This window comes from Poecilia formosa, unplaced genomic scaffold (assembly GCF_000485575.1).
Source record: "Poecilia formosa unplaced genomic scaffold, Poecilia_formosa-5.1.2 Scaffold18, whole genome shotgun sequence".
Taxonomy (NCBI): Eukaryota; Metazoa; Chordata; class Actinopteri; order Cyprinodontiformes; family Poeciliidae; genus Poecilia; species Poecilia formosa.
In genome coordinates, this window is record NW_006799957.1 from 307,215 (window position 1) to 378,270 (window position 71,056).

Genomic DNA, 71,056 nt, shown 5'->3' on the forward strand with positions numbered 1-71,056 from the left:
TTAACTTTGATTTTGATTATGGAAACCAACACTTTTAGTCTTATATTTTAGCTTTTTGATAGTAGCAGTTAGTATTTCTGGTGTTTATAAACGTATATATTGGGGATAAAGTTAGTTGAGTTTACCAGTAAAAACAGAAAAATTCAATGTGGATAAACAGATAATTCCTGAATGTCTACCTTATGTTGGATGAGTTTGTCATATTACAGTGAATGTCAATGCAACATTAGACAGCTCTAGTGAAAAGGTGTTATTTCATCTTATTATTTTTTCATCCTATTTTTTGCTTTTCGTGTGTTCTCTATCTGCATAATATTGTGTCTGATAATTCTTCCTGCTTTATGAAATTAAATTAATAACCTCTTTCTTAAAACTTTAAATGTGTAAGAAAGTTAGACTTTTAGCTGCTTCCATTTGTAGCAACTACACAGCCACACCTTGCAAGTGCAATATACTGAGCTGACACAGTTCTTTAGTCCAACTAATTTAAAAAATGGTTTATATTTTCTAAGACATTTGGTATTTTACCGGATTCAAACTCATAAGCGCTTAAAGTAATAGGAATACAACAGTACAACATATATTACAGGACGTGCACAACATTTCCATCTTCTGTTACTAACACAACTGTGCCGAAAAAATAACAGCAAAGACAGGTTTGCCTAGCAACCATGAAAACAGATTATCTCAAACAGGAAGACTGTTTGCTGTACTTCTTGGGCTTTAAATCTGCTAAAAGAATCCATTGAAAAGGGATGGAAGAGTGTCAGGTTACACATGGAAGCTCCTTTGAAACAGTACTGAAGAGAGATTAAGTTCTCCGCTCCGTCTGTCATCAAAAACACTAGAAAATGCGGGACATATTTTGAGGTCTCTTGAAGATGTTTGCAGAGTTTTTCATGCATATCATAACCATCCTAACACGGCTCTTACTGTCACGATAGAGCTTAGCTTGAGGCAAAAAAAGAGAGAAAAATCTCCTGCCAACTCGAGTGTAATCAGTAATAACTTCAGGGCACAACTTTGTGCCACAAAGATCTTTGCACACCCGTGGCAACTTGGCAAGCAACAAGTAAGGTCGTAATGCAGGTTGAGATCCAAACGGCTCAACAACAAAGGAAGACTGATTAAAGTTTGGGGCCCATCTGCACACCTGTTCATCCTCTGATATCAAGAAGAATATCCTGTTACTGTTCACAAGCTGTGCAGAGTCTGACCGAGTCATTAAGTGCACAAAAGAAACTCCAGGGATTGTTCGCACACGCAGCTGAATGATCTACCTGGTGTTTGAAGTCAGTTGATGATGGAGAACATGTGCCTCTACCTCCCGAAGTGGCTGTTCTGGTTCCACATGAAGAATATCTCACCTAATACCAAGAGGATAACAGAGGAAGACAGATTAGGTGAGTAAAGATCAGAGGTGGGTAAATAAAACAGGAGAGGAACCGTTAAAAAAATGATGGTGGTGATTTCAAAATAACCAACATTACATATTTGTGATCTTATGTTTTCAGTCAGATGACTGAGTTTCTTAATTCTGATATTTCTAAAGAAGGTGTCCAAAGTGTGGTCCGGGGACCATTTGTGACCCTTGGACTGATATTTTTGTGACCCCAAACTGTAGTTGAAGAACGATAGAAATTTGCTTATTAAACTTTTTGTTTTTAATCAGAGTAAAATTATTACTGAAATAATTTTCCTACAGTGGAAAATGTTAAGTATAACACAAAGCATTTATACTTTTACAACCAAACTTTTATAATAAGTAGAAAGACATCTATCCAGAGACTGAAACGCAGAGTTTGCTGCACCCAAATCATCTTTTATTTACTCTATTAAACTCGACTAAATACAGCGAACGTTTAGGAAGAAAATGACAAAAATCCTGTTTTCATAACAGAGATTATATTTGTTCAGTTGAGCCTAAAAGAATTTGAAAACTAGATGCCTTTCTGTTAATACAACAAATTTGCAAAATCATTTTAAATGTTTGGATCTATGATGGATAACCTACATAAAAAAGGGCTACTTCGTTTGCTTGATTTTAGTTTGGTTTTCCTGAACCTCTTAATTGTCCAAGTTTCACAGACTTGACCTTTCTGTGAACTCTAGGATCTGACTCTCTGTAGGTTAAAAGGTGTCTTTTGATTCACACTTTGATACCATCTATGTAAATTCTATATATTGTATATCTATTTATGTTCTGAGTGACTGCACTGACTTGAACATAAACAGGAATAACAAAGAGGCATTTTTTATATTTATATGTACAATTATTGGTCAGTAAAATATTTTCCCACCACCAGGATTGTTGCAGCCTGTCGCAGGATTTGGTGCTTTAAGAAATTATCCTCTCTGTAGATGAATTGATGAAAACTTGCCTGCTTTGTCTGAAATTAAACCTCTACTGTAATATAGTTTTTTTTTTTTTCTTGCTTTCAGCTTTGGGCCAGATGTGAAATTATTTATTATCTGCTTGCATCACAGCTCATTCCAGTTGTGGGCATTTCTCTGAGTCTTTCAGTAATTTGAGAGGAAAATAAAATAGAAAGTGTTGGTTCTTTTATTATTCTTTCACCACAACTTTCTACGTGACGTCATGCAGCTTAGGATGCAGCTGTTCCACGATTTTACATTTTGTTTGATCTAATTTTGCAATAATACATTTGTAGGATATTAATCTGATCTCCATTGCTGGTTTAAAAATGCTCCATCCAGTTCCTTACAGAAGTATTGATACCCTCTATTTTTTTCTCTTTTTGTAAGATTACCAACACAAACATCAATGTATTTTAAGTTTTTAAAGTTGGAGCAACAAAAAGCAGTAAAAAGAAAATGGCAAAACGGATTTGAAATATTTTTTGCTGCAAATCGAACTGCAAGACATTTGTGATATTTTTGCACATCTAGATAGCAAAATTCAGTCATTCTTGCTCATTCATTACAAAGTATCTCAAGCGCAAGCACTTCCAGCAGCAAGCGGCTCGGATATCCTCATATTCTCCAACGTTCTGCAGACTCACTTGGGACGGTTTGAAAGAAAACAGCAATCTGGACCATTAGCAGGGGGAAAAGAACATGACAAAACATGACTATTATCCTCCTCCTCTCTGAGGTTGCCATGCTTCTGTCACTCTAATGAGATGAAAACAAACAGAAACTGTAGCCCTGTGTGTGCGGGTGAATGTGTAGTCACTGTAGATTCTGCCGTGCTCTCTTGTCTGGTATCAGTGGTAGCCTCTTAAAAAGTGTGAGTCAGTGTGTTTACTCTTTTCACAGATGGAGCTCTGACACTGTCTGGATAACTGAGATAAATGACTCTCAGTGCAGCTCAGCAAATGGGAAAAGCAACAGCCAGAAACACACACACACACACACACACACACACACACACAGATATACTGCACGTGCTCAAGCATGCCTTTGCATTCATGGACACAGATATGCACAACCGAGAGAAAGCTAAAATATACACACGCAGAGGGATGCGGAAAAGTTATCAGTTGTTAATCTCTTTCTGGCTCAGGCACTATATAAACATCCCAGCTTCATAATACATGGTGAACTGTTGGAAATGAGGCACATGATCAACAATTTGCTGCTAATCACAGCAGAGTGGAAAAAGCAAAGTAGTAGAGAGTCATTAGCTGCAGATCTTCTGCAGCCAGTTGGTTAAATATGGCCTCTGATTAAAGCCATTATCAGTAGAAGTCAGATTTTTTCTGACCTTCAACACTGAGCAAAAGAAAAAGTGAACTCTGGGCTCACATCTTGAATTTTAGGTGGAAGTCCCACAAGTATTATTTTATGAGAAATGCAAATTTGACCGCAGTGCATCTAGTCAAAGTTTGGTGAATTCAATGAGAGGCAGCAGCGAAGCAGGTGGGCCGCAAGCTGGTGCTGCTTGAACAGAAAAGGCTCCTTAGAGCTGACAAATGCTGCCCCCAAGTGGACAGATCTGTTTTCAGTCAAACATGGCGTGACCAGCAAGAGCCGCTTTTTTTTTTTACTTTCCGTCCTGTCGATACATTTCTCAAGCTCTGAAAAGTAAATTAAAAAACTGTTGTTTTTATTGTCATCAAAACATAAGAAATAGTGAATATCATGACCATTAAACACATTAGGAAAAAAATGTTAAAATGAGCATCAGTCAAATGATCTTCAGTGAAATGTTTCATATAAAGCTGATGAGTCTTCATCTGGCTGATCAAACTGCCTGGTTTACAGTAAATACAAGTAACAGTAGCATCTGTTCCCTTGGATGCTAAAGATTTTGGTGAAATTAAAGATTTAACCCGGTCAAAATACATGCATATTATGATGTGCAACCGTGGCAACAAGGTAATGTTTTTATAACTAGGAGCAGCTGATTAGTATCTCAAAAGCTCAAATAATATAATCTATGACCTCAAATCCCAGAGGAGTTGAAAATGAGTTTTCATGGATGCAAAGCAGAACCAAAGAGCAGCAAGAGAAGAAGGAAGTTTAAACCTTCTCTTCCATCAGCCAAGCAGTTCATTAATCAAATCAGTTTAAAATGTTTTCCATCAAAACAAGCCCAGCGGTTTGCATTGAATCATTAACTTGTAGCATTCACTCCTCCTGGATAAGCATCCAGCGACAGTAGACAATCACTTCACAGTTGTGTTGTTGACTTTACAGCCTCTTGCATATAGAGCATGCGTGTGACGACAGTGGAGAGGAAAAAACTCCCCTTTAACAGGAAGAAACCTTCAACAGAACCAGAGCCTGGCTCAGCACAAGCAGCCATCTGTCATGACCAACTGGGGGTTTGAGAAAACAGAGCAGATGTACAGTAAACAAATGGAAGAACTGATGTAGGGGTGTTTCCATGCAAGAGAAAAGTAAAAAGCTTAATAGCAGGAGAAAAAGCATTTAGCTGTTGGCAGCATTATCTCAGCTGATGAGGTTTAAATTGAGGGACAATGTTCAAAATGTGCAAATAAATGATTTATCATAGTAGGTTTATAAGATAATATTTGAGATAACTTTTTTTGCCACATGGCATTATTTTAAGATTATTTAATGCCACTTGGTCACTGATTCCTTTACATTTACACCTTCAATTAGAAAAACCTACGAAAACAAGCTCAGCTGCTCACCGACATCAAGACAACTGGATGCTTAAGCTTCAGCTGGTGTGTCCATCCAGGCGGTTTCTCTTCATCTCAGCTCTATACACTTTAATCTGTGAAAAAATTCAACCCTTTAAGGAAAGCAACGGGTTTTAAAACTTCTTCTTTTCAATGTACCTAGTTCCCTGATCTGATGATTTTCCCATGACTTGTTAAATTCTCTAAACATTTGACCTGTGAGACAACCCGTCATGCAAACTGTAAACCGTCACCAGCACACACCCTTATCAAAACACATTTCAAATATAATTTATTGCACATTTAAAGATCAACATAAAGTGGCACAATACCTATATCAATCCCGTTACATAAAAACAAAAATAGATGAAAGAAGTCCTTACAAAATGCTCACACCGTCATTGATCATTGATTTTGACTTTAGAACAAAAAGTCTGTGAAGTTGCAGGAATGCAAGACAAACTGCATAGATTTATAAACAATTGAAGTAAATAATGAAGGGAAGAATGAGACGCTTATTTAAATATGGCACATAAAATCCAGTCTGACCTAAGAGTTAGTCATTCTGTCATAAGCCTGCTTACTTCCCCATTGCTCCAGTGACTTACTGGTGGCTCAGTGTCCACATAGATGGGGTAATTCCCAGTCTAAAGAAAGGAAAGCACAGATTACACAAAATGCTCTCGCCCAATTGTGAATTTTCCGTTGAAAGATAAACAGAAGTTTCAAAAACTAAAAGTGAAAAAACATTTTTTTCCAGCCCTGTTTACAGTAGGACATCAATATCAGTAAAGCATTGATTAGGCATGTCAGTGTAAAAACCTCAACAAAGAAGCAAAACGGGAAAAAAAAAAGCTACACAAAAAACATAACATGATCGTCACAGTCATTTGATTAAGATAATATTTACATCTTTGACCTTATTATTAATATCATATGGTAACATCACAACCCAGACCACTTCCCTGTGGTTTCAGCATCAGACTGGTTGTTGAAATTAGTCATTGTCGGTATGGTTTAGCAACTGCTGGCGGGACTCCATGTCTTATTGCTGCATGGTTTATGTCGACTCTGCAAGCAAAACAAAACAAAACAAAAAAACAGCTCTTCTGCTCTAAAGTGAAGTGTGAAGCAGCCTGCACACAAACCTGCCTTGTGAAAGATGGGGTGCATAAACCCAGCCTAAAAAGCTACAATATGTACAGCAGTGGAGTGACCCAGAAAAATGAGAATTTTCTCTGTAAATGATCCCAGAATCTCAGCAGAACCTTTAATGAACAGAAGGATATAAAGCCTAGGCAAAAAACCAACCAATAGTCAAGAAAAGACGAGCACAAAAGCATGCTAATAAGCTTCAAAGTAAACTCAAACACAGATTTATTAGTTTTACCTGATCAGAGGTTTACTGGTTTCTTTAGGGCTTCCAAGTTGCATATTTTATTAATGATGCATGGTTAAAAAAACATCTGTTATTCAGCTAATGTTATAAGGTTGTTCTACCAGCACAACAGCTTATATGTACATAAGCAAGAAATTCATTCCTCATGTTGAGTTAGATATTCACCACTAATATGATTGGTCAGATACCTACGCACAGAACTGCTTGACTTAAGTTACCCAATTCATTTCTTATAAACATGTGCTGTGAAATCTATTAAAAATGCCCTTTAGCACCTCTGAGCGCTGATCCTTTGAGATTTTTTTTTCCAGCTAATTGAGATCAATGAAAACAATACGCATTCAGGCACCACCTGCATCAGAGTCGTTTTAATGGAGGTTTGGAACCAGCATGATTAAGCAGGAGAAAAAGGCCTCAAACGTCACAGAACCTGACCGTCTGTCCTGCCAATCACTGATTGGGATTTTACCAATTTTGTCTATTGAAAAAAAAAAAACACACACACACATACAAAAATAAAGCAAACATAGCAAGTTTGTCTGATATTAAATGCTTTCCGCCACAGGAAACAGGCTGGCCAAATAAACTGAACGATAAAGATGCAGAGTTTCAGAGCTGAGACACTTTAAAGAAGCAGCACTTGAAGAAAACTGAGAGGGAGAGAAAGAGGAAGAGCGGCAGAGCAGATATAGAGAAGGAGTTTTCCTTTGGCACCTGAGCCACAGTGGTAGCGCTCTTGTGTGGGTGGAAAAGGTATGACATGATGGTAAAGAGATGGAAAAAGGGCGAGTTCACTCAAAACAGCTCATAATTAATTTGAAGTTTCTTCTCTTTCCTTCTTCTCCTCATCGTGAAGTTTGTTCTTTATGCACCGACTATCTGTGTGTCCTGATTTGGTTCCTCTTCACATCCGTTGCACCTCACATAAACATTTACCTGCAAGTCTCTCAGTTTGATCCGAGTCGGAGAATAACCAGCAGGAGAACTTGGGTCGACTGTGATGGCTTCCAGAACACCGGTTTCTCCGGGTTGTTCTGCAGCAGTTCCTGTACGGCACACAGAGGGACTTCTGCAGCTTTCGGTCTCGGTTTTGTTTCCACTGAAGAAGTTCCTCACAGATTAGTTTCACAGTCTCAGATCCTCCTCTGAGGTCGGTTAGTGCAGATCATTCAGTGCTGAGGCCCCACTCCCCATTCGGGTTCGATACAGTTTGCGGTTCTATAGGTTCTCCCCAGGCTGATACTGGGGTTCTGTGGAGGTGAAGTAGTCCTCTAGGAAGCCCTGCAGGTACTCAAATGTAGGCCTCTCTTCAGGATCCTTCCTCCAGCAGGAAAGCATGAGGTCATGCAAGGAAGTGGGGCACTCTGCTGGGCAAGGCATCCTGTAGCCACGCTCAACCTGGTCAAGCACCTCTCGGTTAACCATACCTGCAAAGAGAAACAAGAAGTCACCTCAGCAATTCTTACACCTAATTACAGTAAGTCTAGGCTAACCCATTTAGAGTAAGTCTAATGGATTCAGTTGGTTCCATCTGCAGCGTCAACATATGTTAGAGGTTTATCTGCACGTAAAACTGCAATCAATTCAGTTATTCTTTTCTAATCGGAAACGATTATTGTAAGGGAGTTCTCACACCTGACGGTCTTGTAGACTCTGACTGATTGGGGACCAAAGTTCCAACATTTGTTACGTTTTCAGCTGGTGTGTTTGCTTTCACACTGCGTGACCCAAACTAACTGAAAAACCTGTCCCCCCCTCGCCTGTGGGGGCGCTGCACCAACAACCACTAAAGGAAACTACACAAATCCCTTTGAAGAAGACACAGAGCGCAAAATGGAGCGGCATTCGATTTTAACGGTTGTGGGATTTCTTAGACTCTTGTGTTCGTTTTGGTTCTATTTACAAGAATGCTATGCAAGTTGGTCCACTTCCTGCTTTTTGTGTGCTCTCTGGTCTGCTTGGCGCTGATATGTTCATTCGAACTGAGTCAGAATTGACTTCAACTGAACCGAGACCAGAGTTAGCTTCGCTGGTCTGCATCAGAGTTTGAATCCTGACCTTGCGTTGTTATGCTCTCCCTGTTCATGCACAGTAGAAAACATCACTGGTCTCTCTAAGCTGTTCTTGGGTAAAGTATGTGTGTGTATGGTTGTTTGTTCTTTGTGACTATGTTGCCTGACTGGAGACATGTGCAAGGTTATCCCCCTGCTTGCCCAATGATGCCCACCAGCCCCCAAGAACTCTACAAGGATAAGTGGAGAACTGATGAAGGCAAGTCTAGGAGAGTTTGATCTTAACCTGGATAGGGAACTCGGCCTTTGGTTGCGAGCTCTGTGAGAAGCACCCCAAAGGACCAGACGTCTGACTTTATGGTGAAACGGCCGTACAGCGCTGCCTCTGGTGCAGTCCATTTGATTGGAAACTTGGCACCTGAAAAAATGGAAATTAAATTAAATACTCAAAAACACAACATTCAACATTGTTCCAGTGTTTGATTTTGATGGTAGTGATGACTTACCTTGCCTTGCTGTGTACTCGTTGTCTTCAATCAGTCTTGCGAGACCAAAGTCAGCCACCTTACACACCAGGTTGTCTCCCACCAGGATGTTTGCTGCACGCAGGTCTCTGTGAACGTAGTTCATCCTCTCCACGTAAGCCATCCCGGCAGCAATCTGAGGGAACGTACAGGACCTTACACAGACTCCTCCCTCACACGAAAACAAAAGAAAACCTAATGGATGTTCAGGGGTTTACCTGAGCAGCCATGTCTACCAGCTGTGGCAGACGGAGCATCTTTCCTGCATCCCCTTTAAGGAAGTCCAGCAGGCTACCTGTGAATGCAGAGCAACACGGCATTCCTTAAAGCTGCAAGAATATTCATCTGCATTGCCAATTATACGGTTAAACTGCTTATTTCAAGTGTCAGAAACATAATTGTCAAGGCTCTATAGCCCACTTAAGTTAGAGTAGTCCTTCCTGAGTTACCTTGACTCATATACTCTGTCACAATGTAGATGGGCTCCTCAGACACTACGGCATACAGCTGGACCAGCTTCTCGTGCCTCAGCTTTTTCATGACCTGTGCTTCCTGCAGAAAGGCCTCTGGAGACATAGTGCCTGGCTTTAGGGTCTTAATGGCTACCCGCGTTGTACCATTCCATGTTCCTGTCAACAAAACAAGAACTTCAACTCATAAAGAATAGAATTGGTTTGTTTTACAGAACTATACAGTCTGTGTATTAAAGGGGATGTATTATGCAAAATTCACATTTTGCATGTTTTTTGTTCTTCCAACTGGGTCTCTACTGGTTCTTAAAACAACCCAAGTATTGAAGACACCCAGCTGGCTTTGGCTGATAAGTTCATGTTCGCTTGGTATCTGGGAAAGACCCGTTTAAAAAACCTCTGAAATTTTTTCAGTCAAGTTGTTTACAGCCGTTCTCTGGAGCGTTTCACTGAGAAGTAGTTCATATGATGAGGTCAGCAGAAGCCCAGTTCCACCAGGTGTTTGCTAATTGCTACTACCACTAGCCTGAAGGAACCAGGCATTTAGGATCCCCAGAATGGCTGCCACGGGAAATTAAAGGATTTCTCAGTCATGCATGAAGGAATCAAAACACCACTCAACATATTTTCAATGAGGGAATAGCATTATAACATGACGTAAAGCTCAAACAAGTTGATTTTACATAATACACCCTTTTAACGACTCTCCTTGGATATATATTAAACCATGTCTGGTACAAAAGAGATTCCTACCCATCCAGACTTCTCCAAAGCAGCCCTGTCCGAGTTTAACATCCAAGCGGAGGGACTCTCGAGGAATCTCCCAGGCATCCCTGGCCAAGCCTTGCGTCTGAGGTTTGGCCACTGGACACACATCCGTCAGAGCATGACACAACCCATCTGAGTGCTCTGAGGAAAAAAGGAAAGGAGACAAGGTGAAAAGGCAGAGTAAGGACAGTACTGTGTTGTAAGAGGTGAACCACCAGCACTGTCTGAATACTCACTGCGGTAGTGGAAGACTAGTTGCTGTAAGCTGGTGAACTGGGTGCGAGAGGTGATGTAGAAACCTCCGCTATCCAGCTTCCTGATCTTGTAATGTTTTACATTGAGGCCTTTGGTGTTGTCATAATCCAGCACTGACAGGCAGTACGCCCCTGTGGGCAAAACCAAAACAACAGACGGAGATGGATCAGAACAATAAAACCAGGCAGTTCTGAGGAGTTTCCTACTGGCAGTGCCAAAGATCGCCAACCATCCAAAATGTTGTCCATTCACGTCTCTGTACTGAGCTGGGCCAGATACAACTCAGTCCTGTGGGACTGGGGACAAGATCCAACTAAATATGAAAAAATTCAACTTTACATGAATAAGAATGAGAAAGAAAACGGGCCGAGTAGATGCAGAGTAGAAATACTACTGCAAATCTTCACGACAGTAGAGAAAAATGCGTTGAAGTCAAGGAAAGGCAGAAAAAGAATATAATGGAAAATAATGAAAGCTGTAGGTGGATCATCATTAGTAAAAAACTACAATTCAGTAATAATAAAAAAATATTGCACACACACACACACACACACACACACACACACTTTTGGAGATTTTAAACCCCCAGCATTTACTGAGGCAGTGCTTCATGTAAAAACAATTAAATAATTAAAAACCACTGCTCTACAGGATTTTGATCCATAGACGAAATATCCAAGTGTACACTTTTAAAATGTAAAATATCATCTCCTAAACACAATTTAATTTTTAAAAGAAAATCTTAAAGAAAAGCCACATTTTAGAAAGAGCCTTTCAGTGCACACACTTATGTTTCTGACCATCTATTCCACATGAATTCCATTTTGTTTGAGGGTGAAAACAATCGAGAATGATTGTGAATGCTAAGGCTGCAAGGAATTATGGGAAAAACATCATCTCCTTTGATTGCATGAAAGAGGATCCAATGCTAACGGAGATGACAAAAGGAGCCGGTGAACCTCCTTTCGGTGGCATTGAAAGGATTGGAACAGGCTCTTATCACGGCTTCCATACAGATACTTCTGGGTCATTATGTTTCGCTAAGGAGCTTTGAAAGCACAGGAAGCAATTCAGCTGCATCCTATATTTACTTACACAGTTGGTTCCTGCTTCTCAAACTAGCATTTATTAGCACATGAATTCGAACTGCACTAAACCACAGATCATTTGTCTGGCACTTGTGATCTTTATTACTTTAAGAAGGTTAAGACGAATAAAACATCACCTGTGCAATTGAGTAGCAAATATAATGGGACAAAAAGCAGAACAATAAAATTGTTACTGAATATTTAGAAGACTTCATTGCAACAAACAAAATGTATGAAAGATCTAAATTATATTTGCAAATAACTATCCTCCATTTTGGAGTCTTGAGCAGATTAAAATCCATCACCGGTGGTTTAGCACCTTCAGCTACTGCTAAATATTTCAAAAAAGTGCAATCTCGATTTAAATCCATTAAATATGTGGGAATTTAGAAAAGATTCAAACAGATAAAGTAGCAAAGAACTAGTAAATGAAAGATAATTCAGATTTAAAAAAAAACTTTTTGGATCCGATTCAGACACTGACTCATCATTGGATACCTTCTTTGTACAGGGAAGCTAAACAGAAAACAAAATCAATCACTTTTTATCTCAAGATTTGTTGACTGATCTCATCTCCCTGGCAGAAAATAAAAATATCTAGGGCAGAGAAGTTAAAGCTCCCAGTGTACATCCAGCCTGCACACCACATGGCGTATTCAGAGCAGCACGTCTCCACCAGTTCAACACTCACTTGCCTTCCGTGTCGCTGTCCAAATGTAGCTTGAATTTAATTTTTCCTGGAGTGAGGCTTCAAGCAATTTACAATCTTGGCCAATCGTGGAACATTTGGATTATGAAAGTAGAATAAGTTTCCAAAAACAAAATAAAAAATCCAATAAAGCCTAAATGATTGATGTAGGTAGTGTGTGTGCAGCGTGTGCAGTGCAAAGATCAGATTTTTGTTGCCGTCTCAACATGTCAGCAGCATGCTCCTGCTCATTTCGGTCACACAGAGAACCTAACATTTGACAGCTAATATGGAACTTAACCTGAGGCAACAAATCTCCTGCCAGAGCTCCTCCTGCTCCTCTCGATCCTCCCCTCTTTTTTCTCTGATTTGCTTATTCGAAGTTCTACACTCTCTCCTCAAGCCCCTCTGCCACTGTTGTTCTTCTTGTGTGTGTGTGTGTGTGTGTGTATACTTCGACTTACAGCCAGAGGGGGGGAATCCAGCACCCTTCAAGGCTGACCTAGTTAAGGGTGAATGATTCACCCCTATCCATTCACAGGTCCAACCCACTCCAGTCCTTTTATTTATCCCCCCAGACTTTCTGAAAAACAAGCCTTTCAAGAGCCCTCCTACATCAGCGAGCCTAGATCTGACTGCAGATTTTAAGAGGAAGATGCAACAACTCCGTCACGAGCTCAGAGAACAAAGCAGTGAGCCAAAGGCTGAAAGAAAATAACTTAATTACGAGCTTCTGCCTCTTAAACGTAGTCCCTTAAGATTTACTCATATCATGTTAATGTAATCTGTTGGGAACAGTTGCCTTTTTCACACTGTTTTAACACATGCCAACTTCTTAACAACCTACTTTTTTCAGATTACATTTTAATCTGTGCAACTCATCAGGGAACAAATGAATGCACGCTTATAACCAACCAAAATGTTTTTGCGCACAAACAGCAGTGATGTTGAGGAGAAGGTGGAGAAGATTCAGGCTTTTTCCCACACTCTCCATTCATACCTTAATGGTAGGGCATATTCTGCTGCGGATGTGCTCTCACAGTGTGAAATAACAAGAGGGGCTGCAGGGCATCACTGAAAAAACACTAAATCTTACCAAGTATTTTTGGTCTCCTAGTGCAAATATCCTAGTTCAACTGAAATCAGACAAAAACTTACTTCCAAGTAACTTTTTAGCAAGGTATAAGAGTTTGTTTTAAGTAAATAATTCCTTAATATTGATTTTAAGTACTATTTCCACTGGTATAAGACATTTTTCCCATGTTATAAGTGAAATAATCTGCCAGTGGAACCAGTACTTTTTATTAATATTCAAGAATTATTGACCTAAAATAAACTGGTGCATCTTGCTGAAAAGCTTCTTGTGAATTAGATTAGTCTTATTTCAAATATTCTAAGAAATTTGCACTAAAAACTGAACATTTGGTAAAATATTGTGTTTTTTATATGATAAGTTGAATTTTGGACAAAGCATTAGTGAAAATGGCTTTAATTTACAAAAATTTCACATTAAACTGAATCTTTTTTTTGGAGAAAAATGTTCCACACGTATATTTCTGTCCAATTAACACCACATTTAAAATATTTATTTTAAAGACTGCTTCTTGGCTTGAAAATATAAGAGTTCGACACTTAAAGGAGCTGACAACTTATTTTCCCTCTTAATTGTCTTGTTGCTACCGGACTAAACCTGACGGTCAGCATTTTCTTAATGAGATCTCAAAATGTAATATTGAGTTTTAAGCAATCATTTGTGTTTTTCAAGCTTTTGCCATGTAACATGCTCTAAATTGGGCAGTATATACCGAAAGCGGCTGATTTATGACATCATTATGAGTCGTTGCAGATGAGGCCATTAGGCCTAATCCTGATGATGGATCTTAATGACGACTGCAGCCAGTGAAGCAAAGCCAGAGCCTGCTCTCTCACCTTTCGTGGTCTCGCTCTCCCTCACCAGGAAGGTTCCTCGTCGGTTCTGCGGGTTCAAAAGGAGCCTCTCCGAGTCACGTCGAGTGATCTTCCCGAAATACCACCTGCCGAAGTCGGTCAAAGAAAAGGAAAGATCAGAGGAAACTCCAGCTGAGAGACTGAAAAGAACAGGAGGAGCTCGACTTGCATGTATAAGAAATGCTGTCAGAACCATCTGAATTACAAACATGCATGCATGCATTAATTACGATAATGCACATATAACCACTTTCAAATAATACGTAGATGTATGTGGGGTAAAAAAAAAAAATTGAACTGTGAGAGTGACACAGAAAAGGTGTTATACTCTTCAGCTTGGATGGAGTCGGACGGAGCCACGTAGTTGCTGGGGATGTAACCGCTTTCTCCTGTTGTGAGCGAGCGAGCGAGCCACCAGTCCCCTTCTCTACAGGACGGAGGAGAGAAAGAAGAGCCAGGAAGTTAGGACACAAAACCAAAAAAGGACCAAAAAATTTATGAGGAGCGGCACAAAATAAACCTTGGAAAAAAAAACTGCGTGGTGTGACATAAAGGATGTTTTTTCCCCCTTAAATTTAGTTAGATTTAAGATGTTATCATGTTGTATAGATGCTACATAAACAGTGTCTTTACAACAACTTCTTTGACTGAAAAATGTATACCGTTATGAAAACATATTTACTGTGTTTGTACATCTGTTAATTCAGTTCAAGACAAACTATGATAAGAGGAAGTGCAGACCTGAACTGGAGCATTAAGTGGTTCCCAAAACGTAGCTTACGTTCTCTGTTCAACTATCAGTCATATCAAATGTCTGCATGAAAAACGTTGCTTAGCTCATATAGAGATTATCATTTGACTATTAAAAATACAAGTGTAGTTAGCATTACCTCCTCTGTAACTTTGTCAGCGTTCGCTTTTGTAAACTAGAAATATTTGGAGTTCTGGGTGAATTTCACAGAAATTTATAAAAACACTTGAACTTTTTCCACATTTTGCTACGTTACAACCACAAACATGTTCACTCTATTGTGACAGACCAACACAAAGTAGTGAATGTTTGGAATGAGGATGGAAAATGATGCACTGCTTTTCAAAAAGTAATAATAAAAAAGTCTAAAAAGTGTGGTGTGTATTTTCTGTAGTTACAGCTGCAGGTCCTCCACAGACTTTCTTCTTTGTAAATCAAACTGGATGGATAGTATTTGTGAAAAACAATCTTCATGTCATGACACAGCTATATTAGTGCAAATTTTTCACTGGATTTTATTTATTTGTGGAATTTTAAAACACGTAAACATAGACGACTTTACGCATTCTGTTATTTATTGAAAAAAAAGGTGAAATTTCCTTCGACAACTATGAATTACTTCATGTTGGATCATCGTATAAAAAGTCCAAAAGACTACACTAAAGTTTGTGGATGTAAAAGGACAAAATTTAAAAACGTTCCAAAGGTTTTCACACTTTTTGAAAGTACAGACACTGACCTGGTCTTTTAAGAAGCAGGACCTCATCATGAGTGCCTTAGGGGCCATTTTTATGGATTATTTGTGAACAATTTGTGCTGGGTTTAGTAGTTTAACAAAGTTTCCCTCTCAATTATTATGTTCCAAACTGTCTTACAACTTATACCATATTTTGTGACACCAGGATAGTTTTATCAAAGTAAGAGTGAAAACATGCTTATGTGAATAAACCAAAGTTCAAAGAGTGAGGAGAAAAAAAAACGTAACCGAGGAAAGCTTCTACTCCGCTGATTTACATAATAAATCTTTTTATATTCAGGAGCATCCACTGTGTACAAAGAAAGTGACACCGCAGAAAACTACTTTAGGTGTGATTTCAGACAGAACTTTGTGGTCCAACAAAGAGACTATCCATTTAAACCCACGAATCAGTAAATAAATAAACACAGAAAAGGGACAGAGCAAAAGGTTGCATGAGGTAACAATACTGACCTGAAGCTGTACTTTTTCCTAGGAGAAACCATGAAGCATGAGAAAGGAAGAGAGAAAGAGAGATAACAGACACAGCAGACGCATCAAAACACAGCAAAGAGACAAAGCATGGCGAGCAGCACAGCAGAGGAAGGAGCTGGACACGCTGCAGGACTGCAACGTCCATTTTATTCTGTTTTTAATCTGATCAAATAAAACAAAACCTTCATAAACGCAGAGCAGACAAATGCTTTGTTTTTTTGTCCTTAAAATATTTGGCTTTAAAATGAACTGGTGGCACATTTTGTATGCAGAACAGATTTTATGGCAGAAGATGATAGAAAAAGTACAAGAAAAAAAAACAATTAAATTTAAACATCTGTATGTGGACGTCTGGAATGTCATTTCTTAATTTCAATATTCACTTTCTTCTTTACTTCTCACTAAAGCAACTCAAGAGTTCAATATGTGCTGGGAAGTGAAATTTTCAGGTGGAATCTGCACCGAAGAACAGCGAGGCTGCATCTCAGCGCGACACGCTCTCTTTGAAGAGTCTTAAAGATTACGAGGACGGCTGCGGCCCAAACGGAAGCAGGACACATTAGCAAAATGCTCTTTCTCCTCCGCCTCAGTAAACAGAGGGGAGGGTTTGCTCCTCGGTTCCCAGCTCCAGCCCTTCACTGTGGCTGTCTCTGTTCATTTCAAAACAAAACGGCTGAGCTCACAGGTACTGCCTCAAGAATCTGCATCAGAACAAATGCATGAGGAAAATGCAAGCTTTAGAGAGTAAAACCTGCATTCCTCAGTTTGCTAAATGATAGCTTGCTGTTATTAACTGTCTGGATGACTTTTGGAGTCTACCTTAGGATAATGTGTGTGTGCGTGTGTATGCAATTATCTGTAATAGCACACATCCAGCATATGAGAGTAGAAAAGTGGAGTCGGGCATCTCATTTTGTGGCCTAAAATCAGCTGGAAAGCCAATCATTCAAGCGACAGACTAGACGAATGTGCTCAGTTACTGTAATGATTATTCCCATCATAATCTGACCCAAATGTGTCACAGAGATCTCGTCGAAACCTCGAGAAACGGTGACAGCTCATGAAAAAGAGGCATACCGTGTCTCTTTTCAGGCATCTATTTATTTTTGCGAAGGAGTGATGGAAATGGCTGTAGACGCTTACGTGTTGTTCACAATCTGCAGCCGGTCGCCTTTCCTGAAGGTCAGGTCGCTCACTGTCCGCGACTCGTAGTCGTACAGCGCCACAAACGTAGTGACGCCTCCTGCAGGAAAACCAGGAATGTTTATTTAAACAAATGTAACTGAAGACTCAACAAAAGGACAGAATGGTTTTGCCTGAAAGCCTTGAATGATGTTTTTTTTTATTTATTTAGACTTGGTTGTATCTGTGAACAATAACTATTTGCCAGTGTTTAGTAGACATATTAACACTCAGACTGCCTCTGGCTCATCTTTTCTACAGGACATTGATATAATAAAAGTTAATTTCTATATTTGAATAGGATTTTGTGCTTGTAGGCTTTAACAAATCAGTTATCTCAACCCAAGCCCTCCAGGCAATCATCGATTAGCTCATTAGATGCATGACAGGCCGTAGTAGTTAGGAAGGCTGCTGCTGATACACCAGCAGGTCATTTTCTCTGCATGAAGCAACATTAACCCAACCACCTGGCTGGTCCAGACAGCTTAAACATTCCTGGGTGAAAACTGGACACTGCAGCAAATCAAGCTAAAATGTTAAAAACCAGGTTTCATGTCTGCTAGAAGAAAAAATAAAGATTTAAACCATTTTTTTTATTATTTAGTTTTCTGAACAGATTGTAGATGGTTAATTGGTCAGAATGTATATATTTTTTTTATTAAGTGACCTTGTCACATTTTTTTGAAACCTCTAAAATGACCAATCACCAATAAGCATTTTTAGTCACTCGCTGTAATATTCTGTGCTTTTATTTTTCCTTTTTTACTTCTACTTCTTTGCGCTTTGGTTATCAAATATAAGCTGTCAGCAGAAATAAACTCACTCTAATCACTTTTTAGATTTTAAATATCTGGACAAAGGCAAGTTGGTCCTGGCTAGGCCTGTCACAATAACAAATTTTCCTGGGCGTTAAATTGAATTATTGCATTATTACGCCACTTTCAAAAAATCTATAAACTTTCATTTCAAAATAACTACTAACAACTGAAACAACAAATTAAATGGATGCTGAAGTTTCTGTAAACAAAATTGTTCTTCAAAAAGGGGGCTAGTTGAGACCACTGCACCAGACTGTTCAGTCTTTGGTAGACCGAAACAGACATGAGAGAAAACAATCATGCAAATGCAAATTATCAAGATCATTTAAATTTATTAAGCAATTAATTAATTTATTGCGACAGGCTTAGTCCTGGGCTCAAATACCAGATGGGAGTTTCTGCATGAAGACTGCATGTCATCTGGATGCATCTGTAGGTTCCCTTCAGGCACCACAGAACAAAAACATGCATGTTAGATTAATTTAAAAGTGTGTATTTGTGTGTGTGAACACACACATGGCTACTTGTCTCGTTTCTTTATGTTGTAAATTAGCAACCTGTCCAGAGTGAGCCTGCCTTTCACCCAATCACTGCTGGAGATGCACTACAGTCTCTGTAACCTCAACAAGGATTTTTACATTTCAGGAAAACAAAAAATGACTTTATTTTAGCAACTTGTCTGCTGCCATCTATTCATCTTCTGCTTATTGAAAAGGTAAACCCAGACGCCCCTCTGCATTATGTGGCTCTTTGGACCTTCCACAATGGCTCCAAGTAATTTGGTTAAAACCCTTCTGTATGTATATCTTTGCTTAAATATAGATACAACAAATGCAAATTTCAGCAGTTTTTAATTCTTTCACAGCTATTTTCTGCATTACATTTCCACAACAAAATTACACCATAACTACCAATGGTATTTATTTGTTGCCATTACATTGGAAACAAAGTACTTTTGTTTAACAATCAGCATCCAATAGAAGAAAATGGACCATAATGTTTTTGCAAGCATTTTATGTTAATCTTTATATTAAAACCTAAAAGTATTTTTTTCCTCAAAATGTGATGCAGCATTTGCTGGCCTCGGGGATAAAATGGCTTTTTTTGTTGGTAAAGATTGGAGACCTCTGCTCTGTCCCGTTTTGATGAATCCCAATGTGTTCACAAGTCAAAGGTCTCTACAGCATCAGCTCTGTCTACTCTGGGCTCTTATTAGACCACGACATGAATTTAATTAGGATGCAGTTTTTATATTAACTGGGCGACTTTGATCCTTCTGATTTACAACCATTTTGAATTTACAACCAGCTTTCCCCCCTAATTTCAGCCAAGCTTCAGGACTTAAATAGCTTCACATTAAAGTCCAGAACACAGAGGAATTCATGGCAGAGTTAATGATTACAAGGTGCTCCACTTCAATTGTTGTGAAACGAGTTCAACCAAAACCTGTCCAGCAGCATGACGTGTTTCGCTACCTGACAGAGGTCCTCTCTGAGGCGACGTTACTGTTCCTGTGTGGTCCACCCCTCCAAAGAGACTCAGTTCTGGGGTGTTTGTCGGGGCGTGTTGGTGCTGCCCTTGGTACCTCGGCCTGCCTGTGCCGACAGCAGGGCTTCGGTTGGGGGTCTGCGTCTGCTGGGAGGGGCCCAGGTGGTGGAAGTGTCCGCTGTCGGAGCCTGTGCCTATGGTGCCATCCAGGCTCATGGAGCGCTGGCCTGGCTCCTTGGGCTTACTCTTGCCCGCCCCCATGTGCAGACCTAGGACGAAAGCCAGTGATGAGCAAGGAAGCAGCATTTAACATCCAAAGGCGTCACAGTGTGTTTATTTTAATAATGGACCAAATAGATTTGACAGGGTTATTTATAAAATGGCTTTTTCGAACATATTCAGTAAAATTCAATAGGATGCTTTCAGTTGTAGAACCTGAAATAAGAAAATACAACCTAAAAAATGTTTCTTTAAAAACACAAATAACCCTCGTCGGGTCATGAAGAATGAACTAGTGTTGCGACTTCATTTTTAAATACAGTTAATTGCAAGGTCTGCAGTTAATCACATTTTAATCAAAACGATATGTCGGCAAAATAAGCCCCAGTTTCATTTTGAAACATTTTTGCTGCTAAATTATTGAATAAACTGACATATGAGCTCATCAACAAAGATTTATTGTTTTTAATGTTATTCAGGTTTTTCAATCATCAACCTTGTTACAGGTTTCAAGTTTTTCATGATCATTCACTTGGCTTCTTTGAAAAAATACTTTCAAATAAGTTTTTTCTTTTTCAAAGAAATGTGGACTGTGATCGCTGACATTAATGTTGAGGATGTCTGGGCTGCTGCTTCATGTTTCGCATTGAGATGCTACTTTAGGCTACAATAGTTTCACTGATAGGTTAACACAACTTGAACAAAACCACAGTTTTTGCCAGTTTTCCATCAGATCGTTTTTTGAAGCAAAATTTAACCCACAGTGGGACAAAAGAAGCAGTTTTGTCGTCCGACCCTGTTGTTCTCTAATGTAGCTTGTGGGTCAGACTTAAGGCTGTACCAGAAACACAATATAAAGGTTCTGACTCAGAATTGTTGTATGTAAAAAAGAAAAATGTAATTAATTGCGTTAAAATGTTCAACGCATTAAAGCCCATTAGTAAATTAAAACAAACATTGTTAAAGTCACATTAAATCCAGTTCTTATGCTCCACCTTTGTGCATCCCTGGAGCTTTTCCACTTTCAATTAAACCCAGTTGGCATACAAACACTCGGAGCTGAACAAATTACCACACACATTTACAATATTCAAGGTTATTCCCATCAGGTTACATCTGGTCTGAATCAATACCCATCACCAAGGTAAACACAGCGGTAAACAAAGCGAGCCATGAAGACCAGGGCTACAGCCAGTGAGCTGGCAAGGACAGAAACGTGTCCAACACTTCTGCTGTGTCCTGATAAAAGCAACAAGTTGAGAGTGTGTAGTCATCAGGAGGACACAGACTCAAAAGTTCACAAAGTGGATGCACTAAAAGTTGGAGTGCCTTGCTCGCACACCAGGTCCGCTCCTCCCCTTCAGCCGCGGAGCAGTGATTCATCGTGAGACCGGCTATTTCAGACCAGCTGAAACAAGACAGTCACACACACATGAAACAGCCTGGTTCCTTTGTGAATCCCAGCACTCTCAGTTCCAGACAGAGTGGATTCATATGCGTAGGTGTGTATGTGCGTTCGTGTGCATTAGCAGCTGTTCCGTGGCCTCTGGGAAACAAGGCTCAACTGCACACCAACACCCCCCCCCACCCCCAGCACAGTTGTGTCTCACATCCTTTTTTCCAAACACATGCAGGCAGCCTGGTGAGACTTTCCAACACACAGTGTCTGACAGACAGGACAGAGGAGGGTTATTAACAGACATGGAGGAAGGAACTGACTGTGGCTCTAAAAAGAACGTGTAGGTGGTTGTTACGTACTGCGCGGACAGCTGAGGCTTAGTGGGTGTTTAAAGTGTGATGTGTGAGCATAACATAATTACACAGGTATGGGGATTCTCAAAGACATGGGCAGGCTCCCACTGTGAAGATGTGGGGGCGGGTAAGTCGAGTGCTCGCCAATGTGCACACTGATTTCTGAGCAAAGGAAGAATATAGGCCAGAAACCTTTGGTTCAACTTTTGCAAGAATGTAATCCAGTCCACTTTGAGTTAATATATCTAGAAGGGCAAGGTAAAGTGGGCAAGAAACAAGACAAGTCCGAAATTATACTGTAGTTTAACAGCAGCTGCATTTCAATTGACAATATAGTTGCGCAAATTGGAATTATGAAAACAGCTTGCTTTGAAAAAAACCCACGTGTTTCGATAAAAAGTTTTTGTGCTAAGATGAAGTGGTTTTCCAGCTGCGTCAAAATGAAAGTATTTCGCAAAACTGCAATGAAAACACGTTTTTTGCATCACCTGAGTTGTGATGTTACTGCTGGCAAAAAAAACCAAAGGCAAAAAGAAGTGGGAAGAGGATTATGGTTTTTAATGACTTATTGTGTGAGATTTTAATTGCATTTCTTATGTATTGGAGACACAGCACCTGTGAAATTATGTTTTTTTTTTCTTTTTTTTTACAGTAGAATATTGACAAAGTTTTGATCACATTTGTAACAGAGGCACTTATACAACATCTACATTAAGGCAGTAAATACTGCAAGACAAAAGTAAACATGTGGTGGTCAAATCTTGGACGTATAGCAGACTTTATGTAGATTATTCCTGAAATAACCATAATAGGTGACTATAGTTTGAAGGCTCCAGAAGACTCAAAGATCTCAAGTCTTCATGAAATCAGATGATTAAAAACTGAAATGTTCTTATATTTATTCCTCAAAGTGCTTCACAATTATCTTACAAAAGTATTATGTAAAATATGTAGAAATGACAATTGAAGCATATTTTGTGTAAACATGAAGTCCTGTCAGATAGACAAAGCCTGTGTGCAGTCATTGATGCACTCTTGTCTTGCATAATGCATGTGCAGCGGGATTAATGGTGTAAATCAAACACGACTGCAGCAGGACGGGGAAAATTATTCTTGTTGAAATGTCCAAGACCCCCGTTTTTTAAACTTAATGGTCATTCAATAGTCTGTTAAGTAAAGGCCACTGCTGCAAAAACAAAACAAAAAACAAACAAACAAACAAAAGACTGTGCCCCACATCCTGGACCATTGACTACTGACCAGACAGTGCAAGGTTGGGTTGCTTGGTAGTAAAATAATACGTTTCTAGTTTTATGCTCGTGCATTTTCGCCAAGCTGCAACACATATGATAGTTTTCAATTTTCCTACAAATCTTTGGTAATTTCTCTTAGCTGCAGACCACACTACTTACACCACTGCATCGGAGCGTAGATAGTTTACACTAAACAGGATTTGCCTGAGGACAAGCAAGAAGACATACATCAACCCAACAAGGATGGAAAATTGTTTTATAGCTGCGTTCTTTTGTGGCAACCTAGAAAACAATCTTGGTCAAGACTCCTACAGACGCTGTTTTTGTCTAACAAAACTTTAAAGGTTTTTCTTCTCCTTTTATGTACACCCACAAGAATATCAAGATATACCACATATTTTGACCAAAAACCTGCAAAAATCTCAACAAGCACCAACAATAAGAACAAAACAGTAAATCAGAAAAGTAAAAGATACTCATTGTCCTTACAGCTGTTGCACACTAAACCATAATTTCCAGACAACCCTGTGGGGAGCTGCTACATAGTTGGCAATCTATGTAAAAGTCTTCATTATGCCAGACGCACCTGCTTGTGTGAAAAAAAGATGACCACACATAAACGTATGAGAGGCAGAAAAAAGAGAACTGATGGCTATATTGGTCCTCACACCTGTGCACAGTCGGTGGCTTGCGCCTACAAGCCTGCTGACTAAAAGCTGTTGCCTAAAGCTAGTCAGAGATCATCAAAATAGAAAACCCAGGAGAGCAAGACTGGGTTTTCAATAACAGGGCTACTATGCAGCCATATAACACTTTACAGGAGTCACAGCCGTGAAAATCTGCCATAAGCTCTCCCCCAAACCTCCACCCTAAAAAAGTATACCGATGATAGAAACACAAATGGATAAAAAAATAGATTTCCACTCCAGGATTTTTGCTAAATAAAGTTTTTCAAAACAGCAGAGATGAACAAGCTAGTTGATGACATCACATAAATGCAATCACTTTGTTTTTTGTTTTTTGTAGAAAAGTAACTTTAAATGTTAAAAGAAAAAAATCTCATCTTTTAAAATCAATAATCTGCTGTTCAAGGCTGCAGTGCAGCCAAGTTCTGCAAAATAACCTCTGAGTCATTACTTAAACTTCCTCTTAATTACTGCAGAGAAAAGCTTTTTGGATGCACAGTAGGGCCCCGTGAGCAAGAGGAGAAAAATCTATGAATGGACCAGTGGAGATGCTGAAAGATGTTAGGTGAAAGCCAGACTTGGGTCATGCAGAAAATTTTGCAGCAGCATTTATCCAAGAGCTCAGTCTGTTTGTTCCAATTCGTCAAACAGTTTTTGTGTTGTTGTTGTTTTTTTAGATTCAGCAGCACAAGTGGCCTTCACAGTAATCAGACAGAAAATGGGTAGAAAGAGAAAGATATGCAGCACATCCCCGAGGTAAGGAATCAACCTGGTCTGCAGGCTGCACCACGCTCACCTCCATTAAGGTCTGTCCAAATGTCCAGGGTTCTGTGTGCTTCATATCACATTCCTAACTCCTCTCAGCAAAAGCAGAAGGAAAGTGAACAAAACAATTTACCTGAAAAAACCCAAAACATTTAACAGGCTCAATTTAACCATCTTTAGTCATTTCCAAATCACTTTTCCAAAATTGCAACCACAGATTGGTTTCCTACGTATGTTTATATACCATCTTTTGACTGCAGGCTTTTATCATCTGTACACAATGGCTGTTCAATTCAAAGAAAATATTAACCTGCTTTATTTTTACATGGCAAATGATTACATGATTAGCTTTTTAGTGGTTTCAGATGCTTGAATTCTTTTGGTATTAATAATGTACCAATTTCTCTGTCCATGGAGAGGACAATCAGGATGGAAAACAACCACATCAAGTCAAAGGAAGACATTGTAGAAGTAATGCAGCACAAAGGGCGCATGACTGAAGACACCATTTAGGCCTAATTAAACAATCTGTTCTCAAACTGGAAAGAGGTAATGATCCTTAAAATTATGTCCTAAAATACCTCAGAGTCCATAGAATAGATCATTTGCTCCGGTTCCCTTCAGGATACTGGATCAACCCGAGTGCACTTGATTTTCTCAGCGACTTTGCATCCAAGCAACAGAGCTGCCTCTGCAGCAGAGCCTCACACCTTTTCCAAATATGGTAATGCAATTCCCTGATATCTATAAGCACCAACATGCTGTAAACTACACTCCGTGCACAACTGTTAGGCAAGTGTTATTTTAATTAATCACCAACCACAGTGCTGTCGCTTAATCTAAAATGTCAATAAACCTCCAACACGAATGTGTAAACAAAAGGGAAGTTTATCGTAGGAGAAAAAATTAGCCATCCTTGTTTTCAACAACAACATCTGTGTTTCCATTACAAATGAACTCAAATGTTTGTCTGCAAATGTAAAAAAATAAATAAAAAATTTTGAAAATGCAGTATTGCCATTAAATAAGCAATTCAAATCACATGTGAATAAGTTTGTTCATCCGATAAGTCATTAAAAGCACACTATGTCATAATCCTCCAACTACTTCCTGTTATCCTCTTCATTTTTTCAGCCAGTAGCAACTTCCAGTTATTGATCATGAGACTCGTATGACGCAAAAAAGGTGTTTCCATTGCAGTTTTGTGAAATAAACCAATTTCGATCTCATCCTAGCACTTAAACTGTTTAATCAGAAAACAGCATATTTCCAGTAAGCAAATTTATTTTCAAAATGTAAAATTGCACAATTATATGGTCAATGGAAAAGCACCTAGAGATAAACCTTCGTTTCATAAAGTCTGTCAGTTTTTTGGTCTGTTGAGCACAAAGGAAGGGGTCATGACATAATGCCTGGTTAGCCACACAGAGGAGTACTAGGATGCATCTGATAGAGCATTATCCTGCAGAAAATCATAGTTTGAAACAGAGACCGCTTCTTCTTTGAACCCATCTTCAACCCAAAAAGGTCTAACCAGCTCACCTTCAGCAATATCAGCCCAAACCAGCACCACAACTCCATCTTTCTAACTCAAAATGGAGGTTTGTTGGACCATTCATCTGGTCCAACAAAAGTTGTTCCCATTTCATCCATAAAACCTTTTACAAAAAATCTGTCACTTGTTTTGGTCAGGGGTGTTCAACTCTGGTCAAGCTGCAGGCTGGTGTCCTCAGTAGGCAGCCATGTTCTCCAGAGTCCTGCCAATGACCTCATTATTTAACTCAGGTGTGTTGAAGCAAAGACTCAAGTAAAAGTTGCAGGAAATTAAAACTTAAATGACTGGATTGATGGCCAAGTTTCAGCCTTCCTTGCCTTGGCCACGTCTCAGAGCTCTGGGCATTTTGTATTTCTCAGTGTTAAATCTAGGTTATAGTTCTGGAATATGACAGAACTGGAAGATAACTGGTTCCTGGTAGTTGTACTCTTGATTCTTCTCAAATCCTTGGCAATTAATTTGCATCCTTTTTCCTCAACATGTTTCTTGTGTCCCTGTTGACCAACTGTAACAAAATGTTTAATGGTTCTGTGATCACGCCGCATTATCTTAGCAATTTCAAGATTGCTGCATCTTTTCGAGAGACTTATGATAATTTTTGACTTTTCAGAGTCAGTTAAATCTCTGTTTTGGCACAGTTTGACTAAAAAAACAAGCTGCCTAATAATTATGTACACCTTGATATACGATGTTTACTTCCATTCCTTATTACACATACATCACCTGCTATGCGTAAATCCATAAGCATTCAACTTGGAGTTAGAAAATATGCCTAAAAATGCTGATAGTGAGAATTGAATTTTTTGACCCTAAGAACACAGTGCAGAGGAAATGGGATGAATGGTGATTTAATGGGGTATACTGGATAGTGTAAAAAATATTATATAACGACTATTTTGAGATATGGTCTCAATAAAAAGAATGACAGAAATAAATCTTTAAAAAAAAACTCTCAGTCTCTGAGCTTTTCCATATATAACAAGGGTGCAGAGGAACGTGGGAGAACAAGCCTGCATAGCACCGCTTCGACTGCCAGCGACTGCAACAAGAACAGGCACCTGAGCAGCAGGAGGGCAGGGGGGAAGGAAGTAAGGAGGGAGATGTGTGTGTATGTGTGTGTGCGTTGTAACAAAGAGAGTGGATGCAAAACAAAAGCTCCTTCCAGCTCCTGTTGCTTTGATTCATCTTATGACACTTTCAAGTATAAATCTCAAGTAACATTCAACATTCTTAGATACTTAATGTTATATTTGGGTTTTCTCTGCAATCTTCAATGAATAAACTATTTTTATAGACATCAATTATTCTGGAAAAAAACAATTATTCATGTTGCAAAGTAAACAAACATGCTTATTTCCTGTAGTTTTACTGCGAAGGACTAGATTAAACAACAAAACAAATCATGGTTCGCTTGGAAGATTTTCTCCAAGTTGTATCTATCTTTAGTTCACAATGGAGTTCAAGAGCTGTTTGATATCGATTCACGTTCATCAGTCCCCCGTCTTCCTCACCGTCTCAGACCTGACTGCGTCTTATAAACTCGATGACCCATTTCTGTACATGAACTGAATACTGAGAGTGAAGAATAGAAATAATGGGAAGGAAAAGGAAGAGTGTTCAGACAGCTGAAAGGAATGCAGGTTAGGAAAGCAGGCAAGTACGAACACTTATCAAGTATTGAAGATGTGTGTAGATGAGCCTAATAAATCCACGCCATTTGTATTTGAGCATCAAACTGACATTTCTTTTTTAAAAGTCATTACTTATAAGGCATCCTTAAAAATAAAAAACAAACGCTACAGCCTTGTTCAGTGTCCATCAAGCAGTTTTCTGCTGACATTTATCATCTTTATTGAACATAATACCACAGCAGATTTAGGACTAATTTTAAGGATCTCTAGATCAGTTTAATGGTACAAATTATTTAACGATTAAGAGTGACTTCTATAAGGTGACATCTCCAATATGGAGTCATGGCGAAGTGATGATGACGGAGATTATTCCACTACGTTTAGCTGCGCTGACTCAAATATCATTGCAAAATAAGACATGTTTAAACAAGTTGTAAGGTCATGGTCTTGGCTTCCTTTACTTCAGTTTCAACACACTGTTTCAGTTCGGTGTGAGCTGTAGCATCCAGACAACTTATGAACAATGTGATAAACACGATGATGCAGTCCAATGAAGCAGTCGGTTTTCAAGGTTTTTAATCTAACAAATTAGATGTTTTTGTTTAAATAGTGTTGCAGTTAGTGCCTGTTGTTCAGCAACATTTATGAACATAAACTGCAACTAACTGAATTCCTTGACCTCTGCGTCTTAAAATTTACTACAATGGTCTAGAAAAGCAAACATACGCAGTGTAACAACTGAAATATAACATTCAGCTCCAACTATTACACGGCTTGTGCAGTTCTCCTAGAATCCTTCCAAAGTCAGCAACCATCAGCACATTAAGTAAAGATTTTGAAAGATCAATATATGCAAAAAGTCTTTAAACTGTGGGGATACTGTTGCATTTGAAGGATGATGGAAAGACCTTTAAGTTATTCACAAATGACATGAGAAATCAACCCCTTTCTCAAACCCAGATGGAAAACGCAACCAAAACCCACAGAAGTAAAATAAATGAATCAATGTAACATGGCCAGTTTACACTGATTTATAGAGACATCATTTGTCCTCTTTTTTTCTGCTCATATTTAGGCTAATGCTTTGTTTGAAATCTTTAGTGCCACTATTTTTGTCTCGCTACTATAAGAATTTAAAGCATGACAGGAAAGAAGTGAAGAGTACTCAACTCAATCACATCAGATCTTACTGTCATCTGATCCAAACCAACACACAATGCATTTCCTTCAGTGGATCTCAACAATTTAGAAGCTTAAAGACGAAACTTAAAGACAAAAACATGGAACTTGCACGAGTAGCAAATTCACCTCATCCACACAGTAGCAGTTGCCACTTTGTGCTGCAGACACTAAAGAAGCACGACACAACCTTTCAGCTCAATGGGGAAATTACAGTTTACCCCTGGGAATGGGGGAGAGGGAAGGGAAGTAGGATTGGTGTCCAAAGATCCAAACAAGAGGAAATGTGGACATTAGCAGAGCTTTACTCTGCTTCAAGATGCGCAGAGACACAGAATACAGCAAAGACAACATCAGAGTAAGCCAGACATGGACAAACTGTCCTTTAAGATCTCTCCATTATTAACTCATGATGGTTTGGGGAAAGCAGACCTGGATGGCTTTTGGTGAACACACACATGAAAGGCAAAAGGAAGGAGAAGTAGAAGAGGGACTACAGCACTGAGCTGATAAAATGGAAAGGAAAACTCTTCCATTCCCTCCATCTTTGACTGAAGGCTCCGGCAGCCGGTCGCCTGGACCACGAAGAGCGGCTGCTTCAGCATGATTAATTTCACAGGACAGGACGGCCGGCTCATATCAGAACGGACCACGAGTCATTAACTCAACAAATTCTTACTGTAATGACAGCTTGTCAGACAAACCGGTGGCTTAACAGATCTCACAATTAATAATTTTTGTGGACTCATAATAAAACTGTTTATATTATATTTATATATACAATAGAATATTATGTTAAATGAATTAAGACAAAAGCTTGTTTGATCGTTACTGAAACAATTAGGAGATAAACCAGAAAGACTTTTATACACACAGAGAAGTCTGCCAAACGGGTAGCTATTTTTAAATCATCTCTAGTCAGAATATTGCTGGATAAAACTAAATGAATTAGGGAAACTGGAAACCATTTCATTAAAGCATTTAATTGATATCAAAGATCTGTTGTCACTTTGGCTCTGATTCTGCATCTCCAGAATCAGAACCAAACACGGAGAAGCAGCATTCTGTTTTTAAGCTCAAATAACCTGGAACAAACTTCCAGAAAACTGAAAAACAACTGAAACAATGAGTTCCTTTTAATGAAAGCTAAAAACTTGCCTGTTTAGAGTTGTCTTTGATTCATAATATCTAAAATACTGATCAATATACTTGATGTATTTACTTAATGATGTCATTTGACAAATTTTAATGTTTATTGCTGTTTCATAATTGGTTACTGTATTATGTGTCTACGGTGTAAAACACTTTGAATTGTCTTGTGGCTGAATTGTGTTATATAAAACTTGAATGCACCCTAAAGCCATAACAAATAAATTCTCTAACAGCTTCAAATATATTTGTGAGTAATTGTAACAGTGAATTTGGCAGCCCAATAAGACGCAAGATGTTACTCATGTTTGTCTGATCAGACAAACACATTGGCGTCTAGATCAACTCCAAAGCTCTCCAACTCATTCATAGTAAAACCTGAACCAAGTGGATTATGGATATTAGCCACAACTAAAAAGCTCCCAAAAGAAACTGTAAACAGATAAACTACATAATTAAAATTCTATTTCCACTAGATTAAACACCAGTTGTCAGCAAAGCTGCTTTCAAAGAAAACACGGGGTGGGGTGGCAGCTGCCTACGGGAGCAGCAGCTGTCAAACTGAATACGGGTTTGATAGAGAAGGGAAATAAATAACATTTTACCCACAGGAAGACGCACATAGTCAGTGTTTGCTAAAGTGATTCCTGCCAGGTACGTAAAATGGAATTTATGAATGGGGGACATAAAGAAACGACGCTCATGTGTCAGTCGCGGTTCCCATAAACAACGTTATTTGCGGCCTGATGAATCAAAACAGGTGCTGTTTCTGCTCCATTTTGAATTTCGACGGGATTGTTGGCTTTAATTTCAGCGCACAGTCGGTGTGTTGCTTTTCCCCTGAGTATTTGCTTTTGAAACAACGAATCAAACACGAACGTTGCACAGCCGCTTTGCATTTGAAGGGGTGTAGAAAGGCGTCCAAGACGTAGCCCCAACACAGATTGAATGGCACTGGCCAAATGTACGATCCACGCTGACTGAATGGCCCGTGTAACAATGAAATGTAACTCGGTGTGGGGGTGTCATACGTGAACATGCGTTGGATGAAAAGCCAAGGTTGTTATGTGAAAAATACAACATATCCTCTTGGCAATATAAAAAAGATAATAAGAAAACCCCGCTCCAAGCTGAAATGAACTAAGCTTACCTTTAACGCGTCTTCAGATTCAGCCCAAAAATCAGAGACGCACCGCCAGAAAACCGCTCAGATCCCGGACGGCTGTCCTCATTAAAACAATAATGGAAACCTTGGGCCAGCCGCAAATCCCATTTAGCGAATTTCACTGGAGCCGCAGAAGGAGGAGGTCATGACGGGGGACTGCCTTCTGGAACAAGAGGGCAAAGCAGCCGGTGTTGTGCTACGGTGGGCCGGGCAAACGCCAGACTGTTCAGCTGGAGAGAGCCGACGGCGCAGGAAATGCATGCGTCGAAGCAGGAGTGGTGTAGTGAGTGAGCAGAAGACAAGCCGCGTTGGGGGGGAAGCCAGTGGATAGCGCATCACTGATGAAACATGGGAGCGAAAATTTAAACCGACACGATTGAGGGTTTTTTTTACGCAGTAGCGTAAACTTCGTTGGGAATTAGCTTTATGTTGCGCAAGATACAGAAGAAGATCTCTCCTGCGTTGGCAGGCAGGAGCAAACACAGGATGTGACAGTTTAATGCTATTTAGTTGTCACGATCGGCGTAAAATTGTTTTATTTTGCTGAAATAAAAGTTCCACACTTCCTAAATCACTGCTTTCTTACGGGGAAAGCTGTTAGCTTCCTTTCTGGAGAGGTAAATTGGTTGCTAAGCAACACGCTGTCCTTACGCTAAGAAACGTGACGCATTATCATTAAACTGGTACATTTTCTATCGGCTATTTGATCAATACATTTTATTTATAATCATAACATTTCCTAAAAACATAAGACTATGTTGTATGCTATATATTTAAATTTTTCCACGCACTATAAAATGTACTTTCAAAGGTTGCATAGTTCAGAAATGAATTATTTTATTACATAAATCTCTGCTTCAATTGGATTTACACATAATTTCAGTACCCATGTTTTTTAAATTGGAAACATATCCAATCTCTCAGGTTAATCATATAATTTATATGCTATTATGATTATTTTTTTAAAGTGACAAAAAATGTTTACCAGTTTTTTCCCCTAACAAGCAGTGAACTGTATCAACCCAGCACAAGAAAAGTAAAAATAACCAAATTGACTTACCTTACTTATTTATAACATAATGAAAACATCAATAAGAGGCTTTAGCAATCAAATTTTATGTTAATGTTTTTCTTCACACAAATACTTATTTTAAGCAGCGATTTAAAAACATCAATAATAAGGAAACAGGCTGTTATTTTCTACAAAACTGGTTTTATGAGAAGCTAAAATGAATTCTGACCCATTTATATAAACATAGGATTGATAATAAATATAGTTATGGGGGTTATTTTATTTATTGTAATACACATACAATATGAAAAGCAGATAAAGGAAAACCAAACACTGTCAAATATTTATCAGCAATCATTAACAATCAGCAAACACTACGTCATTTAGTGTGTTTGTGTTGAGTGTAGAGATTAAGCTGAGGGTCATTCTGAAGTGACTCAGATGTAGTGTTGTAATATGATGTTAGAACCTTAGAACAGGGATTAAAGACAAAACACACAACAAAAGGGCACATAAACATCTATCTCTTCTTTTTGCTCTCCTTCTTTTGCTTCTGTCGAATCTGAGGTGCCGCTCCTTTTGCTTTCTTCATCTGTTCTCCAGTTTTGCTTTCAGTGGATTCAGTCTCCTCCTGTGGAGCAAGCAACAGAAACAATAAAACTCTCCAGGTGAGCAGGAAGGCTGGGGTGAAAATATATAAAATCAAACAATTACATAAGTGTAGTCTGAGGATAATGCTCTTACTCCTGCTGTTAGAACAACTGGGACATTTGAGCTAATAATTAGTTTCTTTGTGATGCTCTTGGTGACCGATTTGTGCAACTTCACCTCCACCACAGAGACAGCTGAATGAAACGCTAACACGTGTGCTCTGCTCATCCAGCAAAAGCAAATCTGCCGTACGCGTTTCCTCCTGTCAGCACTACCACTGTGAACGCAGCCTTTGTTCTCTCAAGCAGGCTGCTGCTCAAGATGAAACAGCGACAGCATGTGCATTTCATTCAGGCAATCTCATCACCTGAAAATAGAATAATTAAAAAGAGGATTTAATTGCTTGAGTCTATAAATAATCTCTCTCGGCAGTGATAGTATGAGGAGAGCTGCTTTTGGTGGTTTTTCCTTCAGATTTTCAAGTAAGATAGGTTTTAGAAATATGCTTTCTGTTATTGTCGACATTTGTCAAGTTACCTAAACTTAATCATACATAAGTGTACATACAACTTTCATGGGGATGTGATTCATGTTTTATCTGAATTGTTACTTTTCTCCAGGGTTTCACGACGAAATTAAAAGTCAAAATTCTGACTTTTTATGCAGAACCTGAGAGCAACCATCTTAAATGCTTAACAGGCTTAAATGAAACACTTAGGCCGGGTAGAGATAATACTTTATAAATCGTCTCTTAGCAACCTGGAGCTCAACTGCATGCTTTTTAGTCCTTAACAAAAAGCTTCTGACATAATTCTGGTTGGATATGTATAAAAAAAATGTTTGCAGAATTGGTAGTTCATTTACATGGGTTGGTTTCCTGTTTTTCTAGGGGTCATTTGAGGTGAATTAATCAAATTTGTAGGTAGTTCCCTCTAGACTTATCCAACGAGTTTATCAAGGGCTACAAAAAGCAGGTTTCTATGTACGTTGGTAATATGAGTGAAGAGATAAGAAAACAATTCAAAATAAATCAAAACTTGAGCCCGACTCTTGTTTTTAACCGTCAGTAGAGGCTATGTTTTCACCAGAATTGTTTTATGTTTACCAGCAGATTACCAGGGTCCATTTCCTTATTATAAAGTCTTGCAGCTGAATCAGCAAATTTGACTTTACAGTGTCAGTGCACAGTCTTAACAACAACAGTCATCTGTTTCTTAGAGTGACACCCAACAAAAAAAAAAAAAACAACACAACTAATTTAGGTCACTGACCTCAGCCACAAAAAGCTTACAAAATAGCTGATAATCTTAAAGGATTTTCTGACTAAACTCCATCTAATGTGGCTGGATTTGGATTGGGGCTAAAAGACGTGGCAAAGAGAAAATAGACGGTGCTTAGAGTACAGAACCGTGAGTACAGCGTGAGCAGGTTTGAGGTGTGACATTTAGAAAAGAGAAAGACAAAACACTAATATCTCCTCAATTTAAAGCAACTTTATTGTTCTGTCCCAAACAAAGTGTGGTTTATACCATGTTATGTTGTGAGAAGAAAAGAAAGCATGTACAATGACCTCAACACCAATGGGCAAAAACCTTGGTAAAATGATACAAAAATAAAAAAATAAAAATAATAATAATAATAATAGGCATCTTTTTTCCCCGGGGAGCACCTGGACCAAAGTCAAATTAGGTTATTTTCTTTTCATCGTATCCATCCCTTGTTTTACACCAGTATTTGTTATCAGAAACCTCAATCTTACCAAAGCAGCTGGTGCTTATTTTATAGCCTGAGATATGTATGATGGGATGGTAGGGCTGAAAAGGCTTTTTGAAAATTGTTTGCTTTAAGTTATATACATTAATGTACATGTGTGTAATGCTGCAGAAAATGTAGATGTAGAAATGTAGAAACTATATTATATCTTGTAAAATGGTACAAAATATATCTTGTAAAATGGTACAAAATATAACATAGTATAATGGATAAATATTTGTGAAAAAATCTGAATGATAGAGTGGAGAGCTCATTATTCTGTTACTGTCTACAAATGATTACTGCTCAGTTAGATAAAAAAAAATCTATTATCCAGTAGGCAGTTTAGAAAATAGCAGAAATAAATGTAGACATTTTGTGACAGCATTATGTTTCTTGTTCAAAAAGATGTTTCACAGTCTGAGAACAAAGCAATTATTTCAACGCTTAAAACGCATATCATTGGATTCTTGTTGTCCAGATAACAGGAAAACATATTTTTTAGGATGGGAACAACATTGAAGTACTGGATCGTATTCCTGCTCCTGCTCCTCCCAGTGGAGTCCACTCACCTGATCATGACCCTTGGATGAGGGCATTATGATGGCCAGGATGCAGATCAGCTGGAAAATGGCACCCAGGAACAACCCATAGCGCAGGATGCTTTCCAGTAAGGTGGGTTCAGGTACCTCCGGAGGGGACAGGTCCAGCTCTGCAGACATGATGCTGCTGTGTCTGGACTTATTTCATCCGACGAACTTCCTGTCCAACCAGCAGCAGTAGGATTAATTAACAGTGTCTAGAAATTAGCTGGTTAAAGCTAAAATTGGATCTGCAAAGCTAACACACAGTAAGCCAGCTATTGTTCTGCAGCAAAAGACATATGCAGTGCAGCTTTAAAGCCGATCTGTAAACACAGAAAGGAGATGATAAAACAAAGAGCTGAGTAGAAATAAATCTGGGTTAAATGACTGGATGAAAAGCTCACCAGCAATGACGGAAAAGCCCCGACTGTTTATTTGGTCCAAAACGTTCTATCGCCAAAACCGAGAAAAGAAAAACATGGAAAGACTTTGCACTCTAAGAATAAACGGAGAGAAAATAGCATAGTTTTCACAAACCAGGAAAAAAAAGGAAAGAAAAAAAACGGAAGTGACGCATTCAAAATGCCATCTACTTCCTTTGTGGTAGAAGATTAATTTGAAAATGTCGCCCTCTAGCGTTAGTATTTTTTAAGAGATTTTTTTAAATAAAAAATTACAGATTAAATAAATCAGTATATTATTATTATTATTATTATTATTATTATTATTACACTAATGATATGTTCTTTTTATTATTTAATCCTCTTTTTAGGTTAAACATATTTTCTTGTAACAGTAATAGGACATCATTACTCCAATTATATCATCATTATATTTGTTCTTTCTCTAGGGCTGCAACAACAAAGTTATGTAAAAAAGGATAAACTCGTCTGCTTTTGTGTAGACCCTCAAAATGGCACAGCAGAATTTAAAAGCCTAGAAAAGGCAACAAAATATCAGAAATTAAAAATAACTAAATTAAATGAAACATCTTATGTAAGTATATATTTTTCATGCAGTGTTTAAAGGTAAAAAATTTTAGTTCACACAGAATGAATAAAATACAATGTAAACCCTTTGTGGCTCTGGGAATGTATGATTTGTGGTGAAACTGCCTCATTCAGCTGATATTTTCTCGTGGATTCTTCTCCAGCTGGGTATTTCAATGAGGTGCAAGCTGAAGCTCCAGTATTACCATGATTTCTGTAGACTGCTAAATCTGTGTTCATGATACATAAAAACTCTAGCTTTTCAGTTGGTACAGATAAAAATAGTGTCGTTCAAACTGGAGCTGACACTATGTGTGTGATCTGAAAAATAAATGTGAAAATGTTACATCTTTAAAGGTCATACATGCAAAACTAAGATATTAAAGTATTAAGTTTGTGATTCTGATTCAGTGTTTGTTTCCTTCAGCCATTCAAATTTAAAATAATAACATTTCACACCCAGACTCATATAAACTGAATTTATTTCATATAAAATAGTTTCTACATTCTTAAAAGAGCAATTGTACAATGATATGAACAGAAAGAATTAAAAAGTGATTAAAGGCAAAAATAGATACATAGTCTATCTTTATAAATGGCTGTTTTTAAAGCTCTTACAAAGCTGAACCACTATTCTTCCTGAATCCAACAGTAACATGATGCTGACTTGAAATTAAAAAACATACGAACCAATATTATATTAGCTTGCAATATATTTCCAATAACATTTTAGAAGTCTTGGTCTTCAGAGATGCTAAAGTGTTGCAGGATCAGTCTTCACTGTGGCCTTTCATGTCTCTTCTTATGATGTCATTTACTAAAAAACAGAAAACAAGAAGTTCATGCACAAACCCAAGTGAGGTCAGATTGTTTTATTCAATGCCGCCAATAGGTGGCGCCAGAGTCTGGCCTTGTTCTGTTATTTTGTAATGGCTCAATGTAGACTGTGAGAAAATGATGAGTGAGAAATTGGGGGGAGTGAAACAAACGTCCTTCACAGGACTTGAACCAGGGATGTTGAGGTTTGTGGTTGGCGCCTTTCTGACCTCAGTCACCAAGTTCCCCCTCTATGACATGATTTAATAAAACCTACGTGAGTCCATCAATGATTGATTGACAGTGAATGAAGAACGACTGCAGTTATATTATTGTCCACTAGATATCCTTGACTTTGCTCTGGCGTCAATAGCGCTGGTTTCTAAATAGCTTTGGTATATTTTATATCACAGAATATAAAAACAAAATTAATTCTCCGCTTTGTATAAAAGACCAGATTGAGAACTTAGGTGTTTTATTACTGTTATTTTTCATCAGCATATATTTGCATGTGTAGTGTTTACTTTCTGTTTTTGCCTGCCTCCAAAGAGATCCAACCAGACATTTTCTCACTTTACAACAGTGTAAGCTCTTTCCCGTCACAATTGTTAGGTTAGTTATAGTAGATTTGGTTGAAAGGAAACTGGGTGTACTCATTACAATTCAGAAAGTGTGTGAAAGAGACAGTGAGAGTGAGACTGAAACAGACAGGAAAGTGGATAGAAAGGCCCGTCTGAAAACCACATGGAAGGATTTGCAAATGTATAGTTGCATGGTGCTTGTTTGCACTGCAGACTGGGCCACAAACACCCATCCCCCAGGCTACAGAAACTTCTCCTTACACAAGCTATTTTGATGATCTGTCTTTTTTTTTTCCTTATAGATAATTTATTCAATAGTCCTTAGGCCAAATTTAGTCATGTTTAAAACATTTTTTTATCAAAATATCTACATTTCCTGAGGCTCGTCTCGCTGTTAAGAAACATATTACAAGATGATTGATTTAAGATGAGTGCAGGATCTGGTCTTTGGGGTTTTTCTTAAAATTACCAGTCAACTGTCTGTGTATCTGCCTGCTAAATATGCCATTAGTTCTCTCACTTTGTAGAGTATTACATCAAATTCAAACTTATTTTCAGTGTAAACAAACAACTTTTGTTTACTCTGAAAATAAACAAAATTATTTTCAGTTAATACTTTAACTGAATTATTAAATTCAGTTAAGTTATTAACATATCCATCCTTTTGTGCTTTGTTCAATAAGCACAAAGGAGATAAAAATAAATGATAGATGGGGTCAAAACAAGGTCACCTTTCCAAGGAAACCTCATCTTATTTAGATGTATGAAGGAATCAAATGATTGGGCACCCAATTTTTTTACACCTTTATGTTTCTCCTAAGACAGCAAATAACATTAAAAGAGGATTATCAAAGGGAAGGTAAGCAGAGATTTAATAAAACAAGACTGGTTTTCCAGAGCTACAGTATGAGGTTTTCAGTTCAGAGCAAAATTAGTTCTATGTTTCCGGTGAATGCATCTAATTTTTATTCTTAATTGATACCTTTGACAAATCTTTGTTTTGCTTTGTGTAGAGTGTATGTACAGCATGAGCATTAAGAAGGCAAGGCCAAACTGTAACACATATAAAGAGCTATTTCAGTAAAACACTGTCACATTATTTTACCCCTGGCTGGTCTGTCACAGCTGCCTGTCCCTGCATATCAACATGGAGACATTTGAGACTTGATAAATATACGCATCATCACAGCTTTAGACATAGTTTGCATATAGATATGCAAACAAACTGTGTAAAATACTCTAGTATTAGCCTTTGGGAACAGGGTTCTGAGAAACTGATGCGACAAACTGCCCTCTAAACTATAACATAAGGTTCTCTTTGAATTGCAGGTTTTCTTCAGTTATCAAGTTTTTCACTGTCTGATCCACTGTATTGTTTAATATTTCTACAGATGGTATATTGTTGCTGATTGAAATCGGACTTATAAAGCTCCACACAGATGTTTCCTTTTGGGCTGATTGCCTGAGCTACTTCATTATGCAGTGTATAAATATGTTTGTTAGTTCTTTATCTGTAAGTGGGAGATAAACTACAGGCTGGTTATTAATTTTTGTATGTATATGTGGATTTCTGTTCTTTCAAGTGAGATATTAATATTGTCAAAATGTTTACAAACATGAAAATATAACATTTATAACTATAATTATGGCATTATTTAGGTCTGATTTGGCAGCTCTGTGTTTCCATATACTTTATTTCATATGTTCTGGCTTCTGTTTTTTTTTTTCTTCTTCTTTTTATTCTTATGTTATTGACTTTTTATATTATCACTATAAAAAAACAAAATCTTAGCAAGTATTTTGGTCTAGTTTTGAGTGCAAATATCTTAGTATGCTTGAAATAAGACAAAAAATAACTTTTAAGTAACTTTTCAGCAAGATTAAGAGTTTGTTTTAAGCGAATAATTTTTAAATTATTATTTTTGCACTAAAAACTAAACCAAAAATACTTGCTAAGATCTAATGTTTTTTGAAATGATCCTTTTTAATTGATTTAAATGCAGCATTTCTGTTTGTTAACATTTTGCAGAACATCTGGGCAAATAAAACTTCATACACATTAATACTCACCATCCTCCAGGTAGGCATAGCTGAGATTCTCTTGTTTAATGGTTATCTTCACTGGAGCCTTATCGTCATGGTTTCCTTTAGCAGATCTGATCTGGGTGAGCGGCTGCCCGACTGGCTGAATCTGGCTTCCTGCCTTCACTTCAACGTATCTGGAAGGTGGCGACTTTCCCAGAGGTGGCACAAAACCCTGATGCCTCGGCACCAAACAGGCTTCGAAGGAATCCCCGACCTGCGGACCCTCGCCCAGTTTGCTCACGGGGGTTCGGGCGCTGACACACTGACCGGGACCGGAGGCAGGATGGTTGGTGCTGTAGTTGCTGTAGAGCTGGTTTGCAGAGTGGTACATCACTGGGTTGTTGACCACATTCCCAGCTCTGGACTGGTAATAAGCTGGCTCCTCGAAAGAATCGGGTGGTAGCATATGGCTTCTGGGGTCTACAGTGGCTAGATGGTAGAGTGCAGACGAAACATTCAAGGCTGGAGGGTTGATGTCTTGCTCAAACTGATGGTAAAAGGACTTCATTGAAATGGCAGACATGTGATGATTGTCTGAGCAGTTGTATGAATCCAGATGGTAGTCATCCCGAGGCTCTGCTTTGATTGCTAGAAAATAAAAACAATTTTGTCTCGTGAGAACGTGCTGCTGACATCACAACACTGCTTAGCATAAGCGAGCACGACCCAGAGGCTGCAGCTGTGACAACATACAGTCTCATCAGGGCTGTTTTTAGCCACAGCAGGTTATGAACATGTGCATAACATCAAGCAGCAGCTTCTGTAACTTAAAAATGAGGCCAGAGCTTTACTAGCAAGAAGACTTGTTTCTTCAACATGTGCTTGGTGTAAGACTGAGTCAACACTGATGATACAAAATTACTTAGGTTATTTCACTCCATAATAACAATGTGTTTCTCCAAAAAATAAGGAATGCATGTCAAAAATTAGTGATATCTTTAAATAAGATTTCTAAGAAAGGAAAGTTCTTCCATAGATTACATTATCCTAGATTTATCAGTCTGAAAAACGTAGATATGTGGTGTTTGAGATCACTATCAGTTATTCAGAATGTTTTGTCAAGTTAATACTTCTCTCATAATCAATATAATAACACATTTGATTTAAGGGCAAGAAAAAGACAAAAACAATAAAACATTTAACTGAAAATCAAAGCAAATCAGTAAACAAGACATGGCAGCAGTTAAAATCCTTGTTTAATAAAAAAGAGACCCTGAAATGTAAGAACACATTTTCCTCCAAGGAAACAGTTCCAGTAGCGCCACAAAAGATGTGAAAATATATATAAATTCATGCCATTTAGTCTGTGCCAAATGCGTATCATAAATTAATGGGAGGATTACAATTTGTGAAATGCTTTTCAGCAGTGGAGTGATACATTTTCCCCTAAAGGGTTAGCTTTTCTCTCTCAGTATAAAATGTTTATTCTGCCTGCTGCTTGTTGCTGCAAGCTCAAACTGTCTAATTGCTCAGGTCGTTATCAGGTCTCTGGATGTTAACTCCATCTGCTTATTTTTAGATTGAAGTTATTTCAGTTTATCTGTGTAAAGTGTTGCAATTTCCTGTATTGCTCTTGACTTAATATGAGAAGTGTATAATTGACCAACATTGTTTTAGTTTTAAGTCACATCAAAACAAACAGCATTTTATTCTTATTATTATTCCAGGTCATAAATGAAATGTTATTTTGTCATTTTATTATACTTAATGTAATCTTTCAACATCAGGCTTCTGAGGCAAGTCTCGTACTAGTTTTTTTTTTCCCCAACTGAGCTTCAGCTGGTCATGATTTAACATGTTTTGGTGATAAACAAGCAGATAAACCTGTTTCTCCTTCTAATGTAAGAGAACTGGCAGTTACACACCTATAACAGGAGTGTAGATGAAATGCTGAGGCTGACTGCGCTTCTTCTTTCCGTTGATGACATAGAAGTTGACTTTAGCCGGCTGGCAAATGTTTCGGTCTCGATAAGGAGGAACCTCAACGAACAGCATATTCTAGGAAAATAAAGATAAAATGAATCAGATGAGTAGAACTTGGAGAATGTAAAAGACATGGACTACTACTTAGTAGTTATTTTTATGTGAATGGAAAAAAAAAAGAACTTCAGTTGCTTTTTGTCAAATGAATTGTTACAGAAATGGTACCATCAGAGAATAAATATACCCCAAATGAAATGGTTGCATTTAGTTTTGGGCATTTCTACTGTAGTAAAAGATGAATTTATTTGAAGACTTTTTGCCCGTCTTTACCAACCCTACCAACAAATGTTTACTGGCATAAACATGACAGTTAATGTGTCAAAACCAGCAAGTTGGCCAACTTACAGCTTGGGTTTTGTCTCTGTCCACAGTGGCCTCCACCTCCCAGATTTGCCGACCATCTAAAAGAAGAGAGAAACACAGTTTTATCACCCTACTTGTTTTTCATGTTGTCAGTATAAATTAGCACAGTATTGAACAATCATGTCAAATCACCCCTTGTTTCTTTATATTTCAATTTTAAAACCCCATAAAATTAGTATGCTATCTTGATCAACAGTATTTATGTTTCTTTTGTCCTTGTTTTCACTTCGCATGATCAATTCTAAATAAAGTTCTGATTTGTTGGCGTTTTAAGCCTTTTTACCCTGACTTATGAACCTTTTGGTCTTAGAAATGCTCCTAGATGTTTGGTTGTCAATGAATGACAAAACCTAAGAAAAGAATCTTTGGGCACTTCTACAGCCATTCATAAAGACACAATTTGCTTAAATATATTTTTTAAAATCTATAAAAATACCAATACAATGGTTCCTTTATCTTTTCTGAGGAACCTGAAAGAACCAATCAGATCTTTTTTTCTTTTTTTTTTTTTCCTGGAGACGTTACATATTTTCACTCATTAGAGTGAAAAGATGTAGAAAAAGCTCTTAGCTTTGTTGCCAGGAGATTGATAACATCAAGAAATGTAACGCTTAGATTTTAGAAGTGTGTTACTTTATCTGGTGTTGGTAGAAACATAAAACAAGCCTGCCTCTGTGAAAATGTAAAAAAATAAAATAAAATACAAAAGCAACTTTAAATATCTAAATGAATACAATTCTGACTCATCTAATTGACACAAAATGTGTATGTAAAAACTAAAACTATGTAAAAAGTGAGGGGAAGTTGAATTTGTAGTCGTATTTGTTAAGCAGTGGAAAACAGAGCATTGTCTGCTTTAGAGTTACATTCCCACCTCTGTTTGTACCTCTGTGTCTCTGTGCAGCCCACGCAGTGAAAAAGAAGAAAAAAAAAAAACAAAGCCTCTGCTCTAGGTCTAAATCTTTATCAGCCTGTCTAACCACATCCTGTTGCACAAAACCCTACGCCAAGCAACAGTGAAGCATTACATGCTACCGACTGTACCTATCCAGCTCTTAAGCCAGGCAGCCAGGCAAATTTGTGTGGGCAGAAGGAGCGCCAAAGGCGTGATAAATTTCCATTTAGACATAAATAAAAGTTTTCACTTGTAGTGCAAAATGTAATAGTTTGAAAATGCGCCTTTGCTTTGTCAAAGCTAAAAGTGTGGGCTGGCGGCGGATATGCGTCACCGAAAGGTGATGTTTCCCAGGTGATATGCAAATAATCTAAAAATAAAGATACTACAGGTGTAGGTGGGAACCCTCGGGCAGAATACTGCAAGACCACAGATTATGATTATTAGTCTATTTTAATCATACCAGTAGTTTTAAAGCCAAAAATAACCACACGAGAACTGGAGGTCAACAGAAAAAAAACACACATCGAGAAACTTTGTAACACCCACCACTTTTTGTGTTAAACTGGCTTTTCTAGGTTTTGGGAAACACTGTATTATTCAGTATTATTCGAGAGTAAGCACAGGGAAATATAAAACGCGAGATATAGATATGCCTTCACCCAATCCCCTCAACGACCACACCCCAATTTTTACACAAATTTAAATTTTTAACCTGGGGACTGTTCTACGAGAAACAGAATGCTAAAATTCTGCTCAGTGAATAATTTGTCTTTACCAAGTTTTGTCATGAAATGAATGTTTAACCCTTCTTATAAACATGACTGCATCATATTTTGTGGCTCACACTTTGAACCACAAGAGTCGATTTATATGTATTTTGAACATACACAATCAAACACATGCATTTGGGTCATTACATAACATTCTATACATATTCTATGCAGCTTGTTAGTGGGTAAACGTTTACTGGCTTACAAAAGAAGCTCTCACCTTGTGTCTTTTCAGAAAATATCACTTTGGAGTCAGACGTGAAATTCTGTCCAGTTAGGACCATCTGCTGACCGCCAAGTACGGAGCAGCGGTCCAGGTCCTGCCTCTCGACCGCGGGAAACTCCTGTGCCGAGCGTTGAGCTGCAGACAACATGAACGCAGCTGCATCACCACCAGCAATAACGATAATAACAGTAATTGTCTAATAATATAATTTTTGCACATGTATTCTTCTTACAGCATTCGATGGGGTTGGAAGCAACTTGAAGAGACACAAAATGGCCTCCAGGTTCAGGGATGTGGACACGAAACACCAAACGGACGCGCGTGTTCTTCCGTCCGATGTCCGTCTCACCGTTCCGCAACTCAATGTCGGCATTTCTTAACTTCAGAATGCCAACGCAGTCAATCCTGGACAAACACAGATGGAAAAAATGCTAACTGCCAGATTTCTTGGATGAAACATGTTTTTTAATCCGTTCTTTTCTTTTGTTGAGCCCTATTTTGGTAATAGTTGCAATATTTTTAAGAATAATTAGTTTATTCACATCTGTTTTGCAAGTTTTTTTTTTATTTGTATACTGTTTATTTTTATTCATTTTGGTGATTCTGTGGTTTATGCTTCCCTTACAGCAATTTGCCCCTTGTGCAGAATAAACATGTCCCTGACCTAGATTTGTTTTTTTTTTAAAATGCTTTTTTTTTGCCAAAATTTTGTTGTGACTCATCAGACATTTCTGCCACTTAAAAAAAAAAAAACACACACACACACACAGTATGATAGGTGTTTCTTGGAAAAACTCTCCAACACACAGGAAGTGATGCGTTTCTTGTTTCCGTCAGCAGTAACAGCATTTGGAGGGAAAAACGTTGAAAAACCTTGACACTCTCCCAAGCAACCAGGGTTTTTGTGGCTGATTTTTCAGAACGATCTGAACTTTCATTGCAATAAAACGTCAGAAGAAAACAAACTAAACTACTCTGCTGTATCTCTCCATTTGTAGCACTGTTAGGTATGCAGAGACCCTTGCACAGTGATGTTTGCAGATTCACTTAAAAAAAATCAGGTCACACACAACTGAATTGCAGTAATGTGTTACTACCATGTCAGGACTTGTAAGGCTAAGTGTGAATTGTCTAATTTTTGCTTTAAAACCAACTTTACTCACACCACTCTCATGTGGCTCTTTGGCTCCAGAAGGATCTCCAAAACCTTTGTCCCACTGATCATCCTTTCCAGGCTTGGAGTGGTGACGGTCTTCCCAGTGATGCGGTGGACCTGGTAAAAGGCGTGCGGTTTCAGGAGCTTCTCATCTGCTGTCCCGATGAAGACCTGCAGCCCCAGCGGGATGTTGCCTTGGTATCCCCGAAGCTTAGGAAGGCGACACAAGAGATTACACACATACTTTAAGCTGAATTCAAGCTGGCTGACATGCTGATGCAGCAAAGAATGACTCTTTGTAGAAAGGATTCAGAACTGCTTTGCATAGTACTGGGCAGCATTGCCGGGAAAGCCAGCAGTTAGCCATTATTTCAGCTCAGTTAAAGCAGTAAGCAAAAACCGTGTGTCAATATTTGTTTATCATGCTAACATATTTGTTGTCTGGGCAACTTTCACTGTAGCAGACTGGAACAAAGCATGGCTTAAACATCATCACTGGTGGAAGCAGGGACTATTTCTTTATTTGCATGGCTGTTAGCTCTACATGAACACCAAACCACCCACACCCCACATATACAATCTCTTCCTTATTCTCATGCTTTTCTCCTAGTAATCTGGAAAACAAGAAGTCTACTTCTTTCTCACTAGATGGTTTTCCATCACAAACATGCACAAAGTTTTGATACAAAGTTTTGTGCATGTTTGTGATGGAAAACCATCTAGTGAGAAAGAAGTAGACTTCTTGTTTTCCAGATTACTATTTTGATATTCTGCTAATGCCAAAAAATAAAGAAATTTCCATTAAATAAGAAATGCAATTAAAATCTCATGTGAATAAGATAGTTTATGCGATACGTCATTAGAAAATATGCCAAACCATAATTCTCCTACCACTTCCTGTCATCTTCTTCATCTTTTCCACCAGTAGTAACATCTGGTTATTGATCTCACGACTCTCATAATGAACAAAAACTGTTTCCATTGTAATTTTGCGAAATATACAAATCTTGATACAGCTGAAAAGCCACCTCATCCTGGCACAAAAACGTTTTATCAGTAAACGTTAGTTATTTTGAAATTGGCATGTTTCCATTAAGCAAATGTATTTTTTGTAATTTCAATTTGTGCAATTATATGGTCAATGGAAACTCAGCTTCTTATTCTTGAGTTGTACTTGGTGGTACACACCTGAACTTCAGGATGGCCTCCATTGGGTGTCTTGACTGCTCCTCGGCTGCCCTCAGTCTCATAGTGAGCTCTGTGGTGGGACCTGGGCTGCTGCTGGATCAGAAGCTCGTACTGGCCAGACTGACTGGGCAGTCCCCACTCCAAGGACGGGAGTGGAGAAACAGAGAGGCCACTGGGAATAAAATGAAAACATTTATTGCAAACATTTGCAAAGCTTCTAGCATATCAGACATTCTGATATCTACTAAAAATAAATATTTTATTTTAACTAAGAAAAGAGGTTAAACCAAGCACCTGAATGTGCATGTTGTGGGTTGATGTACAGGCTGAGTGGGAGGCCACACAGATGGGAGAATGTAGAAGGGCTCAGATTTCACCTCAGCTCCAGACCTGCCCATCCTCTCATGATCAATCGCCCAGTCATACGTTTCTCCATAAACACAGTCCTGTCTAGGGGGCTGTGTGTGAGTGGCTCCCACCCCTACATGAGTTCCAACTCTAGGCAAAACTGAACTGAGGTTGTTGAGCACTTCCTCCAGGGCCTGTGGTGCTGTCTGAACATGGGACTGAAACTCTGCTTGGGCCGGATATGGATGGATGTAGTAGGGCTCGTGGGGTGACGGGTTGGGACTGGGGCTACGGGAGCGCTGCTTGATTGGCGTACCCCCCTGGCAGGGTTGGGTCTGGTCAAAACAGCGTTTGCCTTGTGGTGAGGTGGAGCGGGAACGCTGATGGGGAAGCGGAGAGGTCGAGCGCTGGTGAATCGGCTGCAGGAAGGTCTCATCCGTGATGCTGTTGCGAGGCGAGGCCCCTGGAGAGGAGTGTGCAGAGGAAGTATGGATGCCCTGCAAGCCTGGGCACAGGTCCAAGGCAGAGCAGGAGATGCTGTAGTTGCCGCCGTTTGGAGGGGAGACACTGGGTGAGTTCAAGGGAGAGCAGCTATCCGCCGGCCAGCCAGAAGAGGAGTTACTGCTTGCGGGGCTCACACAATCCCTGTATGCACCCAGAGCTTTAGAGCCAGGGCTTGGCTCCATGGTGTGAGAGCTGAGAGAATCACCCGACGGAGTGATCTCAATCCTGGGGCTGGGGGAAGGGATATTACTGGCCCCTGATGTCAGCTCCAGACACTCAAACACGGCCCCTGGCAGGTTGTTTGAGGTGGGACTTTGAGGGAAGTTGTCCTGGCTGGACGCTGGATGGGCCAAAGTGGAGACGTTTGCGGTGTGATGATCGACCACCAGCAAGGGAGGCTGGCCGTCATTCTGAAGGAGAGCACCTGAGTCATCTGTTAGCAACCAAAACAAAGGATTTATTAAGTCAAGAATAGCACTGTTTATAATGACCGTGTTACTTGGCTATCACACGGGAGTTCATTTTCATTTTGACCCATGAATTGCAAATAAAACTGATCTCCAGAGAGCACTGTGCAAGCCACATGCAAAACCAAGACCTGCCTCTCACAATTTGGTTGTGCTATGATTTCATTTATCTGTTATAACTACACCATATTGTTATTAAAATACCTGCAAAAAAGTTGTACTAACTAAACTTGTTGCACACAAGTCCATTAGGGAAACTATAAAATAAAAGCAGCACATAATTGAACGAACAGTACAGTTTTATGGCAGATATTTTTATCCCACAATTAGGTAAAAAAGAAGAAGAAGAATGAATTAAATGACATAAAACTGAAGGCTTTGTGATTTAAACAAATACTCACCTTTAACGCAGCCAACGGGGAAATCTTCTCCGGGTGTGTTGTAGAGAAACAGGTCCGAAAAGTCTAACTCCGCTTGGCTTATGTCCTGCCCCAACCCCCCGAGCCGAATGCCCCCAGAAGTCATCTCCAGCTTTCAGCGAGTCACTTTTCTCAGTCCTTTTCAGCAATCTCCTTTCAAACTAGACTTTTTCAAAGTTGTGCGTATAAAGTTGTGGAAAGAGAAAGGAAGCCGAGTCACAGCTATAGTAACATCCGCCCGAAATATTAGCGGCTGCTCAAATAAAACCTCCAACAAGAGTCGATAGAGCGCTTCTTCCTGTCAGCGGTTGATGATGAGAGGCAGAAAAGAAGGTGTGGACCTGTGTGTGTGCGTGTGTGTGTGTGCAAACATGCACAATCTCTTCCTGTGTGAACTCAGTAACCTAAAATAAAAAATAAAAAAAAACTTGTGTCAAATGAGATATTTTCCTCATGCATTCCTATCCGCTGCGCAGTTAAAAATGATGTGTAGATATAACGTGATTTTACTTATTAGATCACTGCTGACATTTTCAACTGTCATTTTATTTCTTCAGTGTAAGGCCAAACAAGTTTGTATATCTTTGAATTATTGGATCTTGTCGCAAAATATATATTCAAATAGCCAACCTGCCACATAATTAAATATGTAATTGAATTAATAAACATAAAAAACGTTTTTAAGATTATCTGATGCTTGCAGGGTTTGTCCACTAAGTGGCAGTATTGCACAACTGTAATCAAGCACTCAAGTTTTATTTCATTTTCAAACTTTTGTCGTTATTATTCAAAGGGCCATCATCCATCCATCCATCCATCCATCCATCCATCCATCCATCCATCCATCTTTTGCCATTTATAGATGCTGTAATAACTTCGTGGACATGTGGCTAATTTATTTTACGTTTTTCCCTGGACAGTCATGGGGAAGCAGCTTTCCTATCTCTAGCAGTCATTGGATGAGAGCCACACCTGGACAGATCTCGTGTCCATTAGAGCCATGTTCTAATTAAATTATGTTTTAGTGTCTATACTCTTGTGAAAGTTTCGTATTAATTCAGATTGCTCATAATCTGAATTTTCCAACTCCAAATGTCAAGTTTCCCTTGAAGGAGGTGAACATTACCTTTCAAAAAAGTATTTTTGTCTAAGAGTCACTCTTAAATGCTAGGTGTCTTTTAATCATTTTGTCGTGATAGTATGTTGGTCAGAAGCTGATCTAAAATAAAATAAATGTATGTAAACGTTTGATTTTTAGGAAAGCTAAAAAACAAACAAACAAAAAAGACCTTTATAAATAATTACTGTGGCAATCAGCAAACTGACCCAAAACAGGAAAGGCTTAGTGTGAGACGGAAAGCAAAATGTCTTTCTATACAGAGTAAATAAATATCTGGTTTCATTTATAAGTGAAAGGCAGTAGCTGGAATTGACTGACACTTTCAGTTTATTCTTTTGTTTAAAAAAAAAGCATAAGCTGAAGTGTGTTGCTAGAAACCTTACACTAGGTGGTGCTGCATAAGAAACACAGATGAAAATTGTCATTTTACTTGAATTTCACCTCATATTCACCTCAATTCCTAAACAGTGTACTTTACTTCCTCCTCATCCTAGAATTAAATATAAGCTGTAATCTGTAGCCTTAATTATTTCCTTTGCTACAAAGAGCTGACCTTATTTTGCTTTGACTCACTCTGCCTGCTTACATCACACACTTTACATGGAGGTGTTTGGATACGGTGTCTGTGTTCATATAGCTCAACTCTTGAAATTACTTGGGCCTTTAAACTTTAAAATCCAGGGATTGACTGAATTCACCCTTTGTTTGTTTTTCTCTTTGCATTATAATTGATTATTTACATTCAGTAGATTTTGTACCAGATGTAGAGACATGACGTTTAAGCTCCTGAACTCATAACTCACTTTCTTAGCGAAAGGTCAGCTAACCAGGGTACCGAGAGAACAGACTGTGTTGTTTAGCTTATTTTTAAAGATTTTAGGATTAACTGAGTACAGTTAATCTGACCTTATAGTACCTCAGGACTAAGGGTAAAATATCAAGTATGGTTTAAAATGTGATGAAAACATAATAACATTTCTGTAGACAAAGTGCTGTACACATTACTCACAAACACACATTTATACAGAGGATTGGGAAGTTCTTTGAGGCCTTGGCAGAGGGCTCTGGTTCAATCTGCATCAGGGAAAGAAGTGAGAATCTAAACCCACAACTTTCCAATTGCAAGAAAATAGTTGGAACTCTTCTCATTGAAACATGGTGACAATTTGGCCGTTCATTTGGTTCTGGTGAAACCTCTGGACTTTTAAAACGTTTTCTCACCATGTCTTATGTTCAGTTTCACCAACGTAAGAACCCCCAAGGCTCTCAAGGCCCACTTTAATGATTTAATCAATTAAAAAGTACATTTTCAAAGGACACAAAACAACATGTATTTTACAAGTGAATTATCTATGTTAATTATTTATTCCTCTTAGAAATACATCTGGAACAAATAACCCGGAGTTACAATTTCATGGAGGTATTCAGACAGTTTTTAGTAAAAAACTATGAATATCAAAGGCAGTTTGCTTTTCATCATCAAGTTAGTTGAGTCCAAGCTGCAAGTGGCTGTGTTCGAAGATGTTAGCTGCAGTAAAGAGATGTCAACTACAGAAAAGAGGATGTTGTAGGTCTCTTTCTTTCTTAACTCCTCACTATATTATTTTGCAATATTATTTTTGTGATCCTAACAAGGACTTTTCCTCTGATTACCTAGAATTTGCAGACATATAATGTAAATAATAAAGATAATGTTTGGTCAAACGTTTTACACCTTTTTTGCTGTTTTCATATCTTTTGAGAAATTTTCATATAATTTCCTTGTGGAAACAAACTTCTTTCTTGAAAGAAAACTAATTGTATAAGTAAATCAACCCAGGGTTTGCATAATTTTCAAATGAAATTATGATCCCTAATTATGATGATTAGTGATCATAATTCCCTCTTATTTCCCCTGAGACTGACAGAGAAAAGTCTAATGTGAAAACTGTCACTTGTGTCTAGATGCTGAACTTCCTGAGAAACCATTGAGTTCACTGGAAAACTACATCTCAACTTTATCCCTCTGATCACTGAGTCCCTGCATGGTTCTGTTCTCCATCCACTGCTTTTCAAGCTGTTAACAGAATCAGAAATGAAGCCTAGGCGCAAATTCAAACTGGAAGACTCTTGCCTCACCTGCCTCATCAATCAGCACCTCCCTCTCATCAACCTGGACCTATCAGGGCTGGACCAAGCCTCGTCATGGCCAATCATCGACCGAGCTCCAGTTCATAAGGACCTTCATCCATGGCCTCCTCCGCTTACCAACTGCGATCAACCCACCTCCACCCCATCTCCACCTTCACATTCCTGGCTGTTCAGGCACCCATCCTTCTTCGACCTCCACCACCAGTACAGGCCCCGGGGCGACTACATTCCTATGCAGCATCAGGAATGTCCATCGAGTTTATCGCAGTTCCACCTCGAAGTCCTCGACTGGGGCCTGAATGCCAAAGAACTTTAATGTTTGCTTGTTAATAAACCTTTTAATCGCTTTATTTCTCTATCTGAGCCTCGCCAGATTGAATCAGCTTTATTGGCCAAGAGTGGGTGTTAGACTTCAGTTTTCAAATTCCTTGTTTGTGCACACAATCGTGGCCCTGCAGATAATAGTGACATGAGATCAGAAGGTTATTGGATTGTCCTCCTGCTCCACCCATAATCTGTATAGGAGCTTGTTGCAGTAAAACCCTTCATCATCGTCTCCAACAAACCTTTTGACTGCTGGTGTCAGGTAAAGGTTACCACGATATCTAAAGCAGAAGTATCAGACTGGTACACAATAGCTTGACTACTGCCTTGCATTTGTATTATTTACTGTGAGTTTTATGTTTTTCATCTGAGTTATTTTTTTATCCTAAATTGCTGTAGATCCAGATTAATTGATTGATTGCTTTCTTTGGTATATCTTGCTAATGCAGAGTTTTACCCAGTTTGTCCATCAAATCTGACCAAATTCTTTGATTCAGGAAGGTGTCAGAAACATTCTTCTAAGATTCTGGTCAAGTTGCTGCTGATTTGTTAGCTGCACTTTTCAGCCCATCATCACCCCACCAGCAGCGGCCTGAACTATTGATGCACAGCAGGAATGAGCAATGCACTCTTACCCTACATTGTGGATGAAATCAAGACTGATGCTGTGTTGTGGAAAGATGTAAAGAGACTCTTTGGGCATTCCTGTTAATCAGACCATTTTATGTGAACCTGAAAGATGATTGTAAAAAAAAATCTCAGTGAAGAAGCAGTTTCTGAAATTGTGACTTACTCCTGTTGAGTTTCTAATGAATAAAAGTCACTACTGCCAAAAACAAATAACTTTTTTTTCCTTTTTTATCCATCCTGACACTTGGTTCTTAACCACACCTAATCAAATATCCAGTAAATATAATCACACAACTGTTACTGATTGCTTTCATTGTCTTGCCATTCAGTACGTTTGTTCTGGGATAAATAATATTTATTTTTATTCACTACTGATTTGCTTCCTAATCTTGCCTGAAGGTTTTGATACTCAAATGCAAAACAGTAATCTCTTTATTTAGTTTCACCCTTGAAGCTGCTAAAACACCAAGATAATTTCACTTCAAATTACAAGTTTAAAAATCAAGTGTTTTGATATTTTTTAAATGGATTTATTTAGATGAATGACATATGTACAATGTACAGAAATATAGGAGAGGCATACCTACACTAATATATACAAAAAATACACATTAGTGATGGCACTTATATACATACATATATATTTATATATAAAGTTAAAAACAGGGAAAAGTATAAAGTAATCAGTATCTAAATGTCAGACATTTCAGGACAGCTGCCTTGATACAATATTCAGTCTGTAAATTACAACTGTTCTTTATGTCTTTAACATGTTTACATATTAGTTTTAAATAAGTTTGAGGTATTTATGGCACAAAATTACAAATATTTCTGTCTTTATGTACACAGCAGCAATGCAGGGAGTCACTGGACCATCAGGAGTAAAATATGTCTTTCATTACGTCCAGAGGAGAAGAACATGAGGCCTAAAAAGAGAAATAAAAGGAAGGCATTATTGGCAAATTTAAAAAACATGTATTGTCCAGATTTTCTTTTCAGTTTTACACTGTAAAATTTGATCTGTATCATCCTTACAGATCTTTTAAGTACTAATTTTAATATCCTTTTTGCAATAAGTAAGCCAGTGAGGTCTTGATGTCAACACCTGGTGGCCAATAATAGGTACTGCACACTGAAGCAACCCTTCTGCAAAAATGAGGATTTTTTTTCTGAGTACAGCAGCAGAAAATTAATATAATATTTTAAGCTCAAGAACTATTGAAATATCTATTACTTTACATGTTTCCTTGTTAAGCTAAAGTTTTGACAATTCAACTTTCAGAAACAGGGCTGATCTTCCTGACTTCCCAATTGCTTTATGAATTACACAACAGGGTCATTTCAATGAACTGGTACCACACATTGAAATGTAAACTTTTATCTTCTCACCTTATCTCCTGACAAAGGCCACTGGCAGTTCTCTGTTAGGAACCAAAAGTCCAGAATGAATCACATCAACGGGCTCATTGTCTGTTGCCACGATCTCGTAGTCTCTGACCAACTGCGATAAAGAAAAACCAAAATGCATCAAGGGCGGAAACTTTTTTTTGGAACAATCTGTGGCTGACTGGTTTAATGTTGCTGATGGAGACCGTACCCAGCACATGGCCAGCTGCAGCTGCAGCTCCGCCAGCCGTCGACCGATGCACATCCTCTTCCCGATACCGAAAGGAACGTGAGCGAAGGGGTTGATGGTGCTGCTCTCCCGCAGCCAGCGCTCAGGTTTGAACTGCTTTCCATCATCAAAATATTCCTCACTGGATCCCAGTGCATGGCAGTTAATCATTAACACTGTCTGTAAACAGAGAACAATAAAAGTTAAGTTCCGGCTCTGGTTTTGTCACTATTTTAGAAACAAATCAATTGTGTTCCTAGAGGTTGAGAATAAGTGCCATGTGCCAATAGAGTGGCCTCTATATGTGCCAGTTGTTCAGTCTAGATACAGACTGAACAAAATCTATTCAGATATTGTCTGGAACGTCCCAGACAAGTAAAATGTAAATGAGAAGGTAATCTCCTCATATAAGGTGCACTGAGAAGTAAGCCACTTACTCCTTTGGGAATGGCATAATCTCCCAACACAGTGTCTTTGTCAAGGGTCCGGCTGGTGAACGGAACAGATGGCGACAACCTGTAAGAATTACAAAAACAAACAAACATTGGAACATGACTTATTGCATGTCACACAAGCTTAAGCTATTTAACAGAAGCCAGACATGCACAGTGCTTGTTGAGGTGAGAATAATCTGCTATCCGAGGTCATTTACATTCCCTGTGATGTGTGCACGGTGTTCGCCTTAAATAACCCGCCCCGGCTGCAACTCTTGTGACTGCATGAGAAGACGGGGGTAACGTGTGTGGAACAAAGGCAAAGGAAAAATATTTGAACGTGACCAAAGGACAAATTTAAGCCTAGTAGTCATGCCACCATCTGACTGCCAAAAACTTCCTTGAAGTTTGTTTTTGAGGCAGTCATGTGTGTAATTTCCTCCTTCCTAATCTCGGTGGTACTGGTGGGAATGGTAATGTCAGAAAGTCTGAGCATGTAAGCTGTAACGCCTTGGAAGGCGATCAAGCAACCAAACATCTGAACACAATATTACCTGTGTGAAGTTGTTAAAGTGCGTAAATCCGAATGACATTTTAAATGACTTCTGCTAATACAAACCTAAGTTGTATCAGTTTAATTAGTTTAAATGACTGGGTGCAGCCTGTAATAAGAGGGAGTGTGTGGAGTATGTAAACCACTGCAGGTACGAACACTGTGTTCCACCTTGATCTTTTCATTATCTGCACTATGGACATCCCGTCCCCGGCCACATGTGACTGTGCAGCGCTGTACCTCATAGACTCCTTCAAGCAGGCCTTGAGGTAGGGCATGCTCTTGATGTGCTCTCCACAGGGGTCTTGGTCTGGAGGCACCACATCTCTGATCTCCTGCAGCAGCCTCTTCTGAGCAGCAGGGTTACGTGACAGGTTGAAAATAACCCACAGCATGCTGTTGGCGGTCTGTACAAACAACAAGAGAGAACAAAATAAGGAGGGAAGAACAGAGCACTCGGAAAAGCAAGTAGCCAGAGCATTCCTCCGAGGACCGGAGGAATGTTTGTGGTTCCTCAAAGGCTCCTCACTTACTTCCCCTCTACATTTGTTTTGCGCTTTGGAACGACAATAACTGCAGGAGCTGCTTGCGTAAGAGATTGAACTTATTTTCTTGTATGAAATAGGCATAAGTTGAAAACACCAAAGAAGCTTGCATCCTGCCAATTAATGTTAGCATGATACCCAAGATTAATGGAGGTTAAAAACAGCAAAAAATTATGATAAAAACTTTTAAGCTCTTTTCTTTAGAAGATTAAAATAATCATTTGTGTCATAAAATTGAAATAACTTGCGCTATTTGCTTAGCTCCTCCCAAAAGTGGGAGGTAAAAGGTCGACGATTACTAGAACATAATTCTTTCAACTTTAAGTCTTCACTGGTATTTTCTTTCTTTCATATGTCTACAGTGACAAGCTGCTGTTGAACCACTATCTTCAATAAAAAAAATAAATATATATTGATATATTTATACTAATTAATTTTTTGTAATATTTCACTCTATAAAAATATATTTTCTAGATATGTAGCTATCTTTTATTCAATTTAGTTTAAATTGCACTATTTTGTTTTTAAAGAATTAACTGTTTCACACAAGTGAAAACAAAAAACATCTGCTTCCTGTTCTAGATTTATTTTTTAAGTTGTTTTATGTTTTACACAAAAAAAAAATGTATTGGAGGTGGAAAAGTGTGAAAATACAGTATGTTTAACCATTTTGTGACTTACTGTTTCGACTCCTCCAATCTGCAGTTCGGTGATGGAGGCATACAGCTCCTTCTTGGAGAGGCGGCTTTGCTGCAGGATGTCATCGATTAAATCATCCGGATCTCTGTTGGCATTCCTCTCCAGTCTCTTGTCAATGTAGACTTTGGCTGAGCGAATACAAAGCAATCAATGTGTGAACACAAGAATACACAAAATGCTGTTCACACACAGGAGACGTCATTTCCAGACCTGTTTTTAGTCATCGGTGACAAATGATCACTGTTCCACTTTATTGGGGAAGTGAATGGAGAATTCAAAATAATACTTGCTGAATGAAGACAGCTTTCTTTGATTTATTAGATACTGGAATTCAGTAAGTCTTGATGAATCTTGGTTTGTTGCAAACAATTAAAGAATTTTGTTTGATAAGATACTTTTTGGTTATTTTTATCCTAAAGGACATTTGTTTAAGCGTGTGTTTTATTAACTGTTTGGTTGGATATATTTTATGAATAGTTGCACTTTAAAATATATAGTTGTAGTTTCGTCTGTTAAACTAGAGAACACAAGGTCACAAAATATACAAATTGAAAAGTTTGCAAGAATAAAATACTAAAAGAAGGATTGAAGTGAGCCTAAGACAGGTTTTAGGAAAACAGTTTTGCTTGCTTCGTACATCCTACAAAATTTAACCATCAGACACATCACTTAAGGTCTAGTTTACAGAAATATTTGGCATATTTCTTCATCCCAGGTCAGACGGTTTACTACAATACTGAGCCGTTATTTACACAAAGTGCCAAGTCCACAAAACACCAAGACAGCCAGTTCAAATCAAACCTCCTGCCCTCCCACTTGCTTATTTTCCTATCTATCATCTGACTTCTGACTGGAAGTGAACTCAGAATGGCTGGTGTGTCACGCAGAAGAGGAGAATATTTCATCAAGTACGACAGCTTGATGAAATGAGAGCAATAGCTTGGAATGTGCTTGTGTTATTTTTGTGTTTGTACCTGTGCTGAAAATACAGTCCCATGCCGCGGTGTGGTCCTGCCACGTTTTGGTGTTGAGCTTCTGGTGGAGCTCCACCGGTGTGATCATCATCTTACCAAAAGTCCTCATCATCTGCACAGAACAGAAAAAGAGGAAGAAAGGGATCAGGAGTCGGATGTAGCTTTTTCATCCTCACCCAAAGCCTCCTACTCAGTCCTTTTTCAAGTTTATTTTTATTTATTCTTGAACCCATTTCCCTTATAAGACTCCCACTTACTAATCTCTTCACTGAATGATAGGGTAGGTTTGGTAATCAACCTCCTTGCAGACAGAGTTGAATTGCTTCAACTCTGTCTGCAGTCTAGCCTCCTGACACGAACCTGATGAACTGTGGTGTTTCTCAACTCTCCGGGAGAAAGTCAGCTGAAGAGCGACTCACAGATCATCACAAATATCATCTTCTAACCTTCAGAGGCACTGAGAGAGAAGGTTGATACTCACTGTTTTCACAGCTGTGATGAAGTTCATAGCTTCCTCGTTGACTTCCTCCTGCAGAAGACCAAATCGGTTGTCGTACAGGATCAGACAGATTGCTGAGGGGGAAAAAATGAGCAAAGGTTTAGAATATCGACCAAATTTGGATGCAGATAATTTGAAATGAAGTTCTGGATTTCATTTATGTTGTTATTATTAATTCCAAAGTATAATGTCTGTTTTAGATCTATTTCCCATGAAACCATCAGTCCCTACAGAATGATATAATTACTTTTTGAAGCAGACAATAAGAAGATATTTGAGAATAGTATATTTTCATTCGTTTTTTAAAAGTAAATCCAAACAGTCGCTGTTTAATCAGGTTATCGCATTTCTTCCTTTTGACTTTTATGATAGAGTAAAGTAAATTGTTAATTTTGGAGCAGGATTAGATCACGGTTGGGTTCAAAATATTAAATTTTACATGCATTAAAAGAGATTTAAATTATGTTTGAACAAAAGTTGTTTTTTTCTGCAGTCATAGTGAGTGTTAGAATAAAAATAACTTGACTTACTCTCAAACGACCATTTGTTCAGTTCGAAGTACAAGTCTTCAATCTTCCCGTTGTTGCTTACTTTTCCAATCCTGTCAACGAAGTCCATCAGCACCTGTTTCCAAAAACAAAAAACGCCAAACCCATCAGTGGATGATCGCAGAAACTTTGGCATAAACTCAGCCCTGGTCTGTAGTCCCACCTGATTTATTTTGCCATCAAGCTTCACCACCTCTGTCGGCTTCATGAGTTTCTGCTGAAACGCGCTCCTGACTCTCTGCCAGTCCTTCCCCTCCCTGCGAAGCAACAACAGAGCGCTTTCAGCGTGTGCGCTCCTGCTTCAAACTGCGCGCTGTGCAGGCGGAGATGATTTCAGGGAACAACAGATGATGGGTCGAAGGTCTACTTACAGAATGAGGAGTCCGTACGCTTCGTTTCTCAGGTCTCTGTATGCTTTCCAGGGTTTGATCTCCAGCCTCTGGGGGTAATTACTCTCCTTTCTGTAGAGCGCCTCCAACAAGCAAGGAGCGCCAATATGCACCGACTCAAAGGATCCCAGCTTCGTCCGGAAAATCTTCCCGAATTTCTTATGATAATCAATCTGAAAATAAGAAAATAGTCATTGAAATGATTATAAACGGGTAGATAAAATAGGAAAAATACTGACTCTCATCAATGAAAAAAATAATAATTTAAAGAATATTATATAAAAAATACTCTACCAGAGCTTCATGTTGTCTGATCAGGCCTCCTTTTAGAAGGAGCTCCACCAGACTGCCGACCAGGGGCCAGTTGGTTGGCCCCGGGATCGCGTCCAAACTCCGCGCCTTCAAGGCAGCGTGTGGGCACCGCGCAGCCTCCACAGCATCCTTCTCTTCCAGGACGCACACGGAGGATGTGGGCTTGAAGTGCTGCAGCCCCACAGACTTCTTCCTCAGCAGCTCAACAATCTGAGGAACTTTTTGGATCTGCGCCCTCATCCTGAATCTTTGGCTGATGGCAAATTGCCGTTTCTCTGTCGCAAGCTTTCTAAGAGGGAGCTGTCTTTTTCTTAGAAGTGTCACACCTTGCAGCAATATATATACTCTGAGTGTGTTTATTCCTGCCGCGCACCGAACCAATCAGGGAAAGGTCCTCCATGGTGTGGCTGTCGAGCCCACCATTCATTTATGGATCCACGTTGAAGAGGATCGTATGACCCCAGATAGACCGTGGAAATGCCCGCACCCCTCCTCTCCTTGAAAATAAACAGCTGCGGAGGTGAGGCGGTTCGCTTGAACCGGGTCTCCCAGCGATAAACCGAAACTCTGGCAAAGCAAATACTACTGCCACACTTCTGCGCCTGGCAAATATTTAACCTACTGGAAATTACACCTTTGCTTTGAGTCGATTTTGATTAGCTCTGATTGGCTCAAAGAGTTTCTAATTGCAGAGTTCTTCCAGTTGAGAACCATTTGTTGTGAATGTAAGATTTTGTACATTTACCAATTCATTTATTTATTTATTTATTTATTTATTTATTTATTTATTTATTTACCAAAAAGCAAAAAGTGACGGAAAGATGCTTGGTGTAAAGCTGCAACATTAAATCCACCGATTAAATTGGTGCAATTATTTGTTAAATTTTATTTTGAAATTCCCACAAGATGACTAGTATATGTGTGAAGGAATCACGCTCTCTTATCCGTCACATGCTTTTACCTTAGTGTGTATTTAAACCCTTGTCATCCCAACTAATATCTAAGTTAATCAAAAAAATTAAACCTGGACTTTCATTCTTGTTTTTATGCAAGTATTTACATACTTTTCTTTAAGTAAAGTGCATTGACCTTCAAGAAAAGTCCTATCAGAGATAACTTGATGCTGCCCTCTGACAGCTGGCATAATTTAACATGTAGGGGGCCTCATGTTGTTACCCTGTAAAAGTGTTCACTCACAGACTCTCAAGTGGCATCAGAATAACCTTGAACTCGTTGTTTTTCAGCACCATTCATGTGTAACACACACACACACACACACACACACATTATTCACCCCTCCCATAGAACAAGAGTAAAAAAAACAAAAACCAACCCACGTACCCATTAATGCACAAAATGTTCCTTTGCTCTCCTCTCAAATTCAAAGCACACTACTCAATATTGTGTTACATGATTTGGAGCAGCTTTAGTAGTTTGTATCTTGTTTCAGTTTATGTTCAAAATACATAATTCATCCGTTTTGATGATCACAAGAGCCGTAGTTCAAAAAGTTGAGAAATAACACTTTGATGGGAAGATCAATACCACTCGAAAAATGCAGCAGTTGGGTTGGAAAACATGGGGGGGGACCAGCCTGTATCCCTACATACAGAACAAAATCTTTCCACACATTTCTGGTATTTACTCAAGCAACCGAAGGACCCGGATAACACTGCAACACTGCACAGCCATCTTCCCGCTGAGATCAACACCTGATGGGCTCCACAGCAATCAGGTGCTACATCCACTCCAAAAGCAGAGTGGCAAAAATTAAACATGCCAACCTAATGAATTTAGACTATTTTCTAATTGCAGCATTTATTTAAGTTCTGCTACAATCACGATGAAGGTAGTGAAGGCTTTTATGATTCCTTCTGTAGCTTTCAGCAGTGTAAGCCACAAACTGTTTAGTGCTCAACTTGCTGCTTGTACTCTACGTTTTCAGTCTAATTTGAAAAAGGAAATGTTGCAATTAAACATGAAAGATGACAGAAAAGACACAAACCACCAGAAAGAGTCTTATTGTAACGTTTTAGGTTGCATAAAAAAAACATCACACAACCAGTACTGTTCGCTCGAATGCTTGAATTTTGTGGTAGGGTTTTCTTTGATTCATTTCATCTGATTCTTGTTAGGTTAGGTGTGTTCTCTTTGCCTTCAGAAGTCAGATTTTTGAGGTTTCCAGTCGGATATATGACAAGAACATCCACTAAAGTGGTTTAAGTCTCAGATCAGCCCAGATTTCAATATCCAATATGGCTTTTAACACACAACAAACATTCCTAGAGTTTGCGGTTTTTAGCATTTCTTAGCACTTCTTCCTTTATTTGTAAAAAAGAAAACTTCCTTTAGTGTTTGAACACTTAATATAATCTTGAATTGTGGTTCAGTGTTCATTGCTGTAAGATATCAAGCTGAATGTAGATCTCAGTTATTGTTTTATTCGAATAATTTATCTCCCCTTCTGCTTCATGTTTCATTTGTGTTTTTTTTATTATCCAAGGATTTTAATTTATTTGGTTGTACTGATTAATTTTCCTTATCCTTCATCTTACTCCACTATATCTTTCCATATTTGTGCCCACCCACATTTGTATAATAGTGCCTCGGTTTATTCAGGCTGTTGTCAGTTCCTCTATAATGCTTCTATTTTGTTGCCTTCCAGTGCTTCGTTTCCACTGAGATTGTTTCTGCCGCCAGTTAGACTCTCACTGGGCAGCCAGAGTTAAACCCAATCACCTAACGCACGAGTATGTCTCGTGTTTATTGCAAGCAGTGACGTCTTGTGTCTCTCAATCAATGAACTGTGTTCTGTGACACCAGTAGCTCCACCCTAAACATATCATACCATTGTCCTTTGGATTTATAGCAACTGAAGGGGACCTAGGAATGGTGTATGGTCGGTTGTTTGGATGGTTTTTGCAATGAAAACAAAATAGTTTACCAAACTGCACCAGTCTGCACCGTATAGCTCAGAGGAGGCAAGGCAGAATTTTTTTTTTACCAGTTTGTTTCCTGTTACACTCTCTAGTTTGCTTTTGTGTCTGACGATTTCACACAACATGACATATGCAGTAATTTTTTATTTTGTGGTGTGATTTAAAAAATGTTAAGAATTTATGAGCTACTACTTTTATGAGTCAGTTATTTTTTTACCCCCTTAACTCTCATGACGGCACCGTCCTCATGAACCCATTGACCTACATGTAAGTGTTTTAAGGGTGACAATCAATGAAAAGTAAGCTATTTTATATAACTTATAACTTAATGTTCTTCACAAAATGCTAAAATAAGTTTATCTAGATGCATCTATAAATGCATAAAAAATATTTAAATTTGAATTTTGAAATGGTTAGAGTTGGAATCTGCCAAAGTTGCACATCGATTCTGTTCATGACCTTTATGGATAGAATTTTAAGGGTGGACCAAGGTGTTGATGGGATCCATTTTGGTGTCTCAGGATTGGATGATGTTCTGACTTTTCACTGGAGCAGTTCGCAGACCAAGCGTGCAGCTGCCAGGATGAAAATCAGCACCTCAAAATTAGAGACTTTGGTGTTGAGCCAGAAAAGAGTAGAAGTCTTACCACTTATGCTTCATTTCCAAAGTCCACAGAAGCAGCTTCTTTTTTAAAAGCTCAGTTGGCTCTAGTGGCCTTTATTTGAAAGTAGTTCAACAGGAAACAGGGTAATCAGAGAGGAGGAAGACATACAGCAAATGTCACCAGGCTGGGAATCAAACCTGCAACTACCACCACAAAGACTAAGGCCTCAATACCTGGGTTGTGTGTTGCCCTTGCGCCGCCACAGCACCACCAGAAGCAGCTTCTTTTCCCTTAAAGAAAACATTTGTTCATTGAGCCCCAACCACAAGATTTCATTGATAAGAGCATTCAATCACTCAGGTCATGGAGAGATAAGGTGCATCCCAGCATTCTTTGGAAGAAAGGGTGACTCATTCTGGGACAGACAAACAATCCTAAATGCTAACTCATAAACAAATAAGTTAAAACTACCAATTAACATAACACTCATTTTTGGCCTATGAGCAAATATCTATGTATTTTGAAGACACCCACTGTTAGAATATAAATATAAAACACAAAAATGGAGTCAAACCAACCACCCTACAGACTCAATTAAAAACATGCAAATTTAACATTTTACAATAGTGAATGCATAGTAAATATACTGAATTTCTTTACAAAAGTCAACCTGCACATTCTAGGCTAGATCATCTCGCATCAGTTTTTCCACTTACCGAAATCTTCACTTTCTTTCATGGACTTTTTTAGACGTTTTAGCGCAACGAGTATTGGCAGTGCTGCAGAGAGGTAGTGCAAATCGATTTGGACATAAAACAGAAAACACGTTTTCACATGATGTTCTTTGTAGGCAAACAGGACTGTGCAACAACATCCTCCATGACCTTAAATACAATGAAAGACTAAAGGTTTTATTGCGATATATTTATGTTGGTTGTCCATTAGTCCCAATAATCATTAAAGAGAGAACACAAGATCCAGTTATAATCAAACAATTTTGGCGTTCAGACTATTTAATCTGTTCATAAATCTTAAACTACATGTACTAGACCAGACCATCTCCAATTAGTTTTTCAGTGATCCAAATCTTGAATTTCATTTAATGCCTTTTGTAGAAGTTTCAGCACAATGAGTTTTGGCAATGCTGCAGAGAGGCGGTGAATGTAAGAGAGAAAACATGTTTTCACATGATGTTCTTTGTAGGCAAACAGAACTACGCAACAACGGCCTCAGTGACCTTTAATAAAAGAGAAAGATTAAAGGTTTTACTGCGATATATTTATGTTGGTTGTCTGTTCGCCACAATCATTTTATGGAAAAACAAGATCCAGCTATAAACTGATCATTTCGGTGATTAGATTACTAATATTAAATCTATTAGTATGGGATATTTAGGAATAGTTCTTTATTTTGATTTCCTTCCTTGTTTAGCAAGAGAAATGAACCGCCAGTTCCCGCTTACAGTCTTTGTGTTGGGTTTTATTTTTTTTTATCTATTAATTAAACCCTATATAAGTATTGAAATATCCAAACAGACTATCTGTAGTTGCAACTTTACAGCCTCAGGAAGGAAATAAGCAGAAGGTTTCAGGCTTGCACAAGCAAATAAATTTATCAAATTACCCAACCCAGCTCACCATTTTCAGTCTTTCTCGTCAGTTTTTTTTGGATGATGGTACTTGCCATATAATCTTTTTCTTGCAGGACTCTGACTTGTCCAGGAACAGCTGGAGAAAGGCACCAGCTCCTTCACAACTCTGCATGGACAAGTGTGTATAGACAATGGATGGATGACTGACTTTTTATACTTATCAGCAAATGAGAGCATAAATAAATAAATAAAAAAATTACAGAAAAGAAATTTCTATTTTTAAGCTGTATTTGAGAAAAAGATTACTTTATTCTCCGACTTTTGCATATTTAAGATAGAGACTGCAAGAAATATTACATTCATAGCAGCTACATGAATTAATTTGCTCCGTGAGAAATCAATAAAGCTTCTAATAAGGACAATTGGCTTTGTGTTCATGAGAGTACAAGCATGTGGTGAAGATGTGACGTGGGACAACAGCATTGAGGTGTTTTTTTTTTTTATTTCCCTGCAGGAGACATCCTCCTTGCCTTGTGCAAGTCACTCTGTACACAGATGTACACCGAAAAGAACAGGACAAGAAGGGAAAACAAGCATGTGCAGATGCCAGCTGCAAGGCTGAAATCAAACCATAACAAGATAACTTGCACAAAAATATTGAAATTATATAACCAAGTAATGATGTTTTCCAAAACACTTTTCTTCTCCCTCACTGGTTTCCTGCTCCCTTTTAAAGGATAGAGTGGGCGCAGTAAAATGAGAGAGATAAAACTGAACGTGGGGAAAAATGAATAGCTTCTTCTAGGCTACCGTGTGAGTGTGAGCACTTTTATTTGCTTGTTTTAATTTACCTAAACATTGTTCTGGGTCACTTTTGTTCAACTCCTTTTGTTTTGTGCCACATTCCATATTATATTGTTCATTAATATCAGGTAATAATGAACATAAAATAAATAAACCATCATCAGTTAACATATTAAACGTTTTAAGGTTTTGGTTTGAAAATGATGTAAAATTTCATTCACAACAGTGTTGAGTGCTAAGAAGCCTTGGATTTTGTCAACATGAAGTACATGATGGTGATGAAAGGACAGAATGTTGGAGTTCTGCTCTACCTGTTTTGTTTCCTACCAAAATGCTGTTTATCAAATTTAGTGGTGAACTCCACAGGTGGATTTATCCTGCAGGGACTTTTTCAGTGAACACACTGAACCAGACTTTTGTGTGAAATTCCAAGTAAAATCAGCTGCGAGCAACATGGGCCCAGTAATGCTTTCACCTTGGTTCTGGTAGAGTATACCTACGGTAACCTTGATTTGTGACCCACTGAGCAGCCAGTCTCTTAATATTGATTACTGTAGGGGTCAATTGTGTGTCTTTCTTAAATTGAGATAAATAAGTTCAGACGCCTCTCAAATTTCCCAATCCGCCATAGATTCAATGCATGTACCAGACAAATATTATGACCCAAAGTTGTACATTTCCACACAGACTGTTAGGTCAGTGAGTTCAGCAATTGGGTTTAAAGTAGAGGCTCTGTTGTTCATGGGGGTCCAGGCACATGCAAAGAAAAAACACAGCCATGCACGCTCACAAAGCTGTACATTCATTTGTGAAAAACACCAACACATGCATGTGCGTGGCAACAGACCACTGTGTTCTCAGAAACATATAATACGGAGGCCACAGAAGAAAGAGATTAGCTGGAATCCATTGTGTGGATGAAAACACAATGTACAGTTAGATCAGCCTGGGCTGTTGTAACGCCACTGACCCAGAATGTGAGGTGGCCCCTTCCTCAAAGCCCCCCCTTACACAGAGACTGGAAAATATTTTTAATAGACCAATGGTGAAATAATTCAGAGTACCTCCCCACCACATCCTCCAGCCTCTACGTGTTGAGCCTCTTTCTAAACCGACTTGCTGTGAAAGAATGAATCCTTCACAGGCTTTCCTAAATAATAGTAATAAAAAAAACATTCAATTATGTTTTCATTCTTTTCACAAATTCTGTCAAATAAAAACTCTAACTCTTGGCAATTGAAAAATGAACAGAAAAACAATCCTATTGCAGCTGTTGTCTGGATGTTTCATCACAGAAGTGAATAGATTATTGGCTTTGTCCACAAAGTAGGTCGTTTCAGGCCAGAGCTGCAAGGAAGGATACATCCGTGAACCTGTTGGCCTCTCCTTATAGACTGAGACGTCTGCTCCTGTGGAAGGGAAGACAAGCTCTAAATCTGGGGCAGGATTCCCTGAATGGCTTCCCGTGTCTTCTCTGACATAATGAAGTCAAAGTGATACAATAACAGACGGAAAAAGGGTAAAGCTGATACCAGATCTGAGGTTTACGGTTCAAATATTAATATTCAAAAACAATGCCATATGCTGAGTCAAAATCTACTATCATTTCCTGGCTAAATGTTTCAGTAAACAGGTGCGTCTTGATGTGGTGTTGCTATAGCATAAATTTTAATGACATGTAGTTGCATCAGAGGTAACCAGGGCAATCTTCTGCTCCAGATAGAGGTCATGGAGAGCGTGCACTTGAGAGAACCATGTGACCCCTGAGAACAAAACGTCCTGGGAAACAGTACACTAGAATCTGACTCCACGTTCAAGAACTGGGACGTTCTTGGACTGCAAAAGTACAAAATCTTACCAAGTATTTTTGGTCTACTCCCTAGTTCCAATATATTTGTACAACTGAATTAAGACAAAACCAACAAGTAACTTTTCAGCAAGATGTAGGACCTTGTTTTAAATTGAAGAAAAAGTACTAGTTCCACTGAAAAGTTTTTTTCACTTATACCTTGGGAAAATGTCATGCAATAATGTGAAATAATTTGCCAGTAGAACTAGCAGCTTACTAAGAACTGAGTTAAGCATTGGCAGAGGTGATTAAATCTGAAGACGAATAGATCTGAGAACAATCACAACATTATTTACCTGTTCATCCATGCAAGGTTGCAGAGGTCGACTTGTGCCTATCTCCAGCAGTCTGTGATGGCCTGTCCAGGATGTAACCTGCTAATATGATGCACCCTGGACAGGACAGTCTCCACCATTCTCTTAAGACTTTTGACCTCCAAAAGGGAGATGCCCAGGGAACATCTTCATCAGATGCCTGAACTACCTCTGTCAAATGCTTTCAGTGCAGAGAAGCAGCAGATCTATTCTGACTTCACCCAGATGATGGAGATTTGTAAGGCTGAATGAAGCCGATGAAATTCATTTCAGCTGCCTACGTCTAAGAGCTTGTGATTATCCATGTCTCCTGAACATAGGAGGCAGAGGTCCAGATTAGCACTGAGGTATGGAAGTAAGTGATTGTCAGAAATGAGAAATGATTAATAATGTAATTAGAGAATGGAACTTCCTGTTGGAGGCAATGAAAGACTTTCAGAGAAGATGAGTTTTGTCCACATGGCCTGACGTTGAAAGGTGGTGGTGAATGGGAGTTGGTTTGAGAGAAAAATCTGTCATCTGCCTCAAGCTAGGTTTATTGTTTTGGCATTGAATTGGGTGCAAGGGGCCAAGTCCCAGTCGTACTCCTTCACTGCCCCTTGCAACTCCTTGTTGTGCACCTGCAAATTTTTGCAGCGCCAGCTTTTAATTAAAGTGGTGCTGTTGCAGAATAGGTTCTGCAAGGACACCTGAACAGTCTGTTAAGCTGCTCTGAATTGTTGTAAAAATGCAACCATAAAAGCTACCACATACTGTACATATGTGTGACCTGTGCAGACTCTATGAACAATGTCCATAAACAGTTAAGATTTCATAGTCTGGTGTACCAATTACCTAAATTTATCTTGACAAATTCCTCCTTTTCCTACAATCCACTACACCTACAAAGAGTTCTTCTCCACCAGGGCAACAACCGAACAAGTGGCAACTGGCCATCTGGCTGATGTGCGACCTTGTGACTGATTCCCCTGACTCTCAGCCTTATCAGCTTGGTGAATACCTTTTCTTGCCGAGTAGTTTACTGAATTTATCTTTGTGCAGATGTGTTTGGTGGACATCCACTCTGAGTCCTCAGTGAGTCTGCGTTGAGAACACACGGACCTCTGCGGAATGAAGTACGGCCAAGTAAGTTGGAGATTTAACTCAGATTTGAACCTAGCTTCACTCAGCCCTCAGGGAGTCTGCTCCTCTTTCTGCTTCTACTGATTGGGCTTAATAAACTGCAGCTGCCAGTCACACATAGTAGTGCGAAAAAGTGAGAAAAACCAAACTTACACACTCGTGATTGATGAACTAGTAAATCAGGATCATTGATTTACTAGTTCAGTTTACTAGTCATAGGAGCAGTGCTCTATGACTGTAGATTAAGTCCTGAACAACCTCTTCATCTTTTGCTCAGCTGTGGTATTCTTCATCACCGTCTGCAAATATGAGTACAATATAAAAGTTCTCGGTCACTGGCCATCCAAAGTACCTCTGCAACTCTGTCAGGATAAAGCTACTCAGTTTCAGTAACAGATCAAGAATTACTCTTCTCCTTTTGGAAGAGTAAATCAAAAAACACTTTAGGTCTTAAATTATTTTGAAAGAACATGAGAGTTGGTGGAATAATGAGTTTATTTTTTTCAAAAGTTCACAGGCATGCATTCCTGAGGATACAGATGGTTTTGGCACCAGTACGTTTTCTGTCTAAATGAGTATCCAGTGGCACAGCTAGCTCAACTTTATCTGATATATGAAGGTTTTGGAAAATGTTGTTTTCATGTTTATTTCATCAATATATTGCAAGAGGACGTTCTTTACATTCTCCAGTGGTGAGGCGCCAGGGTTGAGAGTCCAGAAGTCTGATGAGCCAACAACTACAAAAATAGATTCACTGAATTGCTTACCAGATTAAATCATTATCAACGAACAGTGGTAAAAGATTTAGCTTTCAGACCTACGTTAGTTGCTGTTGTCATTTTCCAAATTCCAACAAAGAGTTGATAAAGCAAGAAAAACCACAACACCTAGGAAACACTCCCCAGTCTCACATTTCTGAAAATGTTGAATACATAGCTGAATATTTTGTAAAAAAAATAATAATAATAAAAAAATATCTGTTGATATTTTGCCTTTGGCAGCTTTTGTCATAACAAGGTAAAGTTTATTGTCATTTTGTAAAGACTTGATTGTGCAACTCAAAACAAGGTAAGAGGAACTAGTCAGACTGAAGGTAGTTTAATCCGACTAAAACCAACTCAAATCCTAGAAATGTGCTGTTTGTACTACAATGGCACCTCATATTGCAGCCTAAGTACTACACTGTCTTTGATTTTTTTATATATAATTCAGTTGTGTAAATGTTTTATAAAGTGTTTGTGAAACAGTGGCCCTCTGCAGGAGGGCCCTTCGTTATAAGGGAAATGTGTGGGAGATGTTGTGAAGCTTCAGCAATGATGTTTTTTGAACTTTGTAAGCCACAGGTGTCAAACTCCAGTCCTGGAGGGCCACTGCCCTGCAACATTTACATGTGACGCTGCTGCACCTCACCTGCATAGAATAATTAGGTCATTAAGCCTCTGGAGAACTGATCTACACAAGGAGGAGGTAATTAAGCCATTTCATTCCAGTGTTTTGTGCCTGAGGCACATCTAAACACTGCAGGACAGCAGTCCTTGAGGACTAGAGTTTGACACACCTGTTGTAACCTATTATTATCTACCAAGCAAAGTGGAAGAGCTGCTACTTCTCAGCAGGATGAACAACAGGTTTGCACATCCTGCTGCTGGCATAGGAAACCTGGCTCAGTGAATCCAGTCCTAACACTTGTTTTCATTTGCCAGTCTGTCATTTCAGCAATGCAAATCGAGTGATGGACCTCATAGGAATAAAACAGGTATTGGAATTTGCTTTTGTGTCAACAGAGTTAGGATGTTTGGATTGTCAACCAGCAAAGCCATAAATATTGAGCTGAATAGAGCAGTGTTTCTCTATCCTGATCCTAATGGCATTCTGCTCAGCACGTTTTAGGAGTTTCCCTCCTGCTTCAGTTGATGTCTGATTAACAGGATTTTGCTGAATTGCAATCAACTGAATCATGTGAGTTAAAGAAGGGAACTATCTGAAAAATGCAGAGCAGTGTGCCTTGAGGACCACGGATGGGGAACACTGGAATTTAGGGTTAGGGCCAGTGACTCACATGTCCTTAATCAGTGTTTCTCATTTCTGGTCCTCAGGATCTACTGCCCTACATGTCTTAAGTGTTTCCCTTCTACCACACACCAGAGTGTGTGGCAGAAGGGAAACACTGTTTATCACACAGATGCCTGTGTGATAAACAGGCGTCTGTAGGACTTGATGGCATGGAGAGGAGGTCATGCAATCATCTGAATCAGGTGTTCTGGAACACAGACACATTTAAAACATGCAGGGCAGTTGGTACCTGAGGACACGCTGTCCTAAATGCTCCACTTGTGATGTTAATGACCGTTTTAGTGTGATTGTTCTGACTACAATTTATAAACCTGCTACTTCAGCATTTAAATGAGAGATGAAATTTCTCAGCCAAAAACTTCTCAGCCTCAGTAAAATTTGAAGCAGGTTCTGGAGTTTCTCAATCATCACCAACGTCACCAACAACAATCTCAACCAACACATCCACTTACGGACTTTGGTTTTAAAGTCAAGATTCAGGATGTTTTTAATTAACTTTGGTTGACAAACACAGAACAAGTGATCACTATAGAACTAACTGAAGATTTTTTTTTTTTACCTTTCTTTACTAGTAAAGGAAAAGTGGGTATTGCCGATGGACTGATGGATTGATCGATCAATTATAGAAATGTGTATCTTGAATGCACTATTAAAAGCATATCTGTTGGGAAATCCATTTTGGTTGGAGGTACTATTCCACAGTAATGTTGTGTTGATCCATCTTAAATGCTGTCCAGCATTTTGAACTGGTTAAATCCAGCATTCAGTTGTATTTGGGCTTTGACTGATTTTCTCCTGTACCACTGATGGTTAGGTTCAGCTTAACATTATTTTAGGTTGGTAATTCAGTCAGTTTCAGAGCAAGTCATGTACCTTATTACAATAAAAAAATACACATACTAACATTTAGTGATAGCTGGGAGTCTTTCCTGTCTTGCTTTGGTGTCACTATTTAAAGTTGTGCTACAGAATGTTGCATTCCACACTGAGCCGAGCACATAAACATGTTGTACGTGTTGACATATAAAACAACACAGAATTTGTTTTGTACACGTGTTAATGTGTTAATATCCAATTCTGCTATAAGACTATTAGGATATTTGTAC

At 38.7% G+C, this 71,056-nt stretch overlaps 4 protein-coding genes and 1 long non-coding RNA gene across 8 annotated transcripts; 1 reads left to right on the plus strand and 4 right to left on the minus strand.

The window, feature by feature from the left end:
• Positions 1–5,389: 5,389 nt before the first annotated feature.
• Positions 5,390–31,483, minus strand: LOC103134564 (proto-oncogene tyrosine-protein kinase Src). Of its 2 annotated transcripts, XM_007546853.2 has the most exons (13): positions 31,075–31,483; positions 19,723–20,004; positions 17,391–17,490; positions 16,227–16,244; positions 14,594–14,692; positions 14,248–14,351; positions 10,524–10,673; positions 10,273–10,428; positions 9,499–9,678; positions 9,268–9,344; positions 9,032–9,185; positions 8,812–8,943; positions 5,390–7,940 (listed from the first exon to the last, which is right to left on the minus strand). In XM_007546853.2, exons 2-13 carry the CDS (start codon positions 19,994–19,996, stop codon positions 7,732–7,734), a joined length of 1,653 nt encoding a protein of 550 aa, XP_007546915.1. In that variant the 5' UTR covers positions 19,997–20,004; positions 31,075–31,483; the 3' UTR covers positions 5,390–7,731. The 2 variants fall into 2 exon arrangements, with proteins under 2 accessions (XP_007546915.1, XP_007546916.1); XM_007546854.2 differs by lacking the exon at positions 16,227–16,244.
• Positions 30,458–35,168, plus strand: LOC107835671 (uncharacterized). Its single transcript, XR_001661484.1, has 2 exons — positions 30,458–30,578; positions 35,010–35,168. It is a non-coding gene; the product is annotated as an uncharacterized LOC107835671 (long non-coding RNA).
• manbal (mannosidase beta like) lies at positions 31,993–35,666 on the minus strand. Of its 3 annotated transcripts, XM_016668856.1 has the most exons (4): positions 35,493–35,666; positions 35,354–35,411; positions 35,077–35,266; positions 31,993–32,732 (listed from the first exon to the last, which is right to left on the minus strand). In XM_016668856.1, the coding sequence occupies exons 3-4, from the start codon at positions 35,224–35,226 to the stop codon at positions 32,622–32,624; spliced, it is 261 nt and encodes an 86-aa protein (XP_016524342.1). In that variant the 5' UTR covers positions 35,227–35,266; positions 35,354–35,411; positions 35,493–35,666; the 3' UTR covers positions 31,993–32,621. The 3 variants fall into 3 exon arrangements, with proteins under 3 accessions (XP_016524342.1, XP_007546918.1, XP_007546917.1); XM_007546856.2 differs by lacking the exon at positions 35,354–35,411 and having other exon boundaries at positions 35,077–35,262; XM_007546855.2 differs by lacking the exon at positions 35,354–35,411 and having other exon boundaries at positions 35,493–35,665.
• An 876-nt stretch (positions 35,667–36,542) lies between these two features.
• nfatc2b (nuclear factor of activated T cells 2b) lies at positions 36,543–48,217 on the minus strand. Its single transcript, XM_007546857.2, has 10 exons — positions 47,864–48,217; positions 46,438–47,428; positions 46,144–46,315; positions 44,963–45,165; positions 44,032–44,204; positions 43,794–43,934; positions 41,888–41,943; positions 41,425–41,557; positions 39,545–40,147; positions 36,543–36,894 (listed from the first exon to the last, which is right to left on the minus strand). The coding sequence occupies exons 1-10, from the start codon at positions 47,985–47,987 to the stop codon at positions 36,848–36,850; spliced, it is 2,643 nt and encodes an 880-aa protein (XP_007546919.1). The 5' UTR covers positions 47,988–48,217; the 3' UTR covers positions 36,543–36,847.
• Positions 48,218–52,597: 4,380 nt separating this feature from the next.
• cyp24a1 (cytochrome P450, family 24, subfamily A, polypeptide 1) lies at positions 52,598–59,054 on the minus strand. The gene is made up of 12 exons (XM_007546858.2): positions 58,636–59,054; positions 58,324–58,514; positions 58,116–58,209; positions 57,935–58,028; positions 57,387–57,478; positions 56,906–57,017; positions 55,914–56,059; positions 54,928–55,094; positions 54,138–54,216; positions 53,683–53,880; positions 53,475–53,586; positions 52,598–53,011 (listed from the first exon to the last, which is right to left on the minus strand). The coding sequence occupies exons 1-11, from the start codon at positions 58,891–58,893 to the stop codon at positions 53,476–53,478; spliced, it is 1,542 nt and encodes a 513-aa protein (XP_007546920.1). The 5' UTR covers positions 58,894–59,054; the 3' UTR covers positions 52,598–53,011; position 53,475.
• Positions 59,055–71,056: the final 12,002 nt, after the last annotated feature.

What these genes read in the sequence shown, in the direction of transcription:
- LOC103134564 (XM_007546853.2), bottom strand. Translation starts at nt 19,996, where the DNA reads ATGGGGGCGGGCAAGAGTAAGCCCAAGGAGCCAGGCCAGCGCTCCATG. An exon ending in TCAGAGAGGACCTCTGTCAG is followed by an intron (nt 17,491 to 19,722) that starts GTAGCGAAACAC and finishes GTTTTCCTGCAG; the next exon opens with GAGGCGTCACTACGTTTGTG. An exon ending in TGGTAGACATGGCTGCTCAG is followed by an intron (nt 9,186 to 9,267) that starts GTAAACCCCTGA and finishes ACGTTCCCTCAG; the next exon opens with ATTGCTGCCGGGATGGCTTA.
- manbal (XM_007546856.2), bottom strand. Translation starts at nt 35,226, where the DNA reads ATGTCTGCAGAGCTGGACCTGTCCCCTCCGGAGGTACCTGAACCCACC. An exon ending in CATCCAAGGGTCATGATCAG is followed by an intron (nt 32,733 to 35,076) that starts GTGAGTGGACTC and finishes CTTGCTCCACAG; the next exon opens with GAGGAGACTGAATCCACTGA.
- nfatc2b (XM_007546857.2), bottom strand. Translation starts at nt 47,987, where the DNA reads ATGACTTCTGGGGGCATTCGGCTCGGGGGGTTGGGGCAGGACATAAGC. An exon ending in TTCCAACCCCATCGAATGCT is followed by an intron (nt 43,935 to 44,031) that starts GTAAGAAGAATA and finishes TGTTGTCTGCAG; the next exon opens with CTCAACGCTCGGCACAGGAG. An exon ending in CTATGCCTACCTGGAGGATG is followed by an intron (nt 36,895 to 39,544) that starts GTGAGTATTAAT and finishes TCTGTTTTTTAG; the next exon opens with TAAATGACATCATAAGAAGA.
- cyp24a1 (XM_007546858.2), bottom strand. Translation starts at nt 58,893, where the DNA reads ATGAGGGCGCAGATCCAAAAAGTTCCTCAGATTGTTGAGCTGCTGAGG. An exon ending in TTGATGGCAAAATAAATCAG is followed by an intron (nt 58,029 to 58,115) that starts GTGGGACTACAG and finishes TTTTGGAAACAG; the next exon opens with GTGCTGATGGACTTCGTTGA. An exon ending in GGACTGTATTTTCAGCACAG is followed by an intron (nt 56,060 to 56,905) that starts GTACAAACACAA and finishes GTATTCGCTCAG; the next exon opens with CCAAAGTCTACATTGACAAG.